The 72089-nt window shown below is 33.5% G+C and overlaps 1 protein-coding gene across 1 annotated transcript; it reads left to right on the top strand.

The window, feature by feature from the left end:
- The first annotated feature begins 2509 nt into the window (after nucleotides 1-2509).
- LOC118189869 (uncharacterized) lies at nucleotides 2510-54464 on the top strand. The gene is made up of 3 exons (XM_085817898.1): nucleotides 2510-2626; nucleotides 11223-11407; nucleotides 54204-54464. Exons 2-3 carry the CDS (start codon nucleotides 11316-11318, stop codon nucleotides 54373-54375), a joined length of 264 nt encoding a protein of 87 aa, XP_085674024.1. The 5' UTR covers nucleotides 2510-2626; nucleotides 11223-11315; the 3' UTR covers nucleotides 54376-54464.
- Nucleotides 54465-72089: the final 17625 nt, after the last annotated feature.

The following is a 72089-nucleotide window of genomic DNA, read 5'->3' on the forward strand; positions in this document are numbered from 1 at the left end:
GTTCATACATCTTCTTCCATTTCCATACTTCATTATTCACCCACTACTAGGACTGGACATAATTTGACGTCATTCATTAAACTTTTTTCATTAAACTTGAAACAGCGGGCAAGAAGGCATATTTTTCGGTGCACTAAACTGAAAGTTTACTTTTGATCTCTCTTGGCAAAAATACACTGAAGACGTAGAAACTGAATTTGTTGCGAACGCTGTGCTGAGTCAATATATGGGATAATTTAAATGATAATTCCAGATTGGATTAAGCATAATTTAATTCCCAATAATAAAAGAAGACGTTACTTTGTTCTCGCAAAGCTTAGTTTCAACAAACAAATTGGAAACAATAGGATTGGCAACAAATCCACTATTCTGCTAAGTTTCAAATGTGAACAAATATGGTTGCTATAGTAAAATAAAAGACAGGCTTAGCCGCACTTATATAACTCTTAAATTATTGATAATTCTACAACTAAAGCATGCAGGTTAACTAAAGGCATAAAAACCTTAACCGGAAGATAAGAACAACATAATTCAATTATTTTTAAAGCAAAAAATGCACAGCTTCCAAACATATAAGATAAAAGAATAAAGACACTGAGCTAACTATTTCTGTAGTAACTGAGTGGATATATATATATTTATATACTTTTGGTCCGGCGGATTGCAACCAAAATAAGAGGTGCATATGTAGAAGTCCTATATACAAAATTTCAACTTTCTGAGACTATTCGTTTTTGAGTTATGCGAGGTACGTACACATACGTACAGACGCCACGAAAAAAATCTCTTTCTGAATCAGTTTTATAATTCGTTTAATGAAATCAGTTTTATAATTCGTTTGGGGAAAAGTGTCCTTCAGTCTGTCCTTACGTACAGATGTCACGCAAAAACATCCTTAAATTGCATTCGATAGAAGTCAAAATGGATATTTTCTTTGAAATATGATAGCCGAAATTTTTCGCGGTTACAATACTTCCTTTTTACTTCGTACAAGGAAGTAAAAAGGGTTTGATATCCTTCCTTAAAGTTTATTGTAAATAAAAATGTTGTCTATTACGAAAAACCACTATTTTCATATTCAAAATGAATTTTTAAAATAAAATACTAAAATACTGTAAGTGAAGTGTTACAGAAGATGCTGAATTTCACAATCATATGCAACATATAACGCCTGTGCAGTGTAAAACAGTAAATTGTAAATTTTAACTTATTTTTATTAGTTTACAGTTTATGATTTTAAGAAGCAATTTTTATTTCCTCTCCAACAGAGGGACGATCATTTAAATGGTTTATTCTCTAACTTGTCTTGTGTTTAGAAAATGAGCAAAACAAACTCCATTTGTTGGATTACATTTCTTTGCTCATTTTATATTTCCTAAGCCAAAAACTTCCATTATGAAACATGATTTTTGGAAGAAGTTACTCTAAAATTTGTTTTCAGAAATACCTGAACCAATCCATTTTTTTTTTTTTTTTTTTTTTTTTTTTTTTTTTTTTTTTAAGAAATTAAATTTGCTTTTTATTCCTGTCCGTACAACTCAATAAAATGCAGATTTATCAAGAGTTAGAACAATCTGTATTTATTTTAAAGAAATGTGAAAGCAATTCCAGATGTCTTGTGAAGAAAACAAAATATTTAAAGACGCTTTTATTGATGTTGCATTTGAAATTCATTCATAGTTTCACGATTTTAATACTGAAGAGCAAGAAAAATAAAAGATTTATATTATTGAAATGAAAAAATTTCCTGTTTTCATGACTGAACTAATAATGATGCGCTTTATTTTATTTATTTATTTAGTTTGGAATTTCCCACCATTCTGGAGGGAGAAAATGCATTTTATTAAGATTGGATTGGATTATTATGCTAGGCGAGCGAGGACTGTCTGAAATGAAGAGGGATGTCTCCGTTAAGGACTTTTTAAGGGGAAACTGAATCTTACCATGCTACGCATCTAGAAAGCGACGAAAACTCTTATTCGGCGAGCACTTAACTTGCTTATTGAACAAGGGTTGAACTACCCATATTCAGTGATTTTAACACTCGGGCGACTAATGGGCAGCCATCCATATATTCAACATCGAATGTGAATATATGGATTTATACTTTTTGTCTAAATTACCATGTAAAAAGCATTCAGCAAAGAAAATTCATCCCTACTGTGTAAACAACATGAAACAGATTGCGTTTATTTGTGTCAAAAGAACAATTTTCTCGTATTGCTGAGGCAATAATTTATGTTCTGTTCTTAGCAAATGAGTTTAAGTTAAATATTCATTAACTTGGAAATCTTCAATTAATTGCGAAAATGAATAAACATCAGACACTGCATTTGTTTTAAAGTTTAAAAATCGCGATTAATGCAGTATTTGTTATCTCCGTTAAACAGAAAATGATTGTATGACTTCAGCAAGAGGGCGCCTGCGCTGAAGATAATAGAGAAATAATGTCTGAATAAACAACGGGGATTTATACACCTCTCAGAAATGAAAGGAAGTGGATGTATTATTTTGTTTTACTTTCTAGCAAAACAATTGAACGATTATCTGCTCTCTTCAAAAACATCCTTTGTTGCGATATGTAACTGAATATATCACCATTCTCAGATGGAATCGATTGCGATATGTAAGCTTTGTTGCGATATGTAAGATCTGGCATTTAAGCGTAGCTTAAAAACTAGATGCATTTAAGTTTTAACTTTTTTTATTTCTTTAAAAAAAAGCTTTAAAATAACGATATTTTTGATTTAATAGCAAGTAGTTCTTGATTTCTCCTCTATTTTGATTTTAGTTAATTAATTAATAAACAGTGTTCGAAATATATGGGAAAGTAAATTAGATTATTTTTTAAACTGAGAGCAGTCATTGTTTTAAAGTCATTTAAAGGTTAAAATCACAAATTAGTTTATTTGTGATGTGTTATTTATATTTCAGAATAATTATTTTGTTCATAAATATTCATTATATTTCTTTGTTGTTTAAAAATATGCATTTGATGAAACAATGGTTCTTAATCTTTAGGTTCCAATTTTCTTTCAAACTAATTATTCTCCACACAAATGAAGTATGTAAAGCTTATATGAGGTAGATACTCTATGGCATTAGAATTTACAAAGTATCAAAACAACTGCCATTACAAATCATTCATCTTTTAAGAGGAAAAAATTTCAAAGGAAAAAAAAATATTCTTCCTGCAACATCGTTTTTATAATCTTTAGCAGCCATAAATTTATTTTATAACTGCAATATTCAGTGTCGGATTTACGTATAAACCGTCCCTTCTTTCCCGAAGAATCGTACCCTATCCCATAAAAAAAAAAAAAAAAAAAAAAAAAAAAAAATGACTCCCTCATATACCTCATAGAGGGTCCCATATCTCAAAAAGCTTAGGATCTCGTCAAATCTAATTCCGGTCCTGGCAATATTTAACTGCAGTAATTTCAATTGATTTAACAAAAAAAAGTATCAGCTTGTTCTTCAAAAAAAATATCACAAAGCAATAGTAAAATACTAACACACCCTTTTTCTAAGATGTATCATTATAATAGGCTACATTTTTTTTTAAGAAAGAAAGGATTGTTTGTTAATTTCTATTCATGCTATATTAAAAATAATTAGCGACTATAGTAAAATGAACAATTAATAAAATATTATAAATATATTAAATTAAAGAGCTTAGATGATTAATTTCTATGCACTTAATTATATACAATTAATTATTTTCCATACTTTAAGCATGAATATATAAACTAAATAATGAAAAAAGTAAGAATAACTTAAGAGAAGAGAAACACGTCAATGTGACAATCAAAATCGCAATAACAACCTTGTATTTAGCGTACATATATTAAAACACTCAATCGATTTCGAGGGCAGCTAAAGATCCCTCCTCATCAGGAGGGATTGCGATTTTGATTAAGAATAACTGAGTTTTGAGTACATATACAAGTAGGCATATTCCGTTTCGAATCAGCTACTATATAATAAACACTTGCAAACTTTGGGGTATTTTAGCTCAAATATATTTTCTATTTGAAAGGAAGCACACTAATGTCCAATATCAAATTTCGTTTTAAAAGTTAGATATCTCCTACTCCGTGGTTTTAAATACTAAAACTCATATGACAAGTTTAAAGTTTCAGTCGGGCTAAAAATTGAAACGAATTAGAATTTTCTTTTTAATTTGTAAATATAAAAAATATCAAGGGTATTACTGTCAAACGATCGCCTGAGTTACATTATTCTAACAAAAATAATACAGATTGTAGGCAAGTCGGAGAGGAATTTATTGGCAACATTTAATCCAGAAACAAATGTTATTTACAAATAAATATCGTTGGGAACTATGGGTTCTTCTCGTTTCTTTAAAAATCGTTCCGGATGAGAGTAAGGAACTGAAAATTTATTATAAATAATAATGACATACAGCAAAATAAATAGCTGTCAACAGCTCGTGGAGATTTATTTAGTTTACTTAATAGTTATTTTGTCTTTAAGCGGCTTTCCTATCGCTTTTGCTTTCAATTCACACTTTCTTGCCAGAATGCAAACTGACTAAGGCGCATGTAATCAAATCGGGTTGAAAGAAGTTAGCATTTCAGAGAAGTTTTTGGAAGGTGAAATCAGAGCGTATTCTGCCTGCTTGAAGGCTACGTTGATATCCTTGATTTTCTGTCGATTAGACGTCTGTGGCGTTGAGCAGTTCTTGTCGTTAGACTTGTTTACTTCGACTTTTGAGTCAGAGCAAACTCGAGCTATGGTTAACCTGTGAGCTATATTTAATTTCATTAATTTTAAGTTATTCATTACCTTGTAGAGATATTAGGATTTTCTGAAGCAGGCAAGATGAAAAATTAGCAAACGACCTCGCCGGGAATCGAAACACGGACCTCTGGAATACCGGCCCAGCGTGCAGAACCACTGCACCACGAAGGCACGGTAGGAAGGCGGGAGAAAATACCTCATATACTTCCCTTTTTAAAGGACGACTGGAGTTTTTAGGGGACCCGATCGCCAAATTCTGGGTGTGGAGAATCATCATCCAACACTCTTTTAGTTCGGGCGCCACTGTAGAGACATTAGGTATTTTTGGAAGCAGAAGAGATGAAAAATTAGCAACGCCTTCCCCGGGAATCGAATCACGGATCTCTGAAATACCGGCTCAGTGTGCTGACCACTACACCACGAAGGCACGCTAGGAAGGCGGGAGAAATACCTTACAACCTTAATTTTTTCTGATATTGAGGCAGTCACAGTTAGGTAACGAGAATTTAATCCACTTCACACGGACTTTGAGCACTTTTTTACTAAACTGGTAGATTCGAGTTAAATTCTACTCAAAAGAAAGCTTTCATAGCTTGCTATCAAGATAACTTATACAAGTACTCTTCGGTGATTTTGGTTAATTTTGAGTCCTATGAAATTCTATTCCCAGTGAAATCTTAAAGTAATTACTATTTTTCTTTTTTCCAATTCATTTCCGTATGCACAAATACTGAGTACGAAATGTTTTCCTTACTTGCCAATACTGCAAAATGGAAAATATTAGAAAACGCCGCTGGGAATCGAACCACGAACATCTGGAATACTGGCCCAGCGTGCAGAACAACTACACCACGAAGGCGCGGTCAGAAGGCTGGAGAAATACCTTATAACCTTTTGAATGAATCTAAAAGTGCTGCCTTTTGTAAGCACGAGTTCGTGCCGTCTGGGAAACCTGATTTGAGTTAATAAAGTGTCCTTGACACCCTTCTCCTCACTTTGTAGTACCTTAAAGATTTAGAGGTTATTCGCTAAACAGTCATCTAACGTCGAGTTCAGATTATGACAGTTAAACATGCAAAACTTGTTAATAAGACAAGTTCATGCAAGACTTGACTTACTAATAACAGAAATTTCCAAATCACTCGGTAAACTTTAAAACGCAATTCAGCTAACTTTATTTGAGCCATTAAGTTTCCGAGATGATTAACAACTGGCCGTCCTGCTCTCGGAGCCATATTTATATAGGTTTGCTCAGACTTTTGGAAGCTTCGGAAAAAATAGCTCTTAGCTAGAGAGCTTCAAAAATGCGTTTTCCCTTGCCAGTTTGAACCGATGACAGCCTGACAAAATTTATTTTATGCAGAGAAACATTTTACAGCTTTGGAACGTTCCACAAAAACACTCACACAGCTCTTCATAGTGTCACAGAGTACAATGAGTAGTTACACTTCAAATCACTAAAAACGTTAGACACAAAGCAATGCAAATGCATCTAAAGGGGAAAGCTAACACGGAAATATCTCAATACTCAGAACTCATCCTGAACTGAACAACTACTACTCAGAAACCCATATTCTCACGCGGACTTATAGAGTTTTCTCCCGACCGAGAGATTTCTAGTACTTTCCACTTCACGTTGCATAACAATCTAAAATTAACCATTCACAGCTTAACTATACTTGTGTACCTACTTAGTATAAATACTACTCGCAAGCAACTACGTCATTCCTCTTCTTAACTTCTGCTCTTGCCAACATCTCCACGCTGCTTATGCTTCCCTGTCTAAGATGCTTACGTCGTGCTTTTGAAACCAGTGTACATAAAAATAATTGTATTTAACTATGTCTGACTTTAAATGTCTATCAAAATAATTTGATATGTGTGATATCTTTGTCTGTATGCCTTCACCTTCAAACATAACGAATATCGAAAGCTGCTAAAAGTACACTGAGCAAAAAGGAAAAAAAAAAAAAAAGTTAGTCAGTTCTATATCTCCCGTTCTACTGGGCCGATTGACGAAATTCAAATTGCGTTTTTCATGTCTCGAAAGCGCGACTTAAGATATGTATTAGATTTATATATAGCATTGTTCTAATATAGAGAGTTTGACACAAAATCGGACTTTTTCTGAAACATTATACAAATTTTATTTATATTTCGAATCTATGACTCAAATTATGCCAAACTGGCAAGTTTTGTAAAAATTGCAAGAGTTGTTTAAAAAAAAAATAGCTCTAAAAATTTTAGCTCCTCAGTGTTAATTGAATTTGGTATATATTTATTAATCTCTCTTTTTTTATTAAACTTATTTGGTTCTTACTTTCACATTTCGAAATTCAGGTTCATTCCAAATAAAATTCAGCCATTTTTTATGATTTATTTTGAAAATTTGTATTTTGAAATAATTTTTAATAATTTTTTTAAAACGCATTTGAATTATAATCTATGAAATTTTTACCATCATCTTGAAGTAGACGTATTTCTAATCATGCCTGCAAAAATTACATTATTGTGTTTTTTATTCAAAATTTCCGAAGATATACGTGAATTTATATATTGGTGCGTTTTGAAATTTGACATATTTGTTGAAAGCGATAATAACATCAAATGTGGTTTAGGCGGTTTGTTAAAATTACTTGAAAGTAGGAACGATGTGACTTTTCCGCTCATGCACAATTTAAAAATGGAAAGGAAAACAGATTTTCATATATTAAGAAGTTCGCCAAGTGAAGTATCCTTGGCGCAAACTGAAAAAATTTTGCCAAGAGAAATTTTTGAATTTCTCCGTAAATTTCACACTAAATTTTACAAAATTTAATATTTAGGTATAAGTTGAGACGTAAAATCGAAATATGGAAAAAAAATTTTTTTTTCCATATTTCGAATATAATCGAAATATAATCGAATATAATCGAATAATAATCGAAATATGGAAAAAAATTGGCCTGCCATTTCAGAAAAAGTCCGATTTTTTGTCTAAATACCTACGTTAGAATAACGCTATATATATATATATATAATCTAATACAGCGATTTTCAGCCGGTGGTACATAATAGAAAAATAAGTGGTACGCAAAGGAACAAAGTATTTTTAATTATTAATTAAATTCAGGAATCTTGTGAAGAAAAAGAACAATTGATGGAAATTTTCTGTGATCGAACTCTAACTGAAGATTTCAAAAATAACCCACTCGTTAACTTTTGGCCGAACCGAAAAAAAGAATTTAAAAGCATTTCAAAAATAAGGCTATTAAACTTTTAATGCCTTCGTGCACAACCTATTTGTGCAAACAGGGATTCTCTTCTATGTTGTATTTGGAAAATAAATACAGAACAAAATTAAAATTGGATCCTAATTTATGGTTAAAACTAATCGAGCTAAGACCAGACATAAGGAAATTGCTCTCTCTTAAACATGCCCAAATTTCACGCTAAATTTTATAATTAAAGTATTATAACTTAAATCTTGCTAATTAAAATGGCAACCAATTTTTAATTTAATATTAATATATATATATATATATATATATTAATATTTCGATTGAGAAATTGAAAAAAATCATTGCTAAATGTAGTGGTGGTACTAAAAGTTTTCCAATTTTTGTTTAGATGGTGCGCGTTAGTTAAAAGGTTGAGAACCGGTGATCTAATATATATCCCAAGTGGCGCTTTCGAGATATTAAAAACGCAATTTGAATTTCACAATCGGCCCAGTAGAACGGGAGATATAGAACTAACTGTCCTTTTTTTTTTTTTTTTTTTTTTTTTTTTTTCAGTGTACCAGTGTTTTCAACGCAATTAAAATATTGTGAATATATATAATATCGCTTCTCGGCCTTTTGGCTAAGATCAAAGTGTGTATATATATAATAATTTTGATGCGTAGTGTGCTGGCAGAGTGGCAAGAAGAGACGAAGATGACGAAACTGGATACCGGCAAATCACCAATCTATATTTTCACAGATATTCAATTAATTTAGCAGACACTTACTTATTCATTCATAATTAAATATGATAAATTTCTATGTACATTGGTTTTTTTTTAAAGAATTGACGTAGACATTTAAGAAGTGAAGCAGCGGGGATGTATTAGCCGGTGCGATGCTAGCAAAAGAATGACATAATTAACTCGTCGGCGGTATTTATACTAAGTCTGATGTAATTGTAGAGAAAAGCTGTGATTGGTTAATTTGAGGTTGTTACATAACATAGAAAGATCTCGAATTTGGCAAAACACATGAATTTAGGGCGAAAGCACCAAATCTAGAATCCTTAATTTTGAAGTCGCCAATTATTTGTAAAGCGGCTATCGTATTTTCTTACATCTTACGCACGTATATATCTATTAATATATTAGGTAGTAAGTACAATATAAAAAGACCAATTTGGTCTAAAAATTTTTTGCGCAATATGCTGCAAAATTAAGGAAATGAGAAGAGAAAAGAAATTGTAGTTAAAAAAAGTTACCAGATATAACATGTTCTTTATACACACACACACACACACACACATATATATATATATATATATATATATATGAAGGGGAGAAACTGCAATTTCGCAAATAATTTTACTAAAAATAGTTATATTTATATATGTACAAAATTGGTAACAATACGTATATTTTATTTTCGGGACTAATGCAGCACTTTACAATAAAAATTATTACGCATATGCCTTTGAATTAGACTTAACAACTTTGTTTATGCATACTTTACATACGCAAATTCAAAATGAACTTCGAGGAATCAGGACGCCGGAAGCTACACCTAATGACTGGCGATATCAATTCATAATTAGAGTTGAATAATAAAAAATTAAGCACCGTGTATTCTCTAATTTTTTCACATTAAAATATTAAAACAATTCTTGGCTCATTTATATTTCAAAATTTAAATTATGCAAGACTGCTTATAAGGTATTTCCCCCGTCTTCTAAGCATGCCTTCGTAGTATGGCGGTCTGCACGCTGGGCGCGTATTCCAGAGAAGCGTGGTTCGATTCCCGGCGAAGGCATTTCTTCTTTTTCACCTTTCCTGCTTCCAAAAAATATCTAATGTCTTTACAGTGTCGCCCGAACTAAAAGGGTGTTGGATGATGATTCTCCACACCCTGGATTTGGCGATTGGGTCCCCTAAAAACTCCAGTCGTCCTTTAAAAAGGGAAGTATATGAGGTATTTCTCCCGCCTTTTTAGCGTGCCTTCGTGGTGTAGTGGTTTTGCACGCTGTGCGCATATTCAAGAGGTCTGTGGTTCGATTCCCGGCGAAGGCGTTGCTCCTTTTCCCCCTTTCCTGCTTCCAAAAAAAGTACCTAATGTGTCTACATGTTCAGAAAATTAAATTTGCACAGCGGTGTAAAACATAGTTGTAGGGTAATTTTTTTTTCTTTCGCAAGTTGGCTTTTTAGTTTGCTGCTGTTTGCCAAATGCCCCCCCACACACATTTTTTTTTTAAAGAAAAGTTTGCAGCAATAAATCATTAACAAACTGGAAGTGAGTGCTTGCCCTTGCTATGTTAATTTTTTTAAATTTAACCAAGTAGGCTAAAAACTAAATTGTTTTTCCACCATGTGTTAATTTTTCTAAAGCTTCTTTATGCTAATTAAACAGTTATTTTCCGATTTATGCCGCTCATGTCACTTCTTCCCGTTTCCGCGACAGAATGCGAATTAGTTTGCGTGTATTTAAACTAAGATTTTTTAGATTGTAAGACAGAGAGCGTTCGGCTTCTCGAGGCCACGTTACTAAGCTGTTTTTTGCTCAGATAAGATTCGTATTCTTCTGCCTTGCATTATAATTGCCGATATTTGAATATTACGCCGGTTAGGTTTTTGAGCCAACTTTGCGTTAACTGATTTGTATAGCCTTCGGCTACAAGATTACTTGAATTTTAATTTTACATTTGACTGTCAAGTTACATCGCCACTAGTGATTGGCTGAGTTGTAAGCACCAGGTGTGCTTTTTGTTCTTCTTTAGTTTTAAATAAAGGCTCTTTTACACCCTTTTTAAGTCTCAGTTGTTATTTTAGACTTAGTAATAATTCGCTATCAGTCTATCTATTGGTTACAGTTTACGATAGCAAAGAAGATAACTAAATTTCATAAATTCACTAATTACTGCTGCAAATAGATTTATTTAAAATTTAAATTTATTTTCCTCTAAAAACGTAAGTGTTTAATTTAGATTTCTTTATATCTGAAACGTTTAAGTAGTAGCTAACGGCGGATAACAAATGAGAATTAAAAATGATAAAAACTCCCAAAATCGTATAATTTCATGGTTAATAAAATCTATTCAGTTATGAATATGCATAATAAAAGCTTTGGTCTATTTAATGCCCTGCTTTGTTGGGATGTTCTTTTAATAAACTTTGGACATCCCGCTTATAACATTTCATTATTTGAAGTATGAAGAATATATATGATGTCTTTTGAATTTTTCTTTTCTCTAACTGATAGATCCCATGTCCTTCTGCTGCTAGCATTGTCGTTGTGACTGATAAGAATGGAAAGGTTTTGGATACTGTAGACAACAGCCAAGGTGTCTATTCCATGCAACAACCATTGCCTCCGCTTCCTGAATTAGTTAGACGTAGGACTGTGTATGAAGAATTGGACAAAAGTATTATCTTAACTTGTCCAGGGTAAGTAAAGTGCACTTAATATTTTCTTCATAGGCAAAGTGCATGCTGCTTAAGTCCCTTTGCGTAAGTGGTAGGTCTGGCACTAAAGACTCGGACTAGTCATTTTGTGTATTATGCCAGATAGTGTGATTTTGGATTGAGTCTCTGAAAGCACAGCATTCCAGGACTTCTCAAATGACAAGCCGTAATTAGTTAAAATCCTGTGTTAAATCCAAACAGCTTACTAAAAATATGTATATAAGTTGACAACTTTATTGAGTACTTGATATAATCAGCTTCACATACATCTTGAATTTAAACATAAGTTTCCCAATGGGATACTAGCAAAAATAGGAAAATTACATATTCATAGAATTTTTATAACAATGCAAGCAAAAGACCGAAGCATAACGTGTGCAGCAAATCCGATGCCATCTGCAAAAAGTAAACAAGTTATTCATAAAACAAAGTCTTGTAGACAGCGCCCGCCATCTATTGACGGCATTACGTAACAATATTGTGATGGTAGCGATAAGGAGCGGGCGTTGCTACTGATAAATACGACAACCCTAAAGAGAAGTTTTTTGAGAAGTGCGGAAGGAGTAGAGAGACAGGCTGTAGGGAAGTATTAGCACGGTTATCTGAATTTTTGAAATAAAGTTTAAATTTTTATCGCGTATTATGCCTAATTAAAGTTTTTGATGAATGCAGTGAGAATATTTAATGCAATGAGGCTAACGAAGATCGGGTGGATACCACAATGATCACCACAGTATTTTAAGACAGTTTTAATTGCTAAGAACTGCACTATGGAAAGAAAGCCAAAATTTACTTACACATAATTTATGTTAGACTAGATTTAATTTCTGCCCCCCCCCCATTTACGATAATGTAACTACCGTCGAAGATGTTATGACACAAGTTTCTTGTTCAACATATATTAAATGCGCTATAATTCACTAAAAGTTTCGCAGTATAATTCATAAATTCCCTCACTACACTTTTGAAGTTTTTATTTAAAATACATATCTTCACAAAATATGTATTTTATAAACAGATGAGATATGCTCAGTTTAAAAAAATATTCTTTATTATATGAAATGCAATTTAGTTGACAAAAAAATTATTTAAGCAAGAGTACAAAGGAGATTAATTTAAAAGAAATTATGAATAATAAATTTAAAATAAAATCGTTATTTCATTCAACAACCTCCCCCCCCTCTAAAAAAATGGCGGGCAAGAAGCAAAAGTGTGTGAATAAACCCATTTAAGTGACTATTGTAATTTCAAGGAATTCAGGAACTTGCTTTTACGAGTTGATTTAGTGAAATTACGAAAGTGTCTTCTATGTAATTGTTATTTAATCATTTCTGATACTGTTTCTAAGCAATAATGCAGTATTTAAGCAACAATACGATGAAGTGGAAATGTAAGAATATCCTTTATCATGCACATCTGTCATCTATTCTCTGTGATAAATACATAGATACAAATGCTTATGAGTCCGCCATTGGCCGAGTGGTTAAAGATCGTGAGCTCACCAATGGCCAAGTGGATAAGTACGCGGGCCCACCCGTGGCCGAGTGAATATTGTTAGTTTAACCCGGGTTCGAACGGATTTCCTGCATTTCTCAAGTATGTAATGTGAATACGAGCTAGTTTCCCTTAGAAAATTCTAAAGGAAGGCATACCTTTCCTTAGGCAGATCTCGTATCCTTTGCTATACTCAAATAATCTAACATAATATAAACAAACTGCGCTTCTTTCTTTGCACTGATGACAGAAATTTTCGTGGAAAAAAACGTTTAAATATTTATTATTTATTATTAATTTATTAATAATAATATAAGAATTAATTAATTTAAGGAACAAGGAAGGAAAGTTTCTGATTTGGAGAAATGAATCTTATATTATCAACCCCAGCAAAGTGCACATTCGAACGAAAGGAAGAGTGAAAATTGATCTTGCTAATAACCTTATCATTAGAAAACTTCGCTACACCGATACAGCTACATACAGGTAACTACTTTTTCGAAATCGACTTTAAAATGGTGTGCATTAATGCAACATACTTCAAATAACATTTAAACTGAAATTACAAATTAATTTGATTTCGAAGCTTTTGAATTTTCAGGGGCAGGTTTAAACGAAACTACCTTTGTAAGTTTTAAGCGATAAATATTGCTACACTTAATTTTTCAGCAGATAATTTATTGGAATTACTAACTATTTATTGCCATTAGCTAGCAGTTTAGCGAAGCATAATAGTAGGGAGACAACAGAATTATTATAACATATTTTAATTCCAGATGATCAAATAATCTCACATAGCAATGTGTGATTATTTGATCATCTGGAATTTCGACCTCTCATCAAGTACCTTTCATGAACCTTATAAGAAATAGACTAACCCAAACGGGTTTTCTCCCTCGTCTGAGGCGTTGCCGGCTGTCACCTTGATCACATCCGGAGGAGTAGGGACAATACCTCCTACGTACTCCTGTATGTAGGAGGTACTCAAGATCAGTAAAATACTTTCTTATAAGGTTGGCGCATTTTTAAAGCGATAGCTACTGCGCATGCCATGGACCTTATAAGAAATAGACCAACCCAAATGGGTTTTCTCCCTCGTCTGACCCGCTTCCGGCTGTCACTTTGATCACATTTGGAGGAGTAGGGAAGACTTGCAGGAATTTAATAGGGGTTGTCTTGTAAGGATCTTAAGTTTTACTAACGTTTATTTTATTTTAAATCTTTACTATCACTTCTTATTTTCTCCTTCCGGCCAGAATTAAAAGCGTTAACTTATTTATGCAAAAATTGTCTGGCGAACGCCAAGTACTTAAGTTGTGGCTTTTTGCCAAGCGAGAGAGAGGAAGGAGTTAGTCGAAGCAGGCCGCTTACCTTAGAAGTTTTACTCAGTTGCTGGTTGCCTTCCAGGCCAGAGGTTTAATCCTCTTGATAATTTTAAACGTATTGTAGTGTTAACAGTTCTCTGTACTACATACGGCTTCCTGTTAATATAAGGCCAATCTTCCACGTTTATTATTTCAAAGTTAAGTTAGCGTTTAGTTATATTTTTATATTCTTACGTTTAGACCACAAGTAGTGGGTCTTTGTATTCCGAAGTACGGAAATTATTGTAAAGAGAGAAAAATAAAGGGTTTTGTATACCCTTCTTGTGTATCCCGTCTACTTCCCACAGTTATTGAACATAGCTTTAGTAAGCTCTCTGTTCCGAGTCAGGTCCTTGCATGTTCCCAAAGAAAGTAAGGCGGAACATTGAACCTGATAGTGGCGCCCAACGAAGAAGAATAACCATGGCCGAGTTTCAAGAAGAACCTGTGCTGCCTGCAGAAGCGGCTCAGAATCCAGAAATGCCAGCTGCCGCCCTGGAAGGATTTGGTTACATCGTCCAGACCATGCGCGCTTCGATGAAACCAGAAGCAACATTTAATGGAAACTCACCGGTAACCAGTTTTTTGGAAAAATTGGATGACCACTTCATGCTCTACCCCGTGCACGAATTTCAAAAAGTTACCTTAGCTACCAGCGCTTTGAGGGGCCAAGCGCTTAACTGGTTCAAATGTATAGGCAGAAGTCTCTTGGGTCAAGCAGGAAGACCCACCTTTACTTACGAAAATTTCAAGACTGCCCTAGTAAAAGCCTTCCCTGTTGTAAGGGAACGTGCGAAAATAGAAACGGAACTTTTCAGCATATATCAACAAAGAATCGAAAATCTCTCAAGCTTTATTTTAAGAAAAATTCACGTCTTCACACTCTTGTATGGAAACCGTCCGGATCCTGAGATAATTCAAGTGATTTTGCCGAGGTTACTGCCCCAAGTGCAAGACTTTATTGAATTAAGAAATCCGACTACACTGGAAAAGTTATTTGAGCTAGCAATCCAGTTTGAAAGTAGAAGAACGGCGGACATTGAAAGAAGACGCCAATATCAACAGCGAAACCAATTTGGTGCGCCAAGACTACAGCAAACTCAAGCACACGTTTACGGAAGCAAAGCGAATCAGTGTGCAAGGAAACCCGAGCATTCAAAAACAGCCGGCGAACGTCGACAGTTCAATAGCAATCCAGGAAAAAAGTCTCAAGGCCAGTGGAAAAAGAAGGAAAGCACGGAAATGAAAAATAATTTAAACTAAAACGGATTTCTGCTGACGGGAGGGTGCGGAAATCCGAAGGCCACGAAAACCCCTCTTCCTTCAAGTTAAATACAGTAATGGTGAAAAATTTGACTCTTCCGAAGATTGAAGTGTTGGTGAATAATATCCAGCCACCGCACTCCTGGATACAGGCGCGCAGTATTCCTGTGTGGCAGAAGATTTTTTTAGGAAGTATTTTCGCAAATACCGCATATATAATTCGGATAATACGACAGTGTTAGCGGCGCAAGGAGAAAGATGTAAGTGTATAGGTAAATTACCGCTGTATGTCCGTATCAAGGACGAACAAGTAAAGGTTATGTTTTTCATAGTAAAGAATCTGCAAGCACATATTATCTTAGGAATAGATTTTCTTTCAGAGGCACAAGCAACTCTAGATTTTAATGAAGCGTCCCTTAAGCTGACAATGAAACCAGTTCGAGAAGAAAAGGCTGAACCGCCGATGTTAAACATTGACCACCTGCCTAATGAAGAGCAACGAAGAATCCGACAAGTGGTAAGTGAATTTGCTTCGTTATTTAGTGATATTCCAGGATTTACTCAGGTATTGACTAACCATAGTATTGACACCGGAGATTCAATGCCCGTCCGCCACAAAGTATACCGGTATGATAAGAATAAGGAAAAAATTATAGAATGGCATATCACCGATATGCTACGTAAAAAGATCATAAAGCCCATCTTAAGTAGTTATGTTAGCCCGGTGGTTTTATGTAAGAAAAATAATGACTATCCTTTGACACATCCAAAAAGGTGGAGATTCGCAATTGACTACCGTAAATTAAACTTCATAACTAAATATCCGGTATATCCGTTACCTATTATTGAAGAAATTCTAAGGAACATAACATCCACCAAATATATGACGACTTTAGACTTAACGACTGGTTATTTTCAAATAGGGGTTAGGCCTGAGGACGTGCCTAAGACTACTTTTATAACCAAGTCTGGCACTTATGCATTTCTGCGTATGCCGTTTGCCCTTTCAGGGGCACCGGCAACATTTCAGCGATGTATGGACATTGTGTTGAGGCCTGTTCTCGGAAAGTCCACATTTATCTATTTAGACGATATCATTATTACTAGTGATAATCTCGACCAACATGTACAGGATTTAAGACAGGTGTTTTCTTTATTAAATGAGGCCGGTCTAAAAGTTAATGTCGAAAAGTGCAAATTTGCAGCCCCCGAATTAAAATATTTAGGTTACAAAATATCTCAGAAAGAATCGAGACAGGCGAATCAAAAATAATCGCTGTACAAAAGTATCCGACTCCAAACATGGGGAAGAAGCTCTCTTCTTTTCTAGGACTTTGTTCATATTATAGGTCCTTTATAAAAGATTTTGAAGCTATTGCTGAACCATTGTTAAAATTAAAAAGGAAAAAGGCAAGATTCTCGTGGACGGCCGAAGCCAATAGTGCGTTCGAAAAATTAAAACAAGCATTAACCCAAGCCCCTGTGTTGAAATTTCCTGAAAAGGATGAGAATTTAGAAATTTCAGCGGATGCTTCGGATTATGCGGTAGGAGCGGTACTTTCGCAAAATCAGCAGCCCGTGGCATTTTTTAGCCGAACTTTAAATCAAACACAAAGAAACTATTCCGCGACCGAGAGAGAGGCACTTGCAGTTCTGTTAGCAGTGCAAAATTTCCGAGTCTATTTTGGAAAGACGCCAATAAAAGTGTACTCTGATCATGCGGCGGTAACTAGATTGTACTCAGGGAAAAACTTATCCCCAAGGTTAATAAGATGGGCACTCAAGCTACAAGAATATAATCTGGTAATCAAGCATACCCCCGGAAAGGAAAATATCGTAGCAGATGCCCTATCCAGAATTAAAATAGATGAAGAAGGTAATACTGTAAAGGTGCCAATGCTCACAGCATGTACAATAAATTCCCGAGAAACTGTAATAACCGAACTGGGTAATGATTCTGAGTTTGGAAGCATTTATGAGTATTTAAAGGATACTGAAAATTTTAGCCACCAAGATATTGTGGCGATAAGAAATAGGGCGGCCCATTACGAGCTAATAGATGGTATATTATTTTATACAAAAACTACGAATTCCAACAACGAATTTCGACCTGTTATCCCAGCTAGTCTTAGATTAAATATCCTGCAGGAGTTGCATGACAGCCCTTTAGCTTCTCATGCTGGTATTCGAAAAACTATCCAACGCGTACGCGAGGCAGTCTATTTTCCTGAACTGCAAAAGTTAACAAGGGCGTATGTCCAGTCCTGCCCAACATGTCAAGCAGTTAATTATATTAATTTCCGCCCGGCCGGGTTTCTAAATAGTATTAAATCCGAATTTCCAAATGAAATAATTGGCATCGATTTATTGGGCCCTTTCCCAAAAAGTCAGTTAAATAAAAATCGCTATCTCCTTGTTATGGTTGATCATTTTAATAAGTGGACCGAAATTGTTCCCTTAAAACGAGCCTCCGCGAAATTAGTTACTGATTCTATTTTAAATAAATATATTTTAAAATACGGGGCGCCCCTAAAAGTTATATCGGATAATGGTCCTCAATTTGTAAGTAATGTATTTGAAGACATGTGCCAAAAACTGGGCATACGTCATTTAAAAATGGTCCCGTATCGGCCGCAATCAAATATAGCGGAACGGGTCAATAGAAATATAGTGAAAATTATCCGTAGTTATGTTAAAAATTTTCATAAAAGCTGGGATAACTATGTCAATGAATTTACTTTCGCCCTTAGGACCGCAAAACATGATACAACGGGCAAAACTCCTGCTGAGTTATTTTTAGGCAGAAAGATTATAACGCCGTTAGATAAATTATTTTATGTGCAACAAAGAGCCCCAGAATTTAAAATGGGTGATATAGAAAAATTAATTAAAGAAGCAAAAAAGAATACTGAAGTAGCACAGAGAAAACAAAAGCTGTATTATGACTTGAAACGACGGGGAGTAACTTATAAAGTAAGGGATGAAGTATTAAAAATTAAGCATTCACTTTCTTCAGCACCAGAAGATAAAACTGCCAAATTGTTTCCACAATTTGAAGGACCATATGTCATAGAAAAAATAACTCACGCTGTAGTAGTGTTAAAAGCCAGGAATGGTGAAACCTGCTCCGCAAGCATTGATCAAATCAAACCCTACTATGATCGTAATAAAATGCAAATATTTACAGATCTTTTGCAGGATCCGGCACGGCAGACACGGCAGGCACAAGCTCCAGAGGTGGAAGAACGACAAGTACAAGGGCAAGCCATTAAGAGGCAGGAGCAAGTGAAAAGAAAGTTTCCCCGCGGGAAAATTGAAGGTAACAAGAAAAAGAAGCCGTTCTACCGTCCAGAAAAGAGAGCTCACGAACACCCCCAGAATGAAGAAGAGAGAAGGACGACGTATGCAAAGAGAGCCAGGAGAAATGACGGCAACTATAACCCGGCTCTAAAACGGAAGATCTACTCATCCGACAGAACTCTCCGCAGCAAATGTCGCCGAACTGCGGAAGGGCCACCAGCGGCGGAGGAAAAGTTACAAGGAAAATTTGAACGGCCAGCAACGAGGTCCAAGCAGGAACTCGAAAGAAGTCTCCCGGTTCCGCCAAGACCAGCTGCCATCAAACGGCCAAGACCACAGGCAGAGGCGAAAAAGAAGGTATTCAAGGGTGACCGAACTGGAGGAAAAAGAAAGCTTCTAGAGGAAGACACTGAAGGGCGAGCCCACACAAGAAGGAGGATAAATCAAACGAGGCTACCTTCCAGGACTGGGCTCAGAAAAGAATGTCCGAATATCACAAAGATAAGTAAAATTTTATGTTACTTTCCAAACTTAAGTTAATCTTTTATTCTTACTGCAAGTGGTAGATTTCAAGAAGTTTTACCTCATGCGAGGTCTACCTTTATCGCCAAAAAGGCGAGAAATGAGTTGTTACCGATTTTGGTATTATGTTTTTCAATTACTCGCGCGTAAAACTAAAGTTGATGTATAATAGCGATGTGTAAATACTTAAATATTGTAAAAGTTATTGTATAAATTTTATTTAAAACATTCTGGCAAGAAAGAAGTTTTAGTCTGAAAGACTTTTTGAAATGTAGTATTTCAATGTAGAAGAATTGGCACTTGCTTTGAAAAGAATAGAAGTTAACAATGTACTACTAATGTATGTTTTCAAATGCGTAAAATTAACGGCATGTTAATATGTTCTTATATACAATGTGAACTGTTATTTTAAATGTTAAGAATACCGTGATATGGTAAAAGTGAAAGTAATGTTAAATTTTTTTTTATTCGTGTGACTGTAAAAAGACCAAATCATGGTGAAAATGTGTTAAAGCTGTAAGGAAATGCTATGCTGTAAGGAAATTTGTAACTTCTTCTTTTAGAAAATAATATTTTAAATCTAAACTAATATAAAATTTCAAACAAGCAATTTTCTCTCGCAATTTTTATGCTTTTTATGGGTGTAAATAAGTAAAAAATACTAAAATATTTAAAAACGAACTACATTCATTCAACCTGACGCTAACTGAATTCTCTCTGACGCTACACTTCAGAGTTAGCCACTTTCAGAATAGTACCTCAGGGTTTAGAGTTGAAGTTAGGGTGTGTTACGAGGTCTTGGTATGTTGAATTTTAACACGTTAGTGTTTTGATTGTAGGAGGAAGTGTTGAACACGTATACATAAACACATTCGTGTTTGGTGTTCTTTTACAACACATGTCAGAGAGCACGGGGAGAGATAATTAAAATAGTCATGAATGAAATAAGAATGTTAAGAAAAATATAAATATGCATGTTACTTGCCATTTCATTGTGTAACATTTCATTAAACTAGTTTTCCTTCCAGATCTCTGGAAGGAACCAGATTTGAATAAAAGCTCCTGTTTAGATGCAGTACAGATGAAAAATTGCGTGTCCTTGGAGCTGCTATTGTAAAAACATTTTTTTTTTCTTTTTTTTTTTTAAATTCTAGTTTCTAGTCAGAAATGTTTGTAAAAGATTGGCCTCGCGTTAGATTCTAGAGCTAAAAGTTTTCAACAAGGTCGTTTTAGACCTCAGTTTCAAACTAATTAACTCTGGCGGGAAGTATGTAAGGATCTTAAGTTTTACTAACGTTTATTTTATTTTAAATCTTTACTATCACTTCTTATTTTCTACTTCCGACCAGAATTAAAAGCGTTAACTTATTTATGCAAAATTTGTCTGGCGAACGCCAAGTACTTAAGTTGTGGCTTTTTGCCAAGCGAGAGAGGAAGGAGTTAGTCGAAGCAGGCCGCTTACCTTAGAAGTTTTACTCAGTTGCTGGTTGCCTTCCAGGCCAGAGGTTTAATCCTCTTGATAACTTTTAAACGTATTGTAGTGTTAACAGTTCTCTGTACTACATACGGCTTCCTGTTAATATAAGGCCAATCTTCCACGTTTATTATTTCAAAGTTAAGTTAGCGTTTAGTTATATTTTTATATTCTTACGTTTAGACCACAAGTAGTGGGTCTTTGTATTCCGAAGTACGGAAATTATTGTAAAGAGAGAAAAATAAAAGGTTTTGTATACCCTTCTTGTGTATCCTGTCTACTTCCCACAGTTATTGAACATATCTTTAGTAAGCTCTCTGTTCCGAGTCAGGTCCTTGCATGTTCCCAAAGAAAGTAATACGGAACATTGAACCTGATAGCCTATTGCAGCGTGTATAATTGTCAAGAAAAAGCTGGTTGTAGCGCCTCATTTCACAATTCTACACATTTTTATTTTTGAAATTGAGATTGATTTTTAAAAATTTAGCATATTTATCAAGCATAATTAACGTTTCAAATAATTATAAAGCTAGTGCATGCCTTCAGGGCTGGATAGTTTTTTAGCTTTTCTTATGCTGTAAGGAAATTTGTAACTACGTCTTTTAGAAAATAATATTTTAAATCTGAACTAATAGAACATTTCAAACAAGCAATTTTCTCTTGCAATTGTTATGCTTTTTATGGGTGTAAATAAGTAAAAAATACTAAAATATTTAAAAACGAATTTTGTAAAGTTTTGTTTAAAATTCTAAATTGTGCTGCTTTTTTTAAATTATAGATGAGTAATATAGCACAATTTCTATAAAGGAATTTTATTTCAATCATATTTCATAATACATCATAGTGATAAACACTTTTGACTCCTTAATTTTTATACACTTAATATTAAAATTGTATTTAACAGTAATAATTAATTTTGCTTGTATTTTATAGTGATTATTTTTTTAATTTATTTTTAGTTCTGCATAAGATTTTTTTTATTTACTGTTTACTTTATTAGCTCGAAACGGCATTTTGCACTTTTTCACTATAAATGTCCGTGTCTCCTTGCAAATTGTTGTTAGTAAATATTATCGCCCTGTATTATATTTAAAGAAATTAAATAATGAAGAATCTGCATGAATACATGTATGCAACATGCATTCATGCATACAATTTTGTCACAGTTTCTCGCCCTGTGACAAAACGACGGAATCTAGAGTCATCAAATTTTGAATAATGCAATCCTCCACCCGAACATGGGCATCTGGACGGTCGAATTTCGAATTTCTTTTAATCTATTTCATATTTTGTAAAACTTAACGAATTTTTGATCAATAAACTCACCGAGTTCAAAGCAAGTAATCGTAACACTGTACGGAAAACTCCACTTTAATAAGTTATAGATGAGATAATCAAATAAATGATTGTTCTGTAATGTTATTATAGTTTTGAAAATCACTGCCTGAAAATGGTCATTAATTTTTATTAAAAAAGTTATCAGATCTTGTTTGGTTTTACCTTATTTATTTCAAAGCATCAAGTACTATCAATCTTATTTAATTTTATGTTATTTGTACGCAAAATTAAGTCCATAAATTTTGTGCTTAGAGTTTTTACCGTTTTACCAAAGTAAAGATGTTTGTACAAGAATTACGCGTGGAAAAAAAATGCGCGAAATGCAGTAAAAAGTGCTTTAATGAGATTTGTTAAGTCATATTTGTAAAAAACTGTGACTTTCATAATCTCATCGCTATACAAAGTATCACATTTAATAATTAAAAACAGTTATGTGGTACAAACGCCATAGGTTTCAGGGTTAAAGTAAACCAGTTCGTTTCCAAGGTTCTTTAATATACTCTCGTTTCTACTCTTTCATGCGGACATGTCGGTGACGCGCGCCCCGCCCACTGGGTTAGTCTATTTCTTATAAGGTCCATGGCGCATGCTCTATGACGTCACTAACAGGTCACTCGTAGACACAAATTCCTTCCCGCCGATGCTGTTCTGCTGTATTTGCGCGGTGTAAATATCAGTAAAATACTTTCTTATAATTCTTAGCTTACATATTTACTATCTGCTTCTAAATGTGTATCTTATTTTAGTGGTGATAAATGCAAACTTATTTCGCATACTTAAACTCTGTACTTAATTTTATAGTAATCACACTTTATATCATCTGTGTGTATTAAGTATAACAGAATTGTCTATAAATATGTAAAGTGTTATATATTGCATTAAGAATTGATCAATGGAAATGTAAATAGTATGCTATATTGGGAAAAGTAAAATTATTTCAAAACAGATTTTGATTTGGCTTCTTAGGTACTTAAAAACATGTACCTTGAAACTTAATTCTTTTGATTATTATTGACATATATTTTATCCCATATGTTTTACTTATCTTTAATAATGGAAACTCCACCAACATGTCATTAAATAAAAAAAAATTCTGTTTAGTAAAATTAGTCTTATTAGTCTAAGTATGCACAATTTCAACATCACTTAAAATATCTCTCACACATTACAAAATAAATCATGAAGTTTATCGAATAATGTTTCAGTCAAGCATATTCATAGTGAATAACTTCTAAGTTGACAGCTTGTAATTACAGATTAACTGATTCTTATATGAAGATGGTCATTTTAAAGAAGTGATGCTCTGTATCAATACTTATATTCTTATTTTTAAGAAAATTATACTTGATTTATGTGCAGTTAATCAGACAAACAAGAATATGTTTTGAACTGAAGGCAAGTATAAACTAATCTACATTTGAGAAGAAGCAAAAATTTTCTCAAGTACCTTAATTTACTAAAAACAAAGGTATTCCTGTTGCTTTTATATAATCATATTTTACAGAAAATTATAACTTAGTGTATACAAAGAAAATATTCTAATCAAACATCTCCGAATTCGACAAATTTCACCCAAAATTATGATGGAAGGTGAAATTTTCTGAAAAATAAAAAAAAAATAAAAAAAAAAAAAAAAAAAACTCCCAAATAATTACAAAACTAAAATATGCAACATTATAAATTTCATTACTAATTTGTTACAGTTTATGTGATGCGGCGAAAACTGAAACATAGCTCAATAAATTATAAACATACTTAAACACACTGTTTTACACAGTAGCTGAAATACATTCGTAAAAAATAGTATATTTAATGACTTGCCAGTTCAACTGCGTGAACAATGATTATTTCATATATTTTTCGCAACTTGAAAGTATAAACACAATAAAATGTTGTTTTGTTTTAATAGCATATAACATAATTAAAAAATAATGTTTCATAAAGCACATTCTACATTCCAAAATATCAATAGGATGCTGGCATATATCGTAAGCACGACATAAACAAGAGTATGACGGGTCTACGAGCTACGTCACAAACAGGCAGCCAATGACTGCTGAGCTACCCGAATGCAACCTTTAAGATATTTTAGAAACCTTGGGAGGTACTGGTAGGGACGACTTGCAAAAATTTAACAGTGGTTGCCTATTGCAGCGTGTATAATTGTCAAGAAAAAGCTGGTTGTAGCGCCTCATTTCACAATTCTACACATTTTTATTTTTGAAATTGAGATTGATTTTTAAAAATTTAGCATATTTATCAAGCATAATTAACGTTTCAAATAATTATAAAGCTAGTGCATGCCTTCAGGGCTGGATAGTTTTTTAGCTTTTCTTATGCTGTAAGGAAATTTGTAACTACGTCTTTTAGAAAATAATATTTAAATCTGAACTAATAGAACATTTCAAACAAGCAATTTTCTCTTGCAATTGTTATGCTTTTAATTGGTGTAAATAAGTAAAAAATACTAAAATATTCCAAAACGAATTTTTGAAAGCTTTGTTTAAAATTCTAAATTGTGCTGCTTTTTTAAAATTATAGATGAGTATTAAAGCACAATTTCTATAAAGGAATTTTATTTCAATTATATTTCATAATACATCATAGCGATAAACACTTTTGACTCCTTCAAAATTTTTATACATTTAATTCTAATATTAAAATTGTATTTAACCGTAATAATTATTTTTGCTTGTATTTTATAGTGATTGTTTTTTAAATTTATTTTTAGTTCTGCATAAGATTTTTTTTTATTTACTGTTAATTTAATTTATTAGCCCAAAGGTGCGGTAGCCTAGAAAAGCTGTTAGTTTCGAAGCGGCATTTTGCGCTGTTTTACTATAAATGTCCGTGTCTCCTTGCAAATTGTTGTTACCAAATATTATTGCCCTGTATTATATGTAAAGAAATTAAATAATGAAGAATCTGCATGAATACATGTATGTTTCTCGTACTGTGACAAAAACGACAGTATCTAGAGCCATCAAATTTTGAATAATGTAATCCTCCACCCGAACATAGGCATCTGGACGGCCGAATTTCGAATTTGTTTTAATCTATTTCATATTTTGTAAAACTTTAACGAATTTTTTATTAACAAACTCAACGAGTTCAGAGCGAGCACTGTACAGAAAATAACAGTTTTATCTCCAGTGCGGAAATTCTAAAGATATGCTATTTTCGAATGTATGTGGTTTACGGGCGATGAACATGATATTCAATAAATATAGGTAACACACAAAACTTTAAAAAAAGGTTCCTTTTGGGCGTAATATAAAATCTGAGTGCTTCTAGATTTTTTTTTTTTTTTACTTTATTACGCTCAGAAAATTTTATGCTGCGAATTTTATGAATTATTAAAATAACTAATCCACTTTAATGTTAATAATTTAATGATCATATAATCAAATAACTATGATCGTTTTGTAATGTTATTATAGCTTGGAAAATCCCTTCCTGAAAATGTTCATTAAATTTTTAAAAAAAATATCAGATCTTGTTTTATTTTACCTTATTTATTTCAAAGCATCGCGTACTATCAATCTTATTTAATTTTACTTTATTTTTACGCAAAATTAAGTTCATAAATTTTGTGCTTAGAGTTTTTACCGTTTTACCAAAGATGTTTGTACAAGAATTACGCGTGGAAAAAATGCGCGAAATGCAGTAAAAAGTGCTTTAATGAGATTTGTTAAGTCATATTTGGAAAAAACTGTGACTTTCATAATATCATCACTATACAACGTATCACATTTAATAATTAAAAAGAGTTATGTGATACAAACGTCATAGGTTTCAGTGTTAAAGTATACCCGATCGTCCCTACTCTTTCTTGCCGACATGTCGGTGACGCGCGCCCCGCCCACTGGGTTAGTCTATCTCTTATAAGGTCCATGTTATCTTTATTATGACGTCATTAGATAGAAGAGAATTAATTAAAATATTAATATTAAACGATACTATTTTTTCTATACATTTTCCCAATTACGTATGTAATAAAGAATAGTTTCCTAGATTTTAATAAAGCAAGGGTTAATTTAAAAAAATATCACTTATACATTAATATATAATTTGCATTTAATAAAAGTAAATTTGAAAAGTATGAAAGTATTTCAGTAAACATAAGCTAAAATTACAATAACTCAATTATACGTAATGAATCTCAAATTAAAGGGAGGTAGAAGAATGCTTATAGCATCAACAAAACGCTTTCTATAATTTCTAACAGAACCCAATTTAGCTCTAATATATTACCGAAAATTAGCTCAAAGTAGCGCTTTAAAAAATTTATATACAAATTTTTTTAAATATAAAATTCCTGTAGAACTTTATAGACAACCCTCTGTAAAAATGGTTCTTCGTAAAATTTTTAATAAATTTTATAACAATTCCAAAGCAGAATTCTATAGAAATGTTGCTTTGCAAAATCATGAAGAAATTTTATAACTCCTTCATAGAATAGTAATCTACAGAAAGCGGCAAAGCTTTCAAAATTTAATGAAAACAGTTTTCAGTTTCTGATATACTATATGAGATATAAAACAGCAAAAATAAACATTTTTGTCTTCAAAAGTGTTGAATAATTTTGAATGGAAATTTTTACTTTTTCCTTCTATTTAATTAATTCCTTCTATCTAATTTCACTATAACGCCTTTATCTTGAAGTTATATGATATTTTTTATGAAATTTTTTCTATAATATTACTTACAAGATGAAAAAATAAATTTTATAAAAGAGTACAATCAATTTAAATCAAAAATTAATTCAATGATCAAATTTACCCTGCTAGTTATAAAATTTTAATTCTTGAAATTAATATTTTTTATTGTTTATCCCTGATAAGAGAAATGGTTTCTTAATTCTAATTAAATTTAACTACTTTTAAATATGGTTTAATCAAGACGAAATTAAAAATTTTTATTCGAAAAATATCGCATCTGTTCCGATAGTTTTTATTCCCGTCTCTACTCTTTCCATACCATATATCATTGCGAAATTTAGACAAATATAAAAATTTATTCAAAAAAATTTTATTCTTTCTTTAATTCTAAAAGAGACTTTTGGTTTTACAATTTATGAAACATTCCTTTATGAACTGGATTTGGTATTTTCAGTAGAATTTCGTTTGTTGATTCTATACTCATTATCTTAGGTTGTATATGTGGCCCCTTAAAACTCTGTGTAAATATCAGCGCCGGATTTAACACCTTTCCTAGGTGGGGCAAAAATGTAAAACTGCCGCCCTCACCCATCTTCCTTTAAGTTTCTCTAACACATTTTAGTTTATTTAATAAACATAGAAATAGGTATAGGGTTTGAAATAAAATGTAAAATCCATTTTATAGTAAAAAATTCTTTATATGCCATTTTTGTTATAAAAGAAATATGCAAAAAAAAAAAAAAAAAATGGTTTAGTTCCTTTACTTATGGCAAAGCATGACAGGGCTATCTGCCTAAGAAGAGAGATGCCTTCGCTTGAGGACTTTCTAAGAGTAATTGGCTTCTATGGCAAGTTACGCATGAGCGAAACGACGGAAACGCCCATGCAGCGAGCTAATTCGCTGAAATGAATTCTAACACCCGACCGAACTATCCAGTGTTCAGACTTTACAGTTCAAACGCTGGTGGCCCGAAATACGTACCAAAAGTTAAATAATTAAAAACCCGTGCGAACCTCCGAACGCAGTTTCCTCTCTGGTGCACTGGAATAATCAAATTTATATTTTCTCTGAAATAGTAGTTTTTTCAATATTTGCAACAATAACTACTCATACTAACAAATAATGCTAATAGAAAACGATTCAATACTAACACTAAAATAGTTCAGCACAGTACAAAAATGGTCACACATTGCTAAATAATGAAAAATTTCATTTAAACAAATATAAGCAAATTACAAATCACTAATGCAATAGACTGAATAATTTTATTCCAGTTTCTCTATACTAACAGTAACTTTAACCTGGCACATTTCACAATAACGTCTTTATATAGCCTACTCAAGAACTCTACTATCGTCCTCCCACAGCCCGATAACATAATAAATATTTACATATTCACACAAAAACTATTTTTATACTGTAATAACCAAATTTACATTTTCTCTGAAATACGTAGTTTTGCAATATTTGAAGCAATAACTACCCAAACTAATGAAAATGATTCAGTACTAAATACTAAAGCAGTTCAGCATAGTACAAAAAATAGAAATGACACATTACTAATTAATATCTTATACAGATATATACAAGTTACAAATCAAGAATGAAATGGATTCTATAATTAACACAGCAATTTCTCTAAATTCACAGCAACTTTAACCTGGCACTTTAAAATTTCATTTCACTATAACGCCTTTATCTAGGCTACTCAAGAACTCTACTACCGTCCTCACACAGCCCGATAACATAATAAAAATTTACATTTTCAAACAAAACACTATTTTTGCGCTGTAATAATCAAATTTACATTTTCTCTGAAATACGCAGTTTTGTAATATTTGAAGCAATAAATAGCCAAACTAATGGAAAATGATTCAGTACTAAATGCTAAAGCAGTTCAGCATAGTACAAAAAACAGAAATGACACATTACTAATTAATATCTTAAACAGATGTACACAAGTTAAAAATAACTAATGCAATGAATAATTAAGTTCCTTTTTTTCAATAACATACTTAAATAAGTAAGTCCTAACGTTCAATCAAATATACACTCGTAATAAAAAGAATCTTTAGGTACGAACAATAGATTACTTAATTTGGAACAATAGATGAGCTGATTAATACGTAACTAACTTTCATTAGCTATACTTAATAACAATACGAGCTACTGCTGAAAAGAAAAGATTAGTATTCGTACTTCTTTTCATAATTCTTATTTCATTAATAGTTTTAAGTTCTTACTTAACGCTCTTAAAATATTACGGGACTAAAATTTTACTCTGCGAGGCTTTTGCTCTGAAAATAAGTCTATGACATCGTCATAAATAATTTGATGTACTGTTTGATTTTCGATTGCCATAATTGCCAGACTTGATAAACGCTCCTGGCTCATTGATGATCGCAGATAGTTTTTGACAAGTTTCAATTTGCTAAACTTCACTCACAGTTTGCGGATGTAGTTGGAAGCGTAGAGTAAATCCGCAGCGCAATAGAAATATTGTAAAAGGCATCCTGCAAATCATAGGTGTAGATCTGTTGAAAGAGATAGAAAGCGCTAGCCTTTTTTTATGTCGCCGAACAACATTGGAGCTTGTTCTTTAAAAACGCAAGTTTCTGGCAGATCTCGCTCATATTTTCGTGTAAGATGTGTTCCATTCGTTTACATTCTTCAGTTGACGTATTCAATATTTTACGACCATTGAGAAATGCGAAATTTGAATTTAGGGGAGTAGTAGCGCTGTTTATTCTGGTTTTAATTCCTGATAAGATTCGATCAAATACATTATTTATTGCATTAGAAATATCTGAACAGGACGAAGTATTCGAGATTCGTCCTCGCACAATTCGTCAAATTGCTTTTAGCACTTTAAAAGACGTTTATTTGTCAGAATTGGTGCAATTTTTTTCGGCTACCGTTTTAGATTCTTCTATCCAATATTCCATAGGAATTTCTCTCATTTTTTGCAAAGTTTTGGTCAGACCTTCTATTAATGCAACGGAACGCGCAAGAATAATATCTTCCTTGTGAATTTCAATATTTATTCGATTGATTTCTCGAAGAATATTAGGCCAAATTGCCCGGTTCATAATAAATTCAACATATTTACAACATGAAGCAAATGTCCTGCTTCGTACTTTGATTCCTCACTAAGAGAAAGATCATTAATTTCCTTCAAGGATTTTACTGTGTCTGGTAAATTCATTAGAAGGGCTTTGACAGCTACATATTTTGTTGACCATCTCGTCTGGCTGCTTCCTTTTAAGTATATTTTTGTATATTTTTTTCATATTATCCCATCGAATAGTGGATCCGATAAAAAAGCTAAATATCTTCTGGATAATTCCAAATAGGTTAACTGCTTCGGGGCATGATTAGGCAGAATGCACACCGACAAAATTCAAAGAGTGAGCCAAACATGGCACAAATTCAGCCAGCTTATTCATTCTTGGCTTGTACTCAATTATAAGTACCGGTCATATTAGACCCGTTATCGTAGGACTGACTATGACATTGTCCAGCTCCAAACCATCAAGTGTCAGGTTTTCCAAAATCCGCTGAGAAATACATTATCCTGGCTTTCCACCAACTTCTATGAAATCAATAAAGGTTTTCTTTATTCCACACATTAGCACCATATGTTTACGTATCGAATCATCTGGCTCATTTGTTCTGTATGCGACACATCTGGAGTGCACTCGAACATTATTTGATTAATATTTGGCTTTGATATCGTTTAAAATGCTACTGCGAACTGTTTTCGCCATTATATCCATAATTTCATTTTGAATTGTCTTTGATAAATCTGATACTTGTCCCTTTTTTAAGTGTTCTAACTGGTACTTAAGAGTTGAGTTATGTTTGGCTAGCAGAGCACATTAAATTAAAAAAAAAAATTGCCTTGACTAGGCCGATGACATTTTGTGAACAGACTACGTGTTTCATCATCTATAACTATGTGTAAGATCTCTCTCCATTTTCCTTTCTCTGTGTGAATTAATCGTTCAGTGTCATTATCGATACCTTGACACGATTTCATTTGTTGTAATCGGATTTTCCATTTAATCATGCACTCTATGTGGATTTCAGATGCTTCAGTTAACTTTTCTGAAGCATTTTCCCAATTAGTGAATCCTGTAGTACACAATGCTGATGGAGCGGCAGAGAGGTAAAAGAGATTTTGAAATCTGTTTTTAAAACTACTAATGTTGTATCAAAATTAGACAATATTGCAAATACGATCCAGCGCCACGCTTGAATTTGCCGCCCGGGCACAGACCCCGGCTTGCCCCCCCCCCTAGATCCAGGGCTGGTAAATATTATAGAATCTCTGCACAAATCTCTATGGAATATCTACATATATGGAATATCTACACATATTTCTATAGAATCGCTACACATACTTCTAAGTATATAGAAGCTGTATCTGAAATTTTATAGAATTCTACAGAAAATCTCTGACCTGATTTATAGAAAACTGGGTCTAATTCTAAAAGATTCTAATGAAATTTAACATTGGAGGTTTATTTAGAATTCTATAAGACACTTTCGTAAGGGCTAATTTAGAAGAGACACACGGGAAGGTAAAATTCAAAATTAGGCAAAATATAACGTTAGTTTATCTTGCAATTTGGCTGATGGTGTTTAAATACTGGCCCTTAGTATGTACAGCGTCACACCAAAGTGTTCGGACACTTTAAGAATTTGCAGAAAAGCGCTCTAAGCCAGCTCAAAATATCTTCATATTATCTCTATGTGATCTATCTCTATGAATAAAACCAAACTTTTTAATTTTTAATACTGACTTATTTTCTTTTCCTAAAATTTAAAATGTAAGGAGGCATAGATTAAACACGCCACAAAAGTGATCGAACACCGAAATATTTTTCGTCAAATTTCATAAATAAAATTATCGTCTACCACTTATTTTTTATTATTTTTGCATTTTGGTGACGTTTAAAAAATTCTTTGGCTTTATTTTTTTGCTTGCTTACTTAGTTATATATTATTTAATGTTTAAAGATTTTTAAATATAAGTTTGTCATTATGTAACCTCAGTTTGCCAATAGATGGCGGTAGTGCTTGTTTGTAAAAAGAAACCGTGAGGTCATTGAAATTACTTAGCTTTTAATCCGTTATTGACACATTATACGAGGAACAATTCACTTGACAAGACACATGTTACATATCTAGCTACATTCTAAAGACAAAATTAAATCAATCAGTTTTCATTTCGAGGGCTCACTACCTCTCCCTATCGGCTGAGTTTGCAAAAATGAATCAATCAATCAATCAAATTATTGCTGGGATAGCGCGCTGTTTCCAGCTCATGAGGAGTTGCCAAAAGGCACATGACTTTAAAAATTCTGAAGTGGAAAGCTGAGTCATTGAGGTGGCAACAATGACCTTAAAGAAATTGTGAGATCACTGTGAGGTCGAGGAGAGATGCAACATTTTGAAACGTACCTGAAGGTTTTTTCTGTCTTTTGGATGTAAACATTTAGCGATCAACTGTGAGAACAAAGTCGCGGTAAATAAATTGTCGCGGTAGACATCATGAAAGTGTTTGTGTAAATCCCGCATCAACTGTCTTCAGTATAAAAAATAAGCAAGCAAACCGAAACATCGGCAGAAATTGTTAAAAATTCTTCTGCCAAAACTGGATCTAATATTATTCTTCAAATGGTGTATGCTGCGGCTGAAGGCAGATATGACAATTGTATTGTGAGGTGTCTTCTTGATGGCTGTAGCCAAATCTCTGGAATTCGAGAGGATTTATCAAGAAAATTAAAATTACCAGAGAAGCTGTTTTAAATCTGCATATTTTCGGTGGAAAGAACGGGAAACACTGGCGTCGAAAGAAAGTTGAACTTACTCTCCGAAATATTAATGATCCTGAAAAATGCATAAATCTCGAAGTCATCGAAGTACCTGTCATAACAAATGCGGGCATATGGGTACCAGATGTAGAAATCAAGTCCAACCTCCAAGTATTAGGCATCACTTTGACAGACTCCGGCGGCGCCAACTGAATGAGTCATGATATTTCCGTTTTAATCGGCGCGGACATTATGTGGAAAATAGCAAGCGAAAAAATAAAAAGGATAAACAGAAATCCTGTAGCAATGAAAACCTTGTTTGGTTAGTGTATATAGGGCAAATTTTCTTAATCAGACTTTCAAATCCATGATGCGTATTTAAACGTAAGTGTAGAAGAGAAACTTCTAAAAAGCGTTGAATCGTTTTGGGATATTGAATCTATAGGAATTAAAAATATTTTTGATGAAGAACAAAATAAAATGGCCTAGCAGATATTTAACCACTCAGTTACACAAAAGGGTGATAGTTATGAAGTTAGACTTCCATGGAAAGATGAGAAAGTGACTTTAAGTAACAATTTTAAAAATGCTGAAAGAAGATTTTTAAATCTGATCGAACAATTCAAATCAAACTTGAACTTTTATGCGAAATATAAGGAAGTTATTGGCAATCAGTTTAAGGAAGAAATCATGGAAAAGGTCGATCCTAGTACTCCATCTGGGAAACGAACTTACTATATTCCTCACCATGATGTCATCCGTGGAGATCATAATTCTACAAAACTTCGCATTGTTTATGATGCTTCTTCAAAGGATGAAAATCATGAATCTCTAAATGATAATTTACTTCAAGGACCAAATCTTCTTCCTGAACTTTTGAAAGTTTTAATAAATTTTTGACTTCGTCGAATTGAATTTACGTCAGATATTTAGAAGGCGTTTTTGCAAATTTCTGTTGCATCTGAAGATCGAGATTCAGTGCGAGTTTTATGGATTGATGAGAATTCAAGTTTGAGCAATCCGAGAATTCAAGTTTATAGGATGTGTCGAGTAATTGTTGGAGCAAGTCCATTTTTGCTGAGTGCTTACCTTCGCTCATTTAAAGAAATTTGAAAACGTCTATCCCAGAACTGTAGCAATATTAGAAAACTTCATGCATGTTAACGATTTTATTTGTGGATCAGATATGGAGGAGGAAGCTGCACAAATGTATCGTGAAGCAAATGAAATAATGAAAAAGGCATCCATGACTTCAAATGGAATTCTAATTCGGATACTTTAAATAACCAGTATAATCAAGTATACTGACTTCGTCAGTTTTAAATTGTCTGACTGTGATCCCCTAAAAAGATTCTTGAACTTCAATGGGATGCTAATAATGATACTTTCTGTTTTAATGCTGAGGACATTATAGATTTTATCCTGTCGCATGAGCAAATAAAGCGCTGTGTTTTGAAAGCTGCTTCAAAGATCTTCAGTCCTGTTGGGCTTCTTGCTCCATATGTGATTCATGCAAAAGTTCTGTCTCAAGATTTATGGCTGAAAGCCATTGATTTGGATGAAATTATCCCATCACAATTGCAAGAGAAGGGAAACAAATGTTATAGGCAACTATATTATCTACCTAATATCCAATTACATCGGTGATATTTTCGTGATGTTGATGAAACGCCTGAAACTTTGGAACTACATTGTTTTAGTGATTCATCTCAAACTGCTTAAGGAACAGCAGTGTACGTGAAATTCCGTAGCTTAAAATATTCTTGAGCAAGTTTAGTGATAGCCAAGAGCAGAGTAGCTCCCTTGAAAAAATTATTTTTACCAAGACTCGAATCATGGCAGCAGTGTTATGTGCAAGACTTGTAACTACAGTTCGTGTGCATGTTCCTCGAGCTAAAATTTATTTATGGACTGATTCTCTCGTTGTGCTTTACTGGATAAAGAAAACTCACCACGGCGATAGGAAACATTCGTATAAAATCGCGTGTCGGAAATTCAAGATAAAACGTCACCGAATGTGTGGCATCATTGTCCTGGATCAGACAGTCTGGCCGATAAAATCCCACATGGTGTTAAACTGAGTGAGCTAGTAGTAGATCGAGTGTGGTGGCATGGACCTCCATGACCACTTCAAGATGAAATAAATTGGCCTAAAATGAACAAGCATTGAAGAAAGAGTTGAGACTCAAGCTACCAGCAATGTTCAATCTTTACAACTTGTGTTAAAAGTATATAACTTTGTTGGCTGTTAGAGTCACATCATATATATTTAGATTCATGAATAATTTAAAGTCACAAAATAGAGTGATTGGTTCTGTAACCAAAAATGACATATGCTATGTGTTATAGGATTAACTTATCACAAGGCGAATATTTTTTTGTCGAATTGTATGATGTTAAATAGAAAAAAACCATTATATCAAAATTCCAAATTGTTTGGGTTAAATCCAATAATTGATGAAATAGGTTGTTTAAGAGTTGGAAGTAGATTAATAAAATTTTCATTAGATGTCGATGAAACTCAACCTATAATATTACCAAATAATTATTTTTTTCGTTTAATTATTTTAAACTCTCATGAAAAGGTACTTCATAGTGGTGTAAATGAAACTTAAGTGCAAGTAAGAGGAAAATTTTGGATTTGAAAAGCTAGACGTTTTGTAAAGTCTGTGTTGCATGATTGTAGATTTTGTAAAAAATATAATGCTAGAAATGGACATGAGATATCGGCTCTTCTTCTTGAGTGGAGAAAGCTCAACCATTTGAGATAAGTGACATAGGTTTTGCTGGTTTGTATTTAAAAGATGGTACGAAAGTGTATATTTCATTGTTTACTTGTGCAATGACTCGAGGAGTCCATTTAGAATCATTATCAAATTTAAGCGCAGAGTGTTTTATTCAAGCATTGCGTAGAATTTTTTTCATGTAGAGGTATTTGTAGAGTTTTTTATTCTGACAATGATAAGACCTTTAAAACTGCCGATCGTGAATTAAAATATTTATATAGATTGTGTAAAGATGAAAAGGTTCCAAATTTCCTTGAGAAAAATGAATTTTAATGGAAATTTATTGTGGAAGGTGCTCCTTGGTGGGGCATATTCTGGGAATATTTGGCAAGATCTGTAAAAAATTGTTTAAAAGGTAAAGCTTCTAAGTAAAAGGTTTAGGTAAAGCTTCTCTATATTATGAACAACTGTATAGAGTTTCAGTTGAAGCTGAAGCTGTTATCAATTCTATATCTATAACCTATGTATGCAATGAACCTGATCCTCTTTCACCATCTCATTTTATAACTGGATCTAGATTGGCTGTTTTACCTTCACCTGAATCTAAACAGATTCTATAAGATCTCGCTTGATTAAAAAAGGGAAGCATAGGCAATTATTATTTAAAAAAGGTTTTATAAAGAATATTTGTTAGAATTAAGATCAGGCATGTTTTAAAAAACTCGAAAAAAATTCTCCCGTGTGTGAAATTAATGATGTTGTACGAGAAGATAATGTGAAAACTCTGTAACTGGAATTATTACATGGGATTAAAGAATCTCCATAGGTAGGATTAAAGAATTATTACATGAGAGAGATTAAAGATTATTACTTGTGAGATTTAGTTGGATAAGGGTGTTATTAGAAGATCAACTGAAAGATTTTATGATCTTGAAGTTCAGTAAAATTGATACATTCGTGGGGGGGAGGAGTGTTAAATATAAGTTTGTGATTATATAACTTCAGATTGCCAATAGATGGCGGTGGTGTTTGTAAAAAGAAACTGTGATGTCATAATTATGTATATGTATCAGTTCGTCTTTGATGTTCGTCAAGTACCCAGTATTGAAGGTAAAACAATTTATAGGAAATCGTCCCGACAACATCATCAAACTTCCCATTTTTCTGCTTGAGCTTAAGAAAAATTATGGGCATTTAAATCATAACTTAAGCAGCTTGTTCAACTTTAACGTTAATATCAAAAAGTTCACATCCTCGTAAACGTCCTACGCACTGCTTACGTGCACTCACAGATGTGTTGCAAGAAACCTGAAGATTCTTTAAATGTGGATTACCTCACCGAAGTAACCAGTGTCAAATGATGAAAGAAGAAAAGTCGAAGTCCTAGTTCTGTGGTGACAAATGTTCCCTTATGCGTCAAACTATTACGCTACCAGCGTATCAAGGACTCTAAAGATGTAAGGATCTTAAGTTTTACTAACGTTTATTTTATTTTAAATCTTTACTATCACTTCTTATTTTCTACTTCCGGCCAGAATTAAAAGCGTTAACTTATTTATGCAAAATTTGTCTGGCGAACGCCAAGTACTTAAGTTGTGGCTTTTTGCCAAGCGAGAGAGAGGAAGGAGTTAGTCGAAGCAGGCCGCTTACCTTAGAAGTTTTACTCAGTTGCTGGTTGCCTTCCAGGCCAGAGGTTTAATCCTCTTGATAATTTTAAACGTATTGTAGTGTTAACAGTTCTCTGTACTACATACGGCTTCCTGTTAATATAAGGCCAATCTTCCACGTTTATTATTCCAAATTTAAGTTAGAGTTTAGTTATATTTTTATATTCTTACGTTCAGACCACAAGTAGTTGGTCTCTGTATTCCGAAGTACGGAAAATATTGTAAAGAGTGAAAAATAAAGAGTTTTGTATACCCTTCTTGTGTATCCCGTCTACTTCCCACAGTTATTGGACATAGCTTTAGTAAGCTCTCTGTTCCGAGTCAGGTCCTTGCATGTTCCCAAAGAAAGTAAGGCGGAACATTGAACCTGATAGTGGCGCCCAACGAAGAAGAATAACCATGGCCGAGTTTCAAGAAGAACCTGTGCTGCCTGCAGAAGCGGCTCAGAATCCAGAAATGCCAGCTGCCGCCCTGGAAGGATTTGGTTACATCGTCCAGACCATGCGCGCTTCGATGAAACCAGAAGCAACATTTAATGGAAATTCACCGGTAACCAGTTTTTTGGAAAAATTGGATTCACTTCATGCTCTACCCCGTGCACGAGTTTAAAAAAGTTACCTTAGCTACCAGCGCTTTGAGGGGCCAAGCGCTTAACTGGTTCAAATGTATAGGCAGAAGTCTCTTGGGTCAAGCAGGAAGTCCCACCTATACTTACGAAAATTTCAAGACTGCCCTAGTAAAAGCCTACCCTGTCGTAAGGGATCGTGCGAAATTAGAAACGGAACTTTTCAGCATATATCAGCAAAGAATCGAAAATCTCTCAAGCTTTATTTTAAGAAAAATTCACGTCTTCAAACTCTTGTATGGAAACCGTCCGGATCCTGAGATAATTCAAGTGATTTTGCCGAGGTTACTTCCCCAAGTGCAAGACTTTATTGAATTAGAAAATCCGACTACACTGGAAACGTTATTTGAGCTAGCAATCCAGTTTGAAAGTAGAAGAACGGCGGACATTGAAAGAAGACGCCAATATCAACAACGAAACCAATTTGGTGCGCCAAGACCACAGCAAAGTCAAGCACACGGCTACGGAAGCAAAGCGAATCAGTGGGCAAGGAAACCCGAGCATTCAAAAACAGCCGGCGAACGTCGACAGTTCAATAGCAATCCAGGAAAAAAGTCTCAAGGCCAGTGGAAAAAGAAGGAAAGCATGGAAATGAAAAATGATTTAAACTAAAACGGATTTCTGCTGACGGGAGGGTGCGGAAATCCTAAGGCCAAGAAAACCCCTCTTCCTTCAAGTTAAATACAGTAATGGTTAAAAATGTGACTCTTCCGAAGATTGAAGTGTTGGTGAATAATATCCCAGCCACCGCACTCCTGGATACAGGCGCGCAGTGTTCCTGTGTCGCAGAAGATTTTTTTAGGAAGTATTTTCGTAAATATCGCATATATAATTCGGATAATACGACAGTGTTAGCTGCGCAAGGAGAAAGATGTAAGTGCATAGGTAAATTACCGCTATACGTCCGTATCAAGGACGAACAAGTAAAGGTTATGTTTTTCCTAGTAAATAATCTGCAAACACATATTATCTTAGGAATAGATTTTCCTTCAGAAGCACAAGCAAGGCTGGATTTTAACGAAGCGTCCCTTAAGCTGACTATGAAACCAGTTCGAGAAGAAAAGGCTGAAACGCCGATGTTAAACCTTGACCACCTGCCTAATGAAGAGCAATGAAGAATCCGACAAGTGGTAAGTGAATTTGCTTCGTTATTTAGTGATATTCCAGGATTTACTCAGGTTACTAACCATAGTATTGACACCGGACATTCAATTATAGTTCGCCACAAAGCATACCAGTATGATAAGAATAAGGAAAAAATTATAGAATGGCATATCACCGATATGCTACGTAAAAAGATCATAACGCCCATCTCAAGTAGTTATGCTAGCCCGGTGGTTTTATGTAAGAAAAATAATGACTATCCATTGACACATCCAAAAAGGTGGCGATTCGCGATTGTCTACCGTAAATTAAACTCCATAACTAAATATCCGGTATATCCGTTACCTATTATTGAAGAAATTCTAAGGAACATAACATCGACCAAATATATGACGACTTTAGACTTAACGACTGGTTATTTTCAAATAGGGATTAGGCCTGAGGACGTGCCTAAGACTGCTTTTATAACCAAGTCTGGCACTTATGCATTCCTGCGTATGCCGTTTGGCCTTTCAGGGGCACCGGCAACATTTCAGCGATGTATGGACATTGTGTTAAGGCCTGTTCTTGGAAAGTCCACATTTATCTATTTAGACGATATCATTATTACTATGATAATCTCGACCAACATGTACAGGATTTAAGACAGGTGTTTTCTTTATTAAATGAGGCCGGTCTAAAAGTTAATGTCGAAAAGTGCAAATTTGCAGCCCCTGAATTAAAATATTTAGGTTACAAAATATCTCAGAAAGGAATCGAGACAGACGAATCAAAAATAATCGCTGTACAAAAGTATCCGACTCCAAACACGGCGAAGAAGCTCTCTTCTTTTCTAGGACTTTGTTCATATTATAGGTCCTTTATAAAAGATTTTGAAGCTATTGCTGAACCATTGTTAAAATTAAAAAGGAAAAAGGCAAGATTCTCGTGGACCGCCGAAGCCAATAGTGCTTTCGAAAAATTAAAACAAGCATTAACGCAAGCCCCTGTGTTGAAATTTCCTGAAAAGGATGAGAATTTAGAAATTTCAGCGGATACTTCGGATTATGCGGTAGGAGCGGTACTTTCGCAAAATCAGCAGCCCGTGGCATTTTTTAGCCGAACTTTAAATCAAACACAAAGAAACTATTCCGCGACCGAGAGAGAGGCACTTGCAGTTCTGTTAGCAGTGCAAAAGTTCCGAGTCTATTTTGGAAAGGCGCCAATAGCAGTGTACTCTGATCATGCGGCGGTAACTAGATTGTACTCAGGGAAAAACTTATGCCCAAGGTTAATAAGATGGGCATTCAAGCTACAAGAATATAATCTGGTAATCAAGCATACCCCCAGAAAGGAAAATATCGTAGCAGATGCCCTATCCAGAATTAAAATAGATGAAGAAGGTAATACTGTAAATGTGGCAATGCTCACAGCATGTACAATAAATTCCCGAGAAACTGTAATAACCGAACTGGGTAAGGATCCTGAGTTTGGAAGCATTTATGAGTACTTAAAGGATCCTGAAAATTTTAGCCACCAAGATATTGTGGCGATAAGAAATAGGGCGGCCCATTACGAACTAATAGATGGTCTATTATTTTATACAAAAACTACGAATTCCAACAACGAATTTCGACCTGTTATCACAGCTAGTCTTAGATTAAATATCCTGCAGGAGTTGCATGACAGCCCTTTAGCTTCTCATGCTGGTATTCGAAAAACTATACAACGCGTACGCGAGGAAGTCTATTTTCCTGAACTGCAAAAGTTAACAAGGGCGTATGTCCAGTCCTGCCCAACATGTCAAGCAGTTAATTATATTAATTTCCGCCCAGCGGGGTTTCTAAATAGTATTAAATCCGAATTTCCAAATGAAATAATTGGCATCGATTTATTGGGCCCTTTCCCAAAAAGTCAGTTAAATAAAAATCGCTATCTCCTTGTTATGGTTGATCATTTTAGTAAGTGGACCGAAATTGTTCCCTTAAAACGAGCCTCCGCGAAATTAGTTACTGATTCTGTTTTAAATAAATATATTTTAAAATACGGGGCGTCCCTAAAAGTTATATCGGATAATGGTCCTCAATTTGTAAGTAATGTATTTGAAGACATGTTCCAAAAAGTGGGCATACGTCATTTAAAAATGGTCCCGTATCGGCCGCAATCAAATATAGCAGAACGGATCAATAGAAATATAGTGAAAATTATCCGTAGTTATGTTAAAAATTTTCATAAAAACTGGGATAACTATGTCAATGAATTTGCTTTCGCCCTTAGGACCGCAAAACATGATACAACGGGCAAAACTCCTGCTGAGTTATTTTTAGGCAGAAAGATTATAACGCCGTTAGATAAATTATATTATGTGCAACAAAGAGCCCCAGAATTAAAAATGGGTGATATAGAAAAATTAATTAAAGAAGCAAAAAAGAATACTGAAGTAGCACAGAGAAAACAGAAGCTTTATTATGATGTGAAACGACGGGGAGTAACTTAGTAGGGGATGAAGTGTTAAAAATTAAGCAGTCACTTTCTTCAGCATCAGAAGGTAAAACTGCCAAATTTTTTCCACGATTTGAAGGACCATATGTCATAGAAAAAATAACTCACGCTGTAGTGGTGTTAAAAGCCAGGAATGGTGAAACATGCTCCGCAAACATTGATCAAATAAAACCCTACTATGATCGTAATAAAATGCAAATTTTCAAAGATCTTTTGCAGGATCCGGCACGGCAGACACGGCAGGCACAAGCTCCAGAGGTGGAACAACGTCAAGCACAAGGACAAGCCATTAGGAGGCAGGAGCAATTGAAAAGAAAGTTTCCCCGTTGGAAAATTGAAGGTAACAAAAAAAAGTAGCCGTTCCACCGTCCAGAAAAGAGAGCTCACGAACACCCCCAGAATGAAGAAGGGAGAAGTACGACGAATGCAAAGAAAGCCAGGAGAAATAACGACAACTATAACCCGGCTTCCAAACGGAAGATCTACTCATCCGACAGGACTCTCCGCAGCAAATGTCGCCGAACTGCGGAAGGGCCACCAGCGGCGGAGGAAAAGTTACAAGGAAAATTTGAACGGCCAGCAACGAGGTCCAAGCAGGAACGCGAAAGAAGTCTCCCGGTTCCGCCAAGACCAGCTGCCATCAAACGGCCAAGACCACAGGCAGAGGCGAAAAAGAAGGTATTCAAGGGTGACCGAACTGGAGAAAAAAGAAAGCTTCTAGAGGAAGACACTGAAGGGCGAGCCCACACAAGAAGGAGGATAAATCAAACGAGGCTACCTTCCAGGACTGGGCTCAGAAAAGAATGTCCGAATATCACAAAGATAAGTAAAATTTTATGTTACTTTCCAAACTTAAGTTAATCTTTCATTCTTACTGCAAGTGGTAGATTTCAAGAAGTTTTACCTCATGCGAGGTCTACCTTTATCGCCAAAAAGGCGAGAAATGAGTTGTTACCGATTTTAGTATTATGTTTTTCAATTACTCGCGCGTAAAACTAAAGTTGATGTATAATAGCGATGTGTAAATACTTAAATATTGTAAAAGTTATTGTATAAATTTTATTTAAAACATTCTGGCAAGAAAGAAGTTTTAGTCTGAAAGACTTTTTGAAATGTAGTATTTCAATGTAGAAGAATTGGCACTTGCTTTGAAAAGAATAGAAGTTAACAATGTACTACTAATGTATGTTTTCAAATGCGTAAAATTAACGGCATGTTAATATGTTCTTATATACAATGTGAACTGTTATTTTAAATGTTAAGAATACCGTGATATGGTAAAAGTGAAAGTAATGTTAAATTTTTTTTTATTCGTGTGACTGTAAAAAGACCAAATCATTGTGAATATGTGTTAAAGGTTGAATGAATGTAGTTAGGCTCTCTGACGCTACACTTCAGAGTTAGCCACTTTCAGAATAGTACCTCAGGGTTTAGAGTTGAAGATAGGGTGTGTTACGAGGTCTTGTGATGTTGAATTTTAACACGTTAGTGTTTTGATTGTAGGAGGCAGTGTTGAACACGTATACATAAACACATTCGTGTTTGGTGTTCTTTTACAACACATGTCAGAGAGCACGGGGAGAGATAATTAAAATAGTCATGAATGAAATAAGAATGTTAAGAAAAATATAAATATGCATGTTACTTGCCATTTCATTGTGTAACATTTCATTAAACTAGTTTTCCTTCCAGATCTCTGGATGGAACCAGATTTGAATAAAAGCTCCTGTTTAGATGCAGTACAGATGAAAAATTGGGTGTCCATGGAGCTGCTATTGTAAAAACATTTTTTTTTTTTTTTTTTTTTTAATTTCTAGTTTCTAGTGAGAAATGTTTGTAAAAGATTGGCCTTGCGTTAGATTCTAGAGCTAAAAGTTTTCAACAAGGTCGTTTTAGACCTCAGTTTCAAACTAATTAACTCTGGCGGGAAGTATGTAAGGATCTTAAGTTTTACTAGCGTTTATTTTATTTTAAATCTTTACTATCACTTCTTATTTTCTACTTCCGGCCAGAATTAAAAGCGTTAACTTATTTATGCAAAATTTGTCTGGCGAACGCCAAGTACTTAAGTTGTGGCTTTTTGCCAAGAGAGAGAGAGGAAGGAGTTAGTCGAAGCAGGCCGCTTGCCTCAGAAGTTTTACTCGGTTGCTGTTTGCCTTCCAGGCCAGAGGTTTAATCCTCGTGATAATTTTAAACGTATTGTAGTGTTAACAGTTCCCTGTACTACATACGGCTTCCTGTTAATATAAGGCCAATCTTCCACGTTTCAAAGTTAAGTTGTAAGGATCTTAAGTTTTACTAACGTTTATTTTATTTTAAATCTTTACTATCACTTCTTATTTTCTACTTCCGGCCAGAATTATAAGCGTGAAGGAGTTTATGCAAAGTTGTCTGGCGAACGCCAAGTATTTAAGTGTGGCCTTTTTGCCAAGCAGAAGAGAGGAAGCCGTGAGTTCGAAGCAGGCCGCTTACCTTAGAAGTTACGCAGTTGCTACTTTGCCTTCCAGGCCAGAGGTTTTAATCCTCTTGATAAATTAAACGTATTGTAGTGTTCACAGTCTCTGTGCTACATACGCTTCCTGTTATTATAAGGCCAATCTTATTCTAAAGTTAAATTAGAGTTTAGTTTTATTTTGATATCTTTTAAGTTAGACCCCGAGTGGAGGGTCATTGTATTCCGAAGTACGGAAGTCATTGTATATAAAGAAAAAAATAAAGGGTTTTGTATACCCTTCGTCTGTATCCTGTCTACTTACTACAATTAGTGAACATAGCTTTAGTAAGCTCTCTGTTCTAGTCAGGTCATTGTATGTTTCCGAAGAAAGTTAGAAGAAACATTGAACCTGATAGTGGCGCCCGACGAAGAATAACCATGGCCGAGTTTCAAGAAGAACCTGTGCTGCCTGCAGAAACAGCTCAGAATCCAGAAATGCCAGCTGCCGCCCTGGAAGGATTTGGGTATATTGTCCAGACCATGCGCGCTTCGATAAAACCAGAAGCAACGTTTAATGGAAACTCACAGGTAACCAGTTTTTTGGAAAAATTGGATGACCACTTCATGCTCTACCCCGTGCACGAGTTTCAAAAAGTTACCTTAGCTACCAGCGCTTTGAGGGGCCAAGCGCTTAACTGGTTCAAATGTATCGGCAGAAGTCTCTTGGGTCAAGCAGGAAGTCCCACCTATACCTACGAAAATTTCAAGACTGCCCTACTAAAAGCCTTCCCTGTTGTAAGGGATCGTGCGAAATTAGAAACAGAACTTTTCAGTATATATCAACAAAGAATGGAAAACCTCTCCAGGTTTATTTTAAGAAAAATTCACGTTTTCAAGCTCTTGTATGGAAACCGTCCGGATCCTGAAATAATTCAAGTGATTTTGCCGAGGTTACTACCCCAAGTGCAAGACTTTATTGAATTGAGAAATCCGACTACACTGGAAAAATTATTTGAGCTAGCAATCCAGTTTGAAAGTAGAAGAACGGCGGACGTCGAAAGAAGACGCCAATATCAACAGCGAAACCAATTTGGTACGCCAAGACTACAGCAAACTCAAGCACATGGCTACGGAGAAAAAGCGAATCAGTGGGCAAGGAAACCCGAGCATTCAAAAACAGCCGGCGAACGTCGACAGTTCAATAGCAACCCAGGAAAAAAGTCTCAAGGCCAGTGGAGAAAGAAGGAAAGCACCGAAAGAAAAAATAATTTAAACTAAAACGGATTTCTGCTGACGAGAGGGTGCGGAAATCCGAAGGCCACGAAAACCCCTCTTCCTACAAGTTAAATACAGTAATGGTGAAAAATTTAACTCTTCCGAAGATTGAAGTCTTGGTAAATAATATCCCGGCCACCGCACTCCTGGATACCGGCGCGCAGTGTTCCTGTGTGGCAGAAGTCTTTTTTAGAAAGTATTTTCGCAAATACCGCATATATAATGCGGATAATACAACAGTATTAGCGGCGCAAGGAGAACAATGTAAGTGCGTAGGTAAAGTACCTTTGTACATCCGTATCAAGGACGAACAAGTAAAGGTGATGTTTTTTATAGTAAAGAATTTGCAAGCACACTTAATACTAGGAATAGACTTTCTTTCAGACGCACAAGCTACACTGGATTTTAATGAAGCGTCTCTTAAGCTGACGATGAAGCCAGTGCGTGTAGAAAAGGTTGAACCGCCAAGGGTAAATCTCGACCACCTGCCTAATGACGAGCAAGATAGAATCCGACAAGTGGTAAGTGAATTTGCTTCCTTATTTAGTGATATTCCAGGATTTACCCAGGTTACTAACCATAGTATTGACACCGGAGATGCATTGCCGGTTCGTCAAAAACCATACCGGTATGATAAGAATAAGGAAAAAATTATAGAATGGCATATTACCGATATGCTACGTAAAAAGATCGTAACGCCTATCTCAAGTAGTTATGCTAGTCCGGTGGTTTTATGTAAGAAAAATAATGATTATCCTTTGGAGCATCCAAAAAGGTGGAGATTCGCTATTGATTACCGTAAATTAAATTCCATAACGAAATATCCGGTATATCCGTTACCGATTATAGAAGAAATTTTAAGGAACATAAAATCAACCAAATTTATGACAACTTTAGACTTAACGAATGGTTATTTTCAAATAGGGATCAGGCCTGAGGACGTGCCTAAGACTGCTTTTATAACCAAGTCTGGCACTTATGCATTTTTGCGAATGCCGTTTGGCCTTTCAGGCGCCCCAGCAACATTTCAGCGATGCATGGACATTGTGTTAAGACCTGTTCTCGGAAAGTCCACATTTATCTATTTAGACGATATCATTATTACTAGTGATAATCTAGACCAACATGTACAGGATTTAAGACAGGTGTTTTCTTTATTAAATGAGGCCGGTCTAAAAGTTAATGTCGAAAAATGCAAATTTGCAGCCCCTGAATTAAAATATTTAGGTTACAAAATATCGCAAAAAGGGATCGAGACAGATGAATCAAAAATAATCGCTGTACAAAAGTATCCGACTCCAAACACGGCAAAGAAGCTCTCTTCTTTTCTAGGACTTTGTTCATATTATAGGTCCTTTATAAAAGATTTTGCGGCTATCGCTGAGCCATTGTTAAAATTAAAAAGGAAAAAGGCAAGATTCTCGTGGACGGCCGAAGCCAATAGTGCTTTCGAAAAATTAAAACAAGCATTAACGCAAGCCCCTGTGTTGAAATTTCCTGAAAAGGATGAAAATTTAGAAATTTCAGCGGATGCTTCGGATTATGCGGTAGGAGCGGTACTTTCGCAAAATCAGCAGCCAGTAGCATTTTTTAGCCGAACTTTAAATCAAACACAAAGAAACTATTCCGCGACCGAGAGAGAGGCACTTGCAGTTCTGTTAGCAGTGCAAAAGTTCCGAGTCTATTTTGGAAAGGCGCCGATAACAGTATATTCTGATCATGCGGCGGTAACTAGATTGTACTCTGGAAAAAATTTATCCCCAAGGTTAATAAGATGGGCACTCAAGCTGCAAGAATATAATCTGGTAATCAAGCATACCCCCGGAAAGGAAAATATCGTAGCAGATGCCCTGTCACGAATTAAATTAGACGAACAGGGTAATACCGTAAAAGTTGCAATGCTGACAGCGTGTACAATAAATTCCCGAGAAACTGTAATAACCGAACTGGGTAAGGATCCTGAGTTTGGAAGTATTTATGAGTATTTGAAGGATCCTGAAAATTTTAGCCACCAAGATATTGTGGCGATAAGAAATAGGGCGGCCCATTACGAACTAATAGATGGTCTATTATTTTATACAAAAACTACGAATTCCAACAACGAATTTCGACCTGTTATCCCAGCTAGTCTTAGATTAAATATCCTGCAAGAGCTCCATGACAGCCCTTTAGCTTCTCATGCTGGTATTCGAAAAACTACTCAACGCGTACGCGAGGCAGTCTACTTTCCTGAACTGCAAAAGTTAACAAGGGCGTATGTCCAGTCCTGCCCAACATGTCAAGCCGTTAATTATATTAATTTCCGCCCGGCCGGGTTTCTAAATAGTATTAAATCCGAATTTCCAAATGAAATAATCGGCATCGATTTATTGGGCCCTTTCCCAAAAAGTCAGTTAAACAAAAGTCGCTATCTCCTTGTTATAGTTGATCATTTTAGTAAATGGACCGAAATTGTTCCCTTAAAACGAGCCTCCGCGAAATTAGTTACTGATTCTATTTTAAATAAATATATTTTAAAATACGGGGCGCCCCTAAAAGTTATATCGGATAATGGTCCTCAATTTGTAAGTAATATATTTGAAGACATGTGCCAAAAACTGGGCATACGTCATTTAAAAATGGTCCCGTATCGGCCGCAATCAAATATAGCGGAACGGGTCAACAGAAATATAGTGAAAATTATCCGTAGTTATGTTAAAAATTTTCATAAAAGCTGGGATAACTATGTCAATGAATTTGCTTTCGCCCTTAGGACCGCAAAACATGATACAACGGGAAAAACTCCTGCTGAGTTATTTCTAGGCAGAAAGATTATAACACCGTTAGATAAATTATTTTATGTGCAACAAAGAGCCCCAGAATTTAAAATGGGTGATATAGAAAAACTAATTAAGGAAGCAAAGAAGAATACGGAAGTAGCACAAAGAAAACAGAAGCTCTATTATGATTTGAAACGACGGGGAGTAACTTATAAAGTAGGGGATGAAGTACTAAAAATTAAGCATTCACTTTCTTCAGCACCAGAAGATAAAACTGCCAAATTTTTCCCACGCTTTGAAGGACCATATGTTATAGAAAAAATAACTCACGCTGTTGTAGTATTAAAGGCAAGAAATGGCGAAACCTGTTCCGCAAACATTGACCAGATAAAACCATTCTATGACCGTAATAAAATGCAAATCTTTTCAGATCTTTTGCAGGATCCGGTACGGCAGACACCGCAGGTACAAGTTCCAGAGGTGGGAAAACGACAAGTACAAGGGCAAGCCAATGAGAGACAGAAGCAAGTGAAAAGAAAATTGCCCCGCGGAAAAATTGAAGGTAAAAAGAAAAAGAAGCGGTTCCACCGTCCAGAAAACAGAGTTCACGAACACCCCCAGAATGAAGAAGGGAGAAGGACGACGTATGTGGAAAGGACCGGGAGAAAGGACGGCAACTATAACCCCACTTTAAAACGGAAGATTGACTCATCCGACAGAACTCTCCGCAGCAAAAGTCGCCGAACTGCGGAAGGGCCATCAGCGGCGGAGGAAAAAGTACAAGAAAAATTTGAACGGCCAACAACGAGGTCCAAGCAGGATCACGACAGAAGTTTCCCGGTTCCACCAAGACCAGCTGCCTTCAAGCGGCCAAGACCACAAGCAGAGGACAGAAGGAAGATGTTCAAGGGTGGCCGTAGTGGTGAAAAACGGAAGCTTCCAGAGGAAAGCACTGAAGGGCGAGCCCGTACAAGAAGGAGGATCAACCAAGCAACGGTCTGCAGCACCTTTAAAGACTGGGCCCAGAAAAGGATGTCTGAATATTACAAAGATAAGTAAAATTTTGTGTTACTTTACAAACTTAAGTTAATCTTTCATTCTTACTGCAAGTGGCAGATTTGAAGAAGTTTTACCTCATGCGAGGTCTACCTTTATCGCCAAAAGGGCGAGAAATGAGTTGTGACCGATTTTCTTATTATGTTTTTCAATTACTCGCGCGTAAAACTAAAGTTGATGTATAATAGCGTTGTATAAAGACTTAAATTGTATAAATTTTATTTAAAACATTCTAACAAGAAAGAAGTTTTAGTCTGAAAGACTTTTTGAAATGTAGTATTATTTCAATGTAGAAAGAATTGGCACTTGCTTTGAAAAGAATAGAAGTTAACAATGTACTACTAATGTATGTTTTCAAATGTGTAAAATTAACGGCATCTTCATATGTTCTTGTATACATGTGAACTGTTATTTTGAATGTTTAGAAATACCGTGATATGGTAAAAGTGAAAGTAATGTTAAAAAATTTTGTTATTCGTGTGACTGTAAAGATTAAATCATGCTGAATATGTGTTAAAGGTTGAATGATGTAGTTAGGCTCTCTGACGCTACACTTTAGAGTTAGCCACTTTCAGAATAGTACCTCAGGGTCTAGAGTTGAAATTAGGGTGTGTTAAGAGGTCTCGTATGTTGAATTTTAACACGTTAGTGTTTTGATTGTAGGAGGAAGTGTTGAACACATAGACAGAAACACATTCGTGTTTGGTGTTTTTACAACACATGTCAGAGAGCACGGGGAGAGATAATTAAAATAGTCATGAATGAAATAAGAATGTTAAGAAAAGTATATTCTATATGTTATTTGCAATGTCATTCTGTAACATTTCATTAAACTAGTTTTCCTTCCAGATCTCTGGAAGGAACCAGAATTGAATAAAGCTCCTGTTTTGATGCAGTACAGATGAAAAAGAAAAAAGATTGTTGTATATTCCGGGAGCTGCTATTGTAACAAATTTCTTTCTTTTAAATTTTTCTAGTTTCTAGCGAAGCATTTTTTGTTAAAGGTTGGCCTCGCGTTAGTTTCTAGAGCTAAAAGTTTTCAACAAGGTCGTTTTAGACCTCAGTTTCAAACTAATTAACTCTGGCGGGAAGTATGTAAGGATCTTAAGTTTTACTAACGTTTATTTTATTTTAAATCTTTACTATCACTTCTTATTTTCTACTTCCGGCCAGAATTATAAGCGTGAAGGAGTTTATGCAAAGTTGTCTGGCGAACGCCAAGTATTTAAGTGTGGCCTTTTTGCCAAGCAGAAGAGAGGAAGCCGTGAGTTCGAAGCAGGCCGCTTACCTTAGAAGTTACGCAGTTGCTACTTTGCCTTCCAGGCCAGAGGTTTTAATCCTCTTGATAAATTAAACGTATTGTAGTGTTCACAGTCTCTGTGCTACATACGCTTCCTGTTATTATAAGGCCAATCTTATTCTAAAGTTAAATTAGAGTTTAGTTTTATTTTGATATCTTTTAAGTTAGACCCCGAGTGGAGGGTCATTGTATTCCGAAGTACGGAAGTCATTGTATATAAAGAAAAAAATAAAGGGTTTTGTATACCCTTCGTCTGTATCCTGTCTACTTACTACAATTAGTGAACATAGCTTTAGTAAGCTCTCTGTTCTAGTCAGGTCATTGTATGTTTCCGAAGAAAGTTAGAAGAAACATTGAACCTGATAAAGTTAGCGTTTAGTTATATTTTTATATTCTTACGTTCAGACCACAAGTAGTTGGTCTCTGTATTCCGAAGTACGAAAATTATTGTAAAGAGTGAAAAATAAAGGGTTTTGTATACCCTTCTTGTGTATCTTGTCTACTTCCCACAGTTATTGAACATAGCTTTAGTAAGCTCCCTGTTCCGAGTCAGGTCCTAGCATGTTCCCAAAGAAAGTAAGGCGGAACATTGAACCTGATAAAGAGACTACTAAAGTATTCATTTATTTCATAAAAACATCACTCAGGTATATAACATACAATTAATCTTCACTAAACCTAACTAACTACAGAAACAGGTTTACCTAATTCTAAGAATTGCCCTGTTGCCACTCTCATGAAACCAAACTAACAACAATTATTAGTGGGCAAAAGGTAAAAGTAATAAGCATTGTAAAATTATATGTATAAAATTAAATTAAAGTAAATACAAAATACAAACTACATTGTTTTGAAATCCAACATCCTCCCACCTTAAGTTGTTTAGAAATATTAAAGAAAAACTTAATGTAAAAACATAAAAGAACTGAATTAAAGTCCAAACATTTATAAAGGCTAGTCTTTGGATAGGCTTCACTTCTCTTTCACTCCTGATTTTCATAGATTTAATATCTTTTTGGCTGTTTTCCACTGAATACCCTTCAAATCTAGCTTGTTCAAATCTTTCATTTTTTAGATCTTCGAACCAATTACATGAAAGTTCTAAAGGAAAATTTCTTTGTACGGGACGTAAAAGTTGCCCATTTGTGGTTTTCAATCGTACCAATCTAATGATCTAATAACATTGTCTCTTCCAGATAACAATTCTGTAAGAACGGCCAATGGCCACTCAGTACATTTAACTTTATCACTTCCAACAAGAACTACGTCTCCAAGTTTGATATTTTTCTCATGCATCTTTGTATCATGTCTTTGAATCAAAAGTCCTAGGTATTCAGATCTGAATCTTTTTCGTATATCCGTGATTAGTTGTTGACGATATTTTAATCTCTTGTTGAGGGAATGCTGATCAATCTCATTCAAATCAGGAACGCCTGACTTTCGGAAATCTTGCAAAAATGAGTTAGAAGATAAAGGAACAAGTTCAGACTCCTTTTCTGAAACATAGGTAAGTGGACGAGAGTTAATAACAAATTCAGCATCACACAATACCGTTGTCATTTCTTCAAAAGACAGCAGAGATTTCTCCAAAACTCTTCTAAGAATTTGTTTCATCAAGCCAACTAATCGCTCCCAAAAACCGCCCCACCAAGAGGCAGTTGGGGGATTGAAAAAACCATTGAATTTTCTTAGTGGTGGTGTATTGAGCAACGACATTCCAATCAACGAGTTTCAAACAATTTGATGCTCCAACGAAGTTGCTTCCGTTGTCACAATAAACTACAGAAGGACGGCCTCTGCGGGCTATAAACCGACGGAAACTCTGGAGAAAAGCCTCTGTAGACAGTGAGGAACTTCGAGAATAAAAAATACGATCTGTGTGAGTTCAAAATGCACAGCTCTATACACAGCACACGTATATAAGCAAATCCAAGCCTTTTCTTCTCCTTTTAAATACACAGGTCCAGCCATATCAATTCCAATAATTTCAAAAATAGATGCATCTCTTACGCGATTTTCTGGTAATGCAGATATCGGTGCTGTTAAATTTCTCTTTGCATACCTTAAACAAGTAACACATTTGGATAAAAGAGATCTAATGACTTTTTTCGCGTTTAAAATCCAATAATGTTCTCTTAGAATATTCAACAATATTTGAGAACCAGCGAAAAGTTCACATCCTCGTAAACGTCTTATGCAGTGCTTACGTGCACTCACAGATGTGTTGCAAGAAACCTGAAGATTCTGTAAATGTGGATTACCTCACCAAAGTAACCAGTGTCAAATGATGAAAGAAGAAAAGTCTAAGTCCTAGTTCTGTGGTGACAAATGTTCCCTTATTGGTCAAACTATTACGCTACCAGCGTATCAAGGACTCTAAAGAGACTACTATATTCTAAAGTATTCATTTATTTAATAAAACATCACTCAGGTATATAACATACAATTAATCTTCACTAAGCCTAACTAACTACAGAAACATGTTACCTAATTCTAAGAATTGACCTGTTGCCACTCTCATGAAACCAAACTAACAACAATTATTAGTGGCCAAAAGGTAAAAGTAATAAGTATTGTAAAATTATAAGTATAAAATTAAAGTAAAGTAAATACAAAATACAAACTACATTGTTTTGAAATCCAACAACAAGGAGGTAAGTAGCTACAGAGGGTGTAGTGCTTACAGACACAGATTTGAGAAGAAAAAGCAGATTCCAGAACAGAAGAAGCAGATCTCAATCTAGAGAATTTTCCGCAGATCACGCACGCAAAGAGCAGAAGGTTGAAAATATAGACCATCCAAGAACTTCTTACAGCGAGAAACAGAGTCGTAGCTAGGGTTTTCAGCGCCCAGGGACAACTGAAGATTTCGCGCCCCCTACTGCTTGCCAGAGATGGAAAACATTTAATTCTAAAATGTCGTAACATCAGTTTGGCGCTCCTTGGATTCTGCGCCCGGGGCAGATGCCCCCCTTGCCCCCCCTCTAGCGTACTGGCGAGAAAGTTCAGGGAAAATTGAAACCACCGCCTGTAAAAATCAATGAAGTCCTAACATGGCTGTAAGATGAGAAAATTAAGAGCTTCTTACATACAGTAATATCCCTAATCGAAAAAAATCAAGGCTACAAAAACCGCTTCGGATAAGTTAAGAATTGGTTTTCAAGACTTTGATGAAATAGCTGAAGAAAATTAATTTATCACTTGCAGTTCCTGACACCAGATGGCGACACATACGTTAAAACTCAAGAAATGATAACTCTCTCAGTGGCTCATTTATGGAGCGGGCCGCTATTTCGGCTTCCGCTGAAAGAAGCCGAAAATTCCAAATGGAGCTGCAAAACTGTCTAGCTCCATATCGAGAAATTTACAATGACCTGGTAAGAACTAGTGAGCAAAGTAAAATTACAGATTTATTAAAGAGGGAAGAATATGTCAGAACTTTAAATGAAGAAAGAAATTCTGAAAGTGAAAGCGATCTCATTGCACCCAAAAAAAAGTTCTCGGTTGATTATGCTGAGCAATAACGACGAAGAATTTTATAAAACTAAAGTTGCGTTAAATTAAAATATGTAATATTTTTGTTTTGTGTTGTACATACATATATTTTTTAATAAAAATTAAGTTGTTTATGTAGAATTTAAAAAATATATTTGTTTTTAATAAGTTTTTAGAACGTAGCACCCCCTTATTATACTGGCTCTGGCTCTCATACAACACGGTTTCACACAACAGGGCATTTTCTAGGAATCTATCTACCGTGTTATACGAGGGTTACTTGTACTACAATATTTACTAATATGTCCAGATTTATTTAAAGTGTACGAAAACTTTTGAGAGGTAACTTTTCTGTTACTTTTTTATTATTGATTTTACAGAAACAGTTTTGATATGTTCATAAAATAATTAATGTAGTTTTGCTAAAAGAAATTTACAGATGCTAAGAGAAAATTCTAATTTTTTAATGAATAAAGCAATATTTCATTGAAACTCCTAAGTTTACGAACACTTTTGTGAGACACTTCTTACGAAAGAAGAAAGCAAAAATGCAAATCTATAATGATCACTTACACATTTAAAAGAAAATTTTACGTATTAATGTTTTCATTGTCTTTCAGCTGCTGGGACGACAAGAAACTCATTGGAACTGTCAGATTACAGGTTGTAGAAAAAACATATGGTAAAAGTTATCGTCTTCATATTCTAAACATTGGAGTATTTTTCACATTTCTCACAGTTTTGATGATATCCATAACAGTCTGCAGAAATATTAGAATAACGAAGGAATAATGCCATTTTAAAAAAAAAGTTATCTCCTGTTATCTACTTTTTGTCAAATAATTGAGAAGTTTTTTAAAATTCTAGTCATCACATTTTTAGAAAATAAAAACTTTATTGCTTTGCACAAATTTCTCATTTGGATTCTATAGCTTTCTGTGATACTGAAGCCATAGATAGCCAACACGTACAGAGGTATTTAAAAATTTACATCTTTTTCTTAAAATATTGTAGAAATCAGAATTAAATGGAGGGTGTGAACCAGATCATCCCTACTAGTATTTAAAATCACGAAAAAATGAAAGAAAAAGAAAAGAAAGAAAATTGCATGCCATTATAGCATTTTTGCAACTGAATATTTTTCTTAGAAGCAAAATAATTTTATTTACACTGATTGTTATTAAACATTATAGTAAAGAGAATGCATCTTTAAAAACCTTTCACATTTTCAGATGAAGAAGCCACATTTAATGGACTGAAACACTTTTATTTTGACACAATACAAACTGCTTTACCCAAGTTGAACCATAGGCGGTTGGTCAGACATCGCATAAGTTTAGAACAAGGGCAGTTATTAAGCATTGTTAAATGTTAGAGTAATGTTATATATAAATGTAATTTATATCCTAATTCACTCTTTCAAACATATAAAAAATGTAAGAAGAATTTTTATAAGAACTCAAAATATTTCATTTTAATATAATAAGTAAGATAAAAAATATGAAAGCAAACTTTATTAAGCAAACTTTAATTTAATTCACTATAACCTCTTTTATTTTCTATTTTCATTTGGGAATTTCATCTATCTGTCCTAAAAATAGCGCTGAAGTCTAAACTGCGTTATTCAAATTAATCATGCGATCTTACTTAACCCATAATGCAGATGCCTCTCGACCAATCACCAAATTGCAAACCGAAACTTTTCTCTTCGCGTGCTTCCATCTTTCATAATGACTCACTTCAGCTTTGCCGTCTACTCTGCTAAGATGTAATTCCGGTGACTTAATTTCTATCTCAACAGTATCAAAAATGTAAATCTTCTGAGGAAAGGCACGACTAGAGTGCCAAGTGATTATGGCCACAAATATCAATTAGAAATAAAAATGGAATTAAAACTGCCTCAACTGCCAAGTTCTTTAGATACTACGGAATCAAAATTCTTCTTCAATGCGGATCTAAGCAAGCATCGACACTGCTCCGTTTTTTCCTTGCGCTTTTGTTATTATTTCCATTATTTGACAGGATTGGATTATGTGTCGTGCTACTAACCTCAATGGAACATTTATGTCAACTAATCTCACATCGCTTAACGAATGGATAAAATGAAGAAGGAAAATATTCATCTGAATTTCTAATCAGGCCAAGGTCACTGTAACATCGAAATATATAATGCGTCAACAAGGTGGTATTGAAGTGTGATTAATTTCTTCGGTTCTAAATTTATTCTTCAAAGTTGTCGAGAAAATTTAGTGCCCATATTCCGATTTTGCGTTTTGATGTCGTGATGAAAAGCGTTTTGAGTTTTTCTCCAACAGCATCATTATAAGTAACTTACTCAATAATTGGTTATATTTTTCAAATCTGAAAGTGTGGTGTTTTCTTGCAAAATGATTTTAATTCGATGAATATAAAAAAATGTAACACTGTGTTACGAAAATATCAAATCAAAATGCATAAGTTTTCCAAGATTTTATTCAGAAGATAAATATTGTTAAAACTAATATACAAATATCAGAGACTTAAAAAATTGAATAAGCGTATTAAAATTTATATCAGAATTTAATTAAGAGTAAAATATATTAAATTTGCTTGGAATTATGGTAAATGAATGTTATAATTATCAATAATTGTATGTTAAATATGAAGTATGAGGGAGTATTGGTTCAGAAACAGAGGCCTGTTTTACCTCTATATAATTGTTCCTTTTATCCTCTTCATGTATCATAAACTTTGAAGGCTCCCATTTTATTTATTATATGGAATTTTTATTTTTTCATGTAATGGAGTATGATTTTTTTAATATAATGGAATGTTATAGCATAGTTCACTAAAAATTTTAAGATTTATGATCATTCGTAATAACTATAAATTTATATAGTTATAATTTATATATAACATAATAAATTTTATAAAATTTTTATCATATAAAATATAAAATTATCATATAAAATTTTTATCATTGTGATCTGGTATGCAAACATTTTTGAAAATTCTTCCCTGGAGGATCAAAATAGTGATGTGAATGTTCCAGAAAAAAGAATTTTCTGCAGATTGGACTTAAATCATCATAGGACTTTAAAATTTTTTATTGAACTCAAAATTTTTACGTATTGTAATTTTATTGTTCGAAATCTAATATTATATTTTGTATGTTTCAAAATTATAGTTCTCATAGTTTTGCTACTCTAATGATTTTTGTCTCAAAAAGGCTTCTCTGTCGCTTCGCCTTTTTCTTTGAAAGGGGGAAATGTGTAAGATAAAAAATATAAAAGCAAACTTCTAAACTTAATTCACTATAACCTCTATTATTTTCTATCTCATTTGGGAACTTCATCTATCTGTCCTAAAAATAGCGCTTAAGTCTAAACTGCGTTATTCATATTATGACTTATGACTTACTTTTTTCTGGTCATTAACTACTAAAGAGTTTTTGCCAGTAGATCGCATTAAAGTGCACTAAGCAAAGATATTTTCAAATAAATGGTGGTAGGGAAGTACCAACACCCGTGGGCGAAGAAAATTCAGCTGCGTGAGCAGGCATATCTTAATACTTACGAAAGTAAGCGTTCAGCGTATTTCCAAACCCTACCCCACTTTTCGAATTTTTGACGTCATGGACAAATCGACTAGTTTCGCCTGGATGGTAATTCTTGAGCATGCGCTGAAGGGCGAGAAGTAACATAAACAGAACTTTGGCTTCAACTTGTAAACAATATTAAGTATATTGTCTAAAAGTGCATTCGTTTATGCAATTGCATAATTTTACTGTTTCTGTAATAAGAAAACTTCATTCAGATAAAATTAATTTTAATATTATTATTATCTAGTTATAGGATTATACGAAATGCTGAATACTTTAGATACTATCGTAATCTTCGCATATCCATTCCACATTGTATTTTTGCTTTATCATTGTAAAATGTATTGTATTATAAAGATTAAAGCAAAGCAAATTACTTTGTTAGAAATGTGAATGTTCTAACTGATTGTTCTTTTTTATCACTTATTATTTATTTCCGCTTTGAAAACACATTCATATTTGACAAATAATTATCTCCGCTGAAAATTTTTTGATTGTTAAAAAACTATATTTGTCAGTAATGTAATAAAAACTCACTAATCTACTGCTTCATAGATCAATATAACAACGAATTCAAAATGTTTTAAAAACATTTCTTTAATCTTTAGTTTCTGGTAGATGAAACTAATGTCACAGAGAAAAATATTTCAATAAAAAGGTTCTCTGTGTTAATTCAATAGCAAAATTATTTCTATTTCAGTGAGAAATACACTTTCAATGCTTATATAACAGAAAAATGTAACATAAGCATTTTAGAAGTTTTAAATATAAGCTAAAAGTTTACTGTACAATTTTATGTAAGAAACGTAATAATTTACTTTAATTCATTTTAAATTGGCATATTCCTTTCCAATAGATAACTAAAATTTTTGGCAAGTTAGAGACTTAACTTGAACACACAGTATTCTGTCACTTAAAATATCAATTAATTGTGCTTTTTCATTTAGAGATACATTGGAATAGAATGGGTCACAGATCCAACCTAATTCCTTATTTGGAAATTTTTCAAAAAATTTTCAGTCAGTTTTATCATATGTTGTTTTAAACAAGAAATCTGTATTATTTTCTGTAGTAAATTCTGAAAAACATGTTTCTGTTGTTTTTGTTCAATTCTCCTTGCCAAAGTATCTTAGTTTTAAAAGCTTCAATATTTCTCCAATTGTATGAGGTTCTTAAATTTTTTGCTATTAAATATGAAGCTTTTAAGATGCCTGTAAATCCTTCTCAGGAACTGTTGTATATTTTTTCAAAAATGCGTTTTAATTTTTCATGCTTTTAGCTCATTCCTTAAAAAAATTCTTCAGATTTATTTACTTAATCTTTATGTTTAGTTTCTGAGGTACTTTTCCGTTTCACTGGCGCAAATCTCGCCAAGCAGACTTTGTTGCCAACAACATACAATATAAACATAAAAAATGTTAACAAACATTATTTCTAAGAATTTTTTATTTTGAAGGCATAAACATTTTAATATCTTTTAAAATTTTGTAAAAAGCCAATAAATAAAGGCAGTAAATTTGTAAAAAGACATTAAGAATTTACTGTTTTCATGGTTCAACATCCTGATTTGTTGGTTCGTATCACGTGACCCCACCTAATCCCATCTCATGTAAACAACGTTACAAAAATCTAATTTTCTCGGTCATTATCTACATTAATGACAACTTAAATCTTAATTTGGAATACAAGTTTAAATGCAAGAATTATTTCAATTTGTATGAATAGTTTACTCAGAAATTATGTAAAACCGCAGTGCTTTACTACGCTATTGCATTCTCATTAGAATTGATGAATTTAACCCTTGATTTTTGCCTTTTCTATATTTTCGCCTTCGGGTGAGTGGTGTGATTGCATTCTAATTGACTGAATTACCGTGAATGGTCTTAGAGCATAAAATTTAACTATCTTGTAAAATTCTATGTAATTACAATAAATCTGATAAGAAATGGCTGCGACTTGTTTTGTAAATGAGGCGTAAAAAGTTGCCAGCAAAGATATTCCGTTTGGCATCAGTTGTACCATTGTTGGCGACTTTATCGTTTGCGCCGGTAAAATGGAAAAGTACCATTTCTAAATGTTTTTAATTTCAGTTTTCATGCTTTCCATGTGCCAAGTTTTCACTGCATTTAACACACAATGGATATTTATTTTCCATTAATAATACAACATGTAAAACAGTATAAAATAAACTCTTCTTGATATATACTTTATTTTTTTAGAAGTAGAAAGAGAGCCAATGGATTCATTATTGTTTGCATTTTCATTAGTTCTTCTCCAAGTTTATTTGATATTGATCCATCCATCCCGTTTCTCTTGTGAACATTGGGTATCTATTTTGGGCCATTTAACCATCATGAACAAAACTGCAACTAAAACAAAATTGTTTTTATTATCCTTCGAAACACTACTGAATTTTCCAATACTTATTAAATGTTATGTGCTTACTTGACAACAAATTTGATTAGAAATAAGAAACATAATTTATAAATGATGTGTGTTACAATTACATGCAAGACACTACTAAGATAGTCAAAAAAACTACATCTTAGCTGCGCGTATGCAATTGCTTTGAAATTCGATACGAGCTGTTTGGAAATCATCAAGCATAACACACAAATCAAGTGGAAAGCAATCAAATCAAAATTAAAATATGGAAATGTTAAAAAACATCCAAAATTCTCTTCAAATTACATGTACCTTTTATTGTCAAATAAATTTCTTTGAATTTGGTGACCCACACAAATTTGTTCATGACACCCAGGTTTAAATTTTGTAAAAAAACAATACAAGTTATCAATTACATTTTGAAAAAAAAAAAAATTCGGGCGTGTCTTCAACAGAACAGCATGCAATGGAGTATTTTCAAAATTACGGGAAAGTACGACTTATGTGAAAATTGATAAACATTGGCTGTCCAATGTGAAAAGTGAATTATGGTTTAATATGTTATGTTCATAGCTTGTGTATTTTGATTATCTAACTAAATACAGAATGATCCATTCCTTCAAACTTCTGCTGGAATAACTGCTAGAAAATCTATGCCATTTCAGATGAACAGAAAGCAAGTGTTTAATTCTTATTCAACAATTACAGTACTCTCGCACAATACTTACAAAAAATAAGTTAGGTTATTTAACTAAAGTGCAATCAATTTTATTCCTTATTTACATGAATGACGTATACCACAATGCTGTGTAGGCTGGTGACCTAGCGATGATGACTCAAAATGCATCTCTGCATTCAGGCATACACTCCTTACAAGAATATAACCATGCACTGGAGTCCTAGCTTTAGCAGGTACATTTTGCTGTGCTATGCAATCTCTGTGGGTCCTAAATTCTAAAAACGTTTTCACTCCTAAATTCCAAAAATTTTGCTACTTCATATTTCTGTAAATTCCAAAATTTGCACACCTGCCATAACTGCACTGGGTGTGGCCTCAGTTATCCAATGTTCCAACAAAATCAAATATTGTAACATTATTTTAGACCAGACTTTCTTAAACTGTAGATCGCAACCCCCATCTACAGCAGGGGGTCGCAAAAAATTTCAGTAGTTTTGGTATTTCTAACTTAATATAATAATTTTACAATTACCTAATATTTTTACACAATGTATCTGAAAATAAATAAAGATAAGACCACACAGACAAAGAGAAAAACAAAAATGTTTCAATGCATTCTTTTTATAATATAAATGTTCATTTTACTTGATTTGCACGTGATGCTGTCATTTCATCTGTTACTTATTTAAAATTTTCACATTGTTCTATGTCTTTAAATGAGAAATTAAAGAAAGATAATGACCTAAAACTGCAATATTATCTTACAGTACAAGTGAAAAAATTGATAGTTTCACTCACGCGTGAATGCTTATGGGGACCCACAAAATTTTCATAAATATTTTGGGGTCGTGGAAAAATCTATGATAAAAAAGGGTCACAACTGAAAAAAAGTTTAAGAAGCCCTGTTTTAGACCAATCAGTTTCCTGACGCCAACCCATTTTTTTGCCTGTTTTGTTTCTCAGCCGAATTATGTTTCTGTGGGAATTTTTCTATATTTTTACTGTTTCAGCTGAATGGCGTGTATTTAATTATGGCAAAGCACACGAGGGCGATCTGCCTATGGGGAGGGATGCCTTCATGGAGGACTTTCTAAGAGAACTCGCTCATATACACGTTACACATGGGGAAAACACCCATGCAGCTAGCCTGTTCACGGGATTCGAACCTCCGACTGAACTACCAGTGTTCAACGACTTTACCGCTCGCTCGGCCACTGGTGGGCCCCATTTCAGCTGAATGTAAAAACATGCTAAAATGTTTCAAATGCCTATTAGGGGAAGAGGATCAAATACCCCACATTATTATTATCTCTATTCATCTCCTGTTTCAATTCTGAGTTGAATTATGTTTTTTGATAGAATTTTTCCATATTACATATTTCAGTTCAACAAAAAATCAACTTTTAAAATATTGAAAAGCATGTACTAAAATATTTCAAAATGAAAATGTGGGATAAATAAATATATAAATTACTTTTCTCTAGGAGTGTAGGAGTTCTTATATATATATATATATAAAGAAATTTAGAACCAACTTTTCACAAAGACTAAAAAATTGAAGTTCAAATGATCTTCATTAAATCCTATAAATGTAGAATACGAATACTTTGAAATGTAAAAACTAACACATTGCCTGCCGCGCGCATTTTATGTGATTTGCCCATGACGTCAACTTGAAATTTTTATTATGTGATATATATTATGTTGAAATATTATCTGCAGAACATAATGTTATATATAATCGTGCTTAATGCATTTTTCATGCTTGGGGTCACCGGCGACCCCCAAACATATGTATACCATTTTTGCGATTTATAATTTAAATTTTTACGATTTATTATTCTTCAAATCGTTATAGTAACAATGGTACTATTTAAAAATTTATCAGTATCGATATTTATTCTAATTATGTATTTTACTATTGATCGCATTGCCGGTGGCACCCACAGTGCTGTAGCCAAGTCGTGTCGGTCACCGGTGGCCCTCACAGCAGTCAACATGTTAAAATAAACCACCACAAGAAAAACCAAAAAATAGTATAAAAGAACAAGAAAGGCGAGGAATTCAACCAACTTCAACATAATATCGTCAATTATGTCAAATTTATGGTATGTCAAATTTAATTACATTTGCCCTTCTAAAACAAAATCCTTACTTTTCTGTATCCAGAATCGGTTGATGAACCATTTCAATATATTTTTTATCTAATAGTTCACCCGAAAATTCTAGTCCTCCTCAAAGCGAAGGAAAATCATTAAAAATATCTTCCGATTTAAAAATATTTTTCTAATCTAAAAAGAATCTTTAAAAAAAAAAAAAAAAAATGAAAACGCCCTTAAAAATGTAGAAAAAATTAAAATCCTGCAGTGGAAAATCTTTGAAAGTTCAAAATAATCTTAACACAAAAAAGTAAAGTAAAAAAAAAAAGTTCTAGTAGTTCTAAGGTAAAAAAAGTTCTAGTAAAGATAAGACAATACATCTTTGTCTGTATTGTCTTATCTTTACTAGAACCTCTTATCAAACAGCAGTAGCAAAGGAAAATGGGGGGGGGAAGTAAAATCCTTAAAAATATCTTCCAATTTAAAAAGATTTTACTAGTCTAAAAAGAATATTTGATATTCTACATTTACAGAATTTTATCAAGTTAATTTGAATTTGAATTCTTATTCTTTCTGAAAAATTGGTTCTAAATTTCTTTCTTTATATATTTACTGATCAATTTTTAGCAGCATAATGCACAAAAATTTTTGGAAGGTTTATAAATTTTCCTTTAAAAAAATTATTTGTATATACATAGTTCAAACGCATCTGTATACAGTGGAATATGTTTAACGCGAAAACGCTTAAGACGAAATATCGGTTAACACGAAATAAAGCAACAGTCCGCACAAACTACTATGTATTTTCATGCATTTTGTTTCTTTTAACACGAAATATAAATCACTTAACATGAAAAGATATCCTTTCTGGAAATGAACAAAATATAGAAAACACTGACATCGCAGACGAGATTTAAGCGGGATGTGAAATGAAAGAGAGGTGGTTTCACATATTTCGTAGAAAAGAGGCTAATGTGGCTTTGAAATACATTGTGACACGAGCCAGTTTTGTTTATCTACGCTACTTTCGCTTTTCACCTCTACAAACATTTCATCTCTCATCAGTTAGCTTTGGAATTCGGGGACGAGTTCATGGCAGTGCGAGTAAAAATTAGTGAGTTTGGCTCATATGTTGCACTGCATGGAATTCAGCGACTGAATGGATGAATGAAAATTATTTTCATTACACACAATTCTCAAAAGTATCAGATTCTTTGGCGCCAAAAGAAATAGAGAAGTAGGATATTGAAACTGAGCTGACACTTAATAAAATGTTTGAGAAAATTTCTGTATTAATGAACTGTCCTACTGTACAATCGGAAGAATTTGTTGCAGTAGTTTATGATAATGTGTGTACAGCCCCAATTATGGCGGACAAAGTTATTTTGGAATTTGTTCAAAGCTAAAAAAATATCATTGGTGCAGATTCTGATGACGAAAATAAAATGAATAATGCAATTCCTGTTCCCACATCATCCGAAATGAGGAACATCATAAAAAGTATGGACAGTTATTTAGACGCACATTCCAATGGTGAAATGAATAACCAAATGTTCGACATTGAACAATTTGATGCTAAAAAAGACAATGCAAAGAAAAATATCAGATTATTTTCCCAAAACTCAATAAATGTTTTTCAAAAAACTTGAAAATTTTGTATTAAATTTCATTAAGTTCTTATGGATGTTTTTGTTTCATCGATTTTTATTAAATGTATGCATATATACATATCTATGTAAATAAAATATACTCTAGTAAGCTTAATTTTGCTAAATATATATATTAATATTCTTTAACACAAAAAAATTTTTCAGTCCCCTGTTTTGTGTTAAATGATTCTCACTGTATATCTATTGCACATAAATCCCTTTCTTACATAATATAACTAAATAAATTGTAAAGGAAGTTTAATTAGCAATTATGAAATCTTAAAAAAGTAGTATAAAATTTATAATGGCAAACATTAAAATAGATGAAAGTAAAATTTAAATTATAGAATGTACTTTATAAAATTAATAAAAAGTGGTTAAAATATATATTTTAATTACTTAAAACATGGAAGTTATTTGGCAGAGATTGTTGAATATAAATTACTACTTAAAATTTTCAGATTACAGTTGTTCATATTTAAAGTCTTAACTTGCAGTCTTAATCCACATAACAACCATTGTAAAAATCACCCGTTATCATAATCCAAAGATCAGCAGCATACATTTTTTTTCAAAATCGTGTATAATATTAAATATTGGCTTTTGATTGTCAAGTTGATGCAAATAAGATGAACTGTTTTTATGATTTTAGACTAGTAGTTTATTCTTCCATTCACTTATTACAGTATTTCATTTTTTATATGCTCGACTATCCAAAATTTCAAGAGCTTTCCGGATATTTTTTTAGTTGAGTTTTTACTGTACAATCATTTCAGTATTTACATCGTCTAAAGTAGTTAAGATTTTATAAAACAGAGCATAATACTACAGTTACAAAGATATTTAATGTTATAAAAGTTAGGCAATTTAGTAAATTTCAGTTTTTCACCAAAGCGATGAAACATTGTGATAATTATGAAGTTCCTTATATATCTTTATAAATGAACTTTATTGCTGTTTTAAGCAATTAAACAACTGTCCAAGTTATTTTAATACTTTTGAAATATATACACTGTAAGAAACATTTATTAATCTATTTGTCAACCTTGATTTTGGCATAAAAGTCTGAAGAATGCTTCGTAGTTTTTAAGCACACAGAGGCACTGCAATTGTTTCTTATTCCTTGATCTAAAGTTTTCTGCAAGTGTTTTTTTTTTTTTTTTTTTAATTAAAATATCTGTGTTGGCACACATACAATTTATGTATAGTGACTTCAGATGTGGATAATTTTCTCGAACACTATTGTTTGTTTTACTGGCGTCGCTGAATTTTGCGATGAATGCATCACATTTATTGCCGAGTATCACCTTCCAAATTTTTCATACTTTTAATGTATACATCAGCAGTGAATTATTCTCCTCTTTCCTCAAATACCTTACGGCGATAAACAATAACCATTCACTAAAAATATTGCGTAAATTTCCACTCATAATAATTTAAATTGCGAAAATCGGAACAGCTTTAGTATAGCCCACCTTCAAAGTTTGGCGAATTTGGTTTGGCGCCAAAGCACATGAAATACGTTGTTTTGAAAAATGGTTGCCATCCAGATTTTCGACGAAACTCCGTGTTTAAAAAAATGGTAGCCATCTTGATTTCACCAGAAATCGTGGATAATAGAAATAAGTTTATGACTATTATACGCGGTTTTAAGAGAAAGAAATATTAAGAAATGATTAATAAAAATGATTAAGGTTAAAAGGATGTAATTTTAAAAACAATACCGGAAACCTTTAGCTATTTCACCTTTAATAAATAATTTGGTGTGACGTCACAATGTATTCTCCATGCTACGTGTAATTTGTATTTTCTCTTTTAAAAAAAATAATGAATTGTTTATTATTGTAAATTAACATCAAATTCTTTAAATTTACATTTCTGAGCTTAGGCGTAACTGAAAATAAGTATAATAAATTGTTTATATTTAAAATTATCATGATACAGTAAGCGAATTCTACCAGTTATTACAACGATAAAGAACGTCGCAGTCTCTCATATATGTATAACAGTGAAGATCTAGAAAGGAAAAAAAAAAAAAAACAATAAAACGTTTTAGAGTCGTCGTCTTGAAAGAGACATTTTTCTTTTCAAAGGGTTAAGAAGAGAGTTCTTTTTAAATGAAGTTATGATTATTATGATTATTAAAAAAAAAACTAAGAATCAAATCGATTTTATAGATAACCATATTCATAGGACCAAAGGGACTTACCAGCTCAGTTCACGTCTTCTTCTGTTCTCTGAAGAAATCTTGCGGAGGACACACACTTTTATACTCGTGCGACATCTGTCGGGATCGCGACCCCATCTAAATGTCAGGGTCATTCCAACCTCTTAAAAGGATCGGAATGAAAGAAACACTTTGATAAAAAATATATTTATGAAAAGATATCTGAGGGTCGTGAGAATATTTTCTCTCCCCACCCCCCGCCTATTTCAAAAAAAAAAAAAATAAATAAAAATTCTTTCTTGGATCGCGTCAAGATTACAAAACAACTCACAGGACTTGTTTATCTCGATCTCGTCAGGGTCACCGTTTCACATAAGAAGATGGATGGACCCTGAACTTTAGACATGATAAAAATTAATTCTACCCGCCTTTTGTCTGGGAATAGGGTCTCACCGTTTCTAAAAATAGACCAGATCCCATTCTTGGAATTCTATTCTTTAAGAAAGGGGGAGTGATGGTCTATTTTTAGAAAGTGTGAGACAACATTCCCAGACAAAAGGGGGGTAGAGTTAATTTTTATCATGTCTAAGACATGATAAAAATTAACAAAAAGTTTTTTTTTTTTTTTTTTTTTTTTAAGGCTGAAAAATTTTTCTGAGAGAGCTGAGAAAGATTTTTCCTCCCAATCTTTTTCGACGATGAAAAGGGAAAAACTACTGATCCGATCTCCCTACGCTTTAGGGAAAAAAAAATACTTATGAAATATTCATGTGTTGAAATTGGCTATTCAAATAAGTGACATTTTGTTTCTCATTGGAACTGTTCAACGGCGAGTCCATTCGTCTCATTCTTTGGGGTAGGGGATGAAAGTACAGCGGTTTGTTGAAATCGATGATAGTTTCCTCTTTAGTCGGCGGAACTGTAAATCTATCCCGTCTTAACTCTTCTAATCTCTTTGAAAGTCTTTCCACTTGCTCTGCTAAGGTTTCCTCGGTACTCATGATCTCTCTTAGTTTAGGGAAGTCTTGACGTATTGGCTAGAGAACAGAGGGTCTTTTTCTCTCTATACATATATCATGTGGGAGAGTGTGATTTATAAATCCTTGTGAAATCTTTCTACGTCTTGTGTAACTTGGAAGATTCGTCTTGTGTAACTTGGAAGATTCTTCTTCTTCTCGTCGATTGGGCTGGAGTTATGGAAAAGAAATGGGATTGGAAATGGTAACTTGTTCGTATTTCTTGGGTAGAAGTAGTTCATTTGTTTTGGTTATTTCGTGTTGCCCTGATATGATTTAATATTTAATTTACTGTAGAAGCGATAAGTGAAGTATGTAAATCTCAATTTCGAAAACAAATACAACTTTTTATTCCACTCAATTTGCTAACTCGATACCCAATAACTTTTCTTTACTTTTAAATAAAGGGTAAAAATAATAATTGATAAAAATTACTTACTGTGAAATTTCTGGGCTCTTTGTGTATTTGAAAATGCTTGGTGATATCTAAGTTCATATTATTTCATGTACTCTTAACATCGTGAAATTCAACAAAGAAAAATATTTTAAGAATGTGTCTTTTTTTTTTTTTTTTTTTTTTTTTTTTTTTATTTAAACTACTTTTAAAACTTTTAGAAATTTCTCTTTTGTATATTTTTCCGTAGGCAAAAATCACATTAACAAAAGCTCCTACTGAAATATAGAAAATACAATGATTATTCAGAGAATCTGTATATTAAAATGCTGATGTGGAATAACTCATAAAATAACCCAAGTAAGCCAGTGACCAATAATCAGGTAACCCAGTAACTCCCAAAAGAAAAAAAATAATTGAAAAAATTAACATGAAACTTGTTTATGCATTATTCTCCATCGAAATAATTCTGTTTCATTTCATTGTGTTATGTAAAAATAAAGATGTAATTTTTAAAGTCTTGGAACATTAGCACAATCAAGTAATTTTTATTCATGATGAATCTGTGGGGTATTTTACACTTTATATTACACTGTATGCGTTACTATGTACATTATTTTCTTTCATTGCCAAGACTTTTCTGAATAATATGCAGTAATTTATCACCTTCATTAGGTTTGTAATTATATTTTAGGAAATCACACAGTCTTTAAGCTGCAATTTTAATTCCACTTGCTTATGATTTCAGATGTCATGTATTAATCCCTAGCAGAAATTTTGTATAAGTTTTCTTGAAATCCAAAGCATTTTCTTTTTCTGTACAAATAAAATATTCCAACAACAGCTATCACCATTGGATGCCTCTAATTTTTATTTTGTAAAGAGCAACAAATTGTATATTGTAGTCTACACATCTGCTGCCTATGTTCCTATAATTTGCTATCATTTCTGATTGTGGAATTGTGGTGAATTTTCACAATTCTGTATTACACATATTAGAGCACGCATAAAAATATTTCAATTGGTAAGAGATTGTATAAGTGTTTTCTTTCTTTTTTAAAAAAAGTTCTGTATCAATGGTAGTAATTTATTTAATTCATTATTGCAAAGCAGGAAAACAGTATCTTCTTAAGGGTAGAAGACTTTCATGAAGTATATGTTTAAAAGAATATGACTTCTGTTCATGCGGCACAAGAGAAATATCCCATGCAGCTAGCCTGTCCACCAGTGTTCAAACTATTAGTGCTTCTTAGTCTTATCCACTCGACTGCCACGTCCGGATTTATTTATGTCAAGCGCCCTTGGGCTTTAATTTTGGAACCGGCAACATTGCTCTTCGCAATAGCTCGGTCAGTTATAGAGTCTAAGTCTAATGATGAATACTAATTATGGAAGATAGTAATAATTTTTCTCAGTGTGAAAATTTTGTGACCATTTTATAGAAAGTTTCTCACTGTAGTCTGCTCCAGAATCTTCGGATGAAGTTATCATTACATGATATATCATTTATTCTTTATATTCAAACTGATTGGGGAACTTCATTTTTTTTTTCATCTGGAATAATTGTTCCTAGTAGCAGAATAACTGCACACAAAGGACTCTTTATAATTGTTATTCTACAAGCAGATTTAATAAATTAACATCATTCAGTTTATTATACCAGTGTTGTATAAGAGTCAAAAAACGGCTTTAAGACAAATGGGTGGTATCTGAGTATAAGTGTGCATTTAGTTACAATAATTAGTAATAATCATTTATTGTTTTACAATGGTTTACATTAATGTTATATCTTCCTAATATCTAACATGTTAAATAACAATTCTATTTTGCTTGGTTTAAGATTGGTTCCTAGGGACCAATGCTATATTTAATATGTTAAGAAATGACTGATGAAGTGTTAAATTGATAAAAACAACTTACTTATACATAGAAAACAAACACTTGAAATTTTGAACTTCAAGTTATATTTTGTGATTATCCATATGATCCATGCACAAAAAATATTTTAAAATATAGTATTAAAAAAGAAAATTTACAGAGTTTAAAAATTTATTAAAAAAATATTCATATTATGCTACATACTCTGATATTTTGAGCAATATATATTAAATTGTAATTTATCAACCTAGATAAAATTTTGATTAAAATATCTAGTGATGAGCTATTAAAATATTAATAAAGAGCACACACTTTATTTTATAAAATTCAAAATACCAAATTATGTTTAATTTTTAAATGTTTTAATTTTTACAAAAACGGAAAACAAATAGTAACTGTGCATGAAAAAAAAATTAAATAAGAAATATCATGGAAATTACATAAAATAGCAAATAAATTTCATGATGTGCACAATTTGTGCCAGAAGTTGCCCCTCACTTTTCTTCTCACATCAGTTGATCATTTGTAAGGTTTTAAGAACCAGCAGAGATTTTTCAAAAAGTTTCTATTCTGCTAAAGGTTTCCCCATTTAGCATTGTTTTTAAATCTAAAACTTCATGTGAGTCAAAGAAGGTCTTATTATGGAAACACTTTTCGTTAAGCTTAAAGCCTGCTTAGCTTCACCTCTATTAATACTAATAGTCTTCATAATAACTATACCTTCCTTTACACTATTAGGAATTCCATTATGCAGTTTTCATGTTAAAACCATCTCGATGGAAATCCTAAAATAATTTATTTATATTTCATGTTTTAATGTAAAATTTAACGTATGTTAAAGTACGGTTACAACATGCAAGACGTTTTTCCCTGGAATAAGTAATAAGCAAACAGAAAGAACAAAGGACAAATTGAGCAAAGGACGCGTGCAAACTTCGTACATTTCATCACTGAAGATATCATAATGGACTTTTTGTACCCCATTTAATGTTGCAAATACCTAATATTACTGATACTAAGAATAGGCTAAATAGATTTCACTTGTATATATATCAAAGCTATATTTTCAGACATCTTTAGAAATTTCAAGACACTTTCAACTCAGACTAATTGCCAAGCAGGCTCATTTCCATTGTAGAACTGATGGTAATGAAAAAGTTGATTTCCTCACACAGAAAAAACAAATTTACTGAGTGCATTAGATTTCACTTTCTAAAGCTTTTGACGAATTTAATTTGTAAATTTTTCATGCAGAGTCATTTCGAGCATGTAATCGAAGAACTTGGAATGTTGTTCGAACAAATCCACCTGTGGTCCCAGGTTCTCAAAAATATATAGTTGTCACAAAATTTGTCAGGTCATGAATTTCAAGATTAAAATAAATCAAGAAGGCTTAGAATGATGCAGAATTTATATAATTCTTATTAATTTTGAGTGTTATATGTGTTCTTCAAAAGGCCAGGAATAAAAACCTTTTTTCATTTTTATTGAAGAAGAGGGACCTACGTCAGTTATTTCTTAAAACTGACACAAGATTTTATGTTAAGCTGCTATTTTTGCCTTACTTTAATTTTATATGTTTTTGTCAGTTAAGTATGACATACTTTTATCTGCTCTTGAATGTCAGAAACATTAATTTTTCTAAACCATGGGTTGTATCAAAATAAAGTACTTTGGAAGTAGATTTAAGCAAAATAAGTATGTTTCAGAGAAGACTCATAAGTATTACAGAAATATAAATTCTAATTGTATTGGAAGCCTATAACTTTAAAATACATAATTACAAATGTTTGATATGTACATATTTGGTTATATGGTACCTGTCCCCATACTGCTTGATAAGAGTACTCTAGCTGATGTATTTTGTGTAATATCTACATGACACATATATTTCACTGGCATGTCGCTTTCCGCAGCCACAGTAATCTTGTTTGCAGATCAGACTTAATATTGGGTACAAATACTTTGTTTTTCATTTACCATTTTATACAGATCATCAGACCAGATAAACTAAGCAAAAGATGTCCAAATATATAGTTAGGATATAAACCTAACTATCAGTGTTCAGCAGTCTTACCATTCATGGGCTCTTTTTCAGATGATTATCAACTGCATTATATTACATTATAAAGATCGTCCCATTTTACACTCCTCATGTTATGCTAATGACAATTTTTCTAAAAATCTATTTGTTACATGCATTAATCTTTTACACATCCTTCTTTTGAAATTGGGAAAGAATTCCAGATTTTATTAGATAAACAAAACACTTTAATAAAATTTCATATTAACCTTTTCAAAAATACAGTACATTTGAGATTTTTACTATCAATTTATTCAACGTGCTACATTTCTTAAAAATCAAATATCACACAAAAACGTAAGGCATTTTAGAATGTGGTGATGGCGATAAGGAGCGCGCCTTGCGCCCTCCGATAAGTGTGGCAACCCTAGAGGAGAAGCTTCTTACGAGTAGCGAGCAGAGCGAAACAGGCAGGCTGTCGGGGAGTATGCGCGATGTTCCTAAATAAAGTTTAATTTTTATTGTGCACTATGTCTTGTTAATATTTATATTAATGCAGTAAGAACATAACCTGTGATATGGAATTTGAGGATTGGTGGTAAAAACATAACAGGAAATCACCATAATGGTAACCCG

Source organism: Stegodyphus dumicola, chromosome 6 (genome assembly GCF_044657685.1).
Source record: "Stegodyphus dumicola isolate Sdum_Otavi_A_Nest chromosome 6, ASM4465768v1".
In the NCBI taxonomy this organism is placed as follows: Eukaryota; Metazoa; Arthropoda; class Arachnida; order Araneae; family Eresidae; genus Stegodyphus; species Stegodyphus dumicola.

What these genes read in the sequence shown, in the direction of transcription:
- LOC118189869 (XM_085817898.1), top strand. Translation starts at nt 11,316, where the DNA reads ATGCAACAACCATTGCCTCCGCTTCCTGAATTAGTTAGACGTAGGACT. An exon ending in ATTATCTTAACTTGTCCAGG is followed by an intron (nt 11,408 to 54,203) that starts GTAAGTAAAGTG and finishes ATTGTCTTTCAG; the next exon opens with CTGCTGGGACGACAAGAAAC.